Source organism: Bidens hawaiensis, unplaced genomic scaffold, assembly GCF_021521415.1.
Source record: "Bidens hawaiensis isolate Kalapana, Puna unplaced genomic scaffold, B.hawaiensis_p1.1 tig00048746_1, whole genome shotgun sequence".
NCBI lineage: Eukaryota > Viridiplantae > Streptophyta > Magnoliopsida > Asterales > Asteraceae > Bidens > Bidens hawaiensis.
Genome location: NW_027506089.1, coordinates 61107 through 111873, shown reverse-complemented (window position 1 = coordinate 111873; position 50767 = coordinate 61107). Strand labels below are relative to the sequence as shown.

Sequence of the window (50767 nt, the reverse complement as noted above, 5' to 3'; positions counted from 1 at the left end):
CACATATATGTTTGAACCGGTATGACCATCCAACCTATGATAAAGCATATACCATAAATACAAAGTATTAAATAACAATAAATATGCTAGCTTATAAGCGAAAGCCAATTGGACCAATCACAAATTTTCTTTTTTTTTTTTTATGATTAATTTTAATGTTAAGGATAAGTTATTAACAAGTGATTTTTAATGAGGAAAACAAATATGAGACTGTTATGTATCTAACTTAGATATAAAACTCATCAAAATGATGTGGTTTTGATTAAAATCAATTAAATCCCTTATTTATCTCCTTATCAATCAATTTCACCTTGAGATATCTGCAATTTGAGTTTAACCTTCCCCAATTCCATCTGCATAATCCTCTCACAATTGATTGTAAATCCTTCTCCAATCCACACAGTCTCTCTCAATTTTAAGCATTAGTTACCCTTGTAATTGATCGACCTGTTGTTTTTTGTTTTACTATTTTTTGAGTAATAATTCAATATTTTATTTTTTAATTTAATAATTGATCTTTCTTTCTTCATTTTGATCATCATCAACTAGTAGTTTACCCATCTGGTGAACAGGAATATCAAAGCAGAAATGTGACGACCATATTAATTCAATAAACAATAAAACAGTTTGGTTACGGTCCAATATGTTTTGGTTTGGTATGGGTTTACTTTGGAATACCAAATAAAACTGTATTACTTCATATCATATTTATAAATTTATGTGTTGCAAAAAAAAAGGGTTGCACGTTTTATGATAATCTTGTTTCACAAAAAGAGCAGATTAAAAACCATTGTAACCTAGGCTATCTGCCTAACCAAAATTCATAATTCCAGAAAAAGTCAACCCGTCTCAAAAAATAAATTAATGATCCTTTAGACTTTCCCTAAACAAACCTCATGTTTTCCATTATGCTTTTATACCCCTAATATGTTGGACTCGGTCTGCCCAAGACACATATTATTATTGATGTGGCTAGTACGTTATGATCCAAGTCGGGTCATACCCAATAACAAGCTAGACAAACACCAATAATATTTGTTTATATATGATATGATCATAACAAACAAATATTAACACTTGAGTTATTTGGAAAGGGGTTTCTAAATATTTGTTTATATATGATATGATCATAGTGTTATTTAAGATGGTTAAATAACAATATGTGAATAATGGTTACCAAGCATGTTACCTATATTGTGTTATATTTATTTTGTGAAATAACACAATGTGAGTTTTATGATATAAAACTTATTTAAAGAAAAAAATATATAAAATTTGAAATAGGTGAGAGGGTGCCCGCCCCCCCCCCCCCCCCCTTACTCTCTTACACCTTTTATTTTATATTATTATGTTTTCTTTAGTGGAGACATGTATTGGATGTGAGTGGGTGCCATGGGTGGTGCTTCCATTAACTCCCTAACTCTCTTTCATTCATTCTTATAACATTTTTGCAAGTAGCAAAACATTCATCTCTTCCTTTTCTCTCCCATTTTCGGCCATAAGGAAGAACATCAAGGAGGAGTTGGTTTTTCAAGTGAATCCTAGCTAAACAAAGGTGTATTGTCGGAGACTTGGGGTATGCTAGCTTGAGGAGCTTCCATATTCAAGTTCTTGCCTTTCAATCACTCTTTCTTCACCCGGTTTTGGTTTACTTGAAAGGTAGTTTAACATGCATAAACTTATAGTGACATGCATGTGTTTGATAGTATGTATTTCGTATATGGATCCGGGTTTGGGTTTTGCATGTATAAAATTGGTTTTATGCACTATAAACTAACAAGATTTAAAACATTTATCCGCTGCGTTTTTGGTAAAAGTAAGGTTTTATGACTTTGATAATCTTGTTAAAACCCAACAATGGCATCAAGAGCCGCTTATACGGATGCATGCTTCATTAAACCCGAAAATTTTCGGGTTTATGGTGGGGTTTTACCATATAGCCGAAAATTTTAGGGGTTTTGGTTACCCCATGGTTTTTCAAGGTTATGCTTTACATGCATGTGGTAATCTTGAAAAGCTAAGTCATTTGGATGATTGATTGTGTTGTTTGGACAAAAACCCGAAACTTTCGGTTTGGTTGTTTTTTGGGCCGAAAGTTTGAGGGAAAAAGGGGAAACATATTGGTCTTGTATTATTGCACATTTGGATGTGTATTGGATGTTCATAACCTAGCCATAGCCTTATGTTTGGTTGAATGATTGTGTTGATGTGTTTGTTCATTCAAGTGGTTGTTTGTTCATTCTATGGTTGTAATATTTATTTGGGTTTGTAATCTATTTATTCATTCATTTGGTTTGTAATAATAAGTAGATTAGATGCATTTCTTTTACTAGAAAAATGTATCAGGACATATTTTGTAAAAGAAGATGCAAGGATAGAAGCCCAAATAAAGTGGAGACCACAACACGGGGGTGAACACTTGGAGCATTTGGATGGGGGATCAAGTGGGAGTTCACCGACACAAGATTATGTCCTTTCGGGTCCCTTAGGAAAGACCTTTTTGACACACTTGTCTTCGGTCAACAAGTGTAGTCAACATTAGGAGGCTATGGTTATGAACTTGTGGTTGTATGTTTTATGCTTGCATGGTTGATTTTCTTTTGTTTGTGTTATTGCAATATGGTTTGCTAACTACTTAAAATTAACAACTAGCATAAAATTGGTTCCTTAGAAATCGTTAGGTAATAAAAATTGGTTTTATTAAAGTATAATGATTTCATAATAAAATGGGTTTTATTAATAGGAATTTTGAAAATGGGTTTTTCAACTTAATACCATACATTTGAATGCATGCAAATGAAAGGTACATAAAAGTTTTTCCAATCTAGAATTTAGAAAACTAAAATCTCTTTTATAAAATAAGTCGAACACCATCCTTTTATACAACATTCGAATCACTTGGGAACTCGATATGGGATAAAGGTCACCTAACCATGTTAAAGGAAACTTGGGAGTTTGAGGTGGGTTTACCATATAAGTGGGATAAAGGTCACCTAACCACTTGTATATGTAAACTCACACGTGTGTATAAGTAGGACGACTTAAATTGGAAACCATCTGAATAGGGTCACCGAAGCATGGTATACAATGGTGTTGATGGGATTAAACATGCCAACTAAACATAAGATGTTTAACCGATCCCATAAAACTAGAAGTTGCAAAGGGTTGCAACTGTCAAACGTTGACTACCTTGTTAATTTAAATAGTAGGATAAAGGTCACCTAACTACTATTTGAATGTAACGTTAGGTTCTAGATTTTAATCATTAATTGTCTAGGAGACATAAAGGGTATTAACGATTAAAATTAATTATTGATATCGAAAATACTAAAATTGAGCTTTGTTATATTTGTAGATGGCCGCAATCAACAATCCACCTAACGTTATTATTCCACCCGTTAACAACCTATCACTAAGATCTATTCTCGATAAGGATCGTCTAAACTATACCAACTTTATGGATTGGTATCGAAACTTGAGAATCGTTCTCAAGCATGAAAAGAAATATTACGTGATAGACGAGCCTATTCCCGAAGAACCTAGCATTGACGATGCAGATAACTATTACAATTGGGTAAAGCACAATGAGGATTCCGTGCAAGTTTCTTGCCTCATGTTGGGAACTATGATTCCCAAAATTCAAAAGGATTTTGAACTTCATGGGGCATACGACATGATCACCCAACTTAAGGAAATGTTCCTTACACAAGCTAGGGTGGAACGCTTCGAAACGGTTCGAGCTCTTCATGCATGTCGTATGGAAGAAACCCAATCCGTTTCCTCCTATGTGCTTAAGATGAAAAGCCACATTGATCGTCTCGAGCGCCTTAATTGTCGCGTCTCAAACGAGTTAGCCACGGATTTGATCCTAAATGGGCTAACCAAGAAATTTGAGACTTTTGTTATGAATTATAACATGAATGGGTTGGACAAGAGCATTGGTGAGCTTCACGCAATGCTCAAGACGGCCGAGAAGGGAATGGGTAAAAAGGTTTTACCCGTTCTCACGATCAATGAAGGAAGCAATAGGAAGAGGCATCACCCGGAACCTAAGGCAAAGGTTGCCAAAGGTAAAGGACAAGTCATGGCTAAGTTCAAGGGAAAGGCGAAAGCGGGACCACCCAAACCAAAAGAAAAGAAGCCAAAGGTTTGCGCGGAGGATCCGTGTTTTGGATGTGGGGAGATAGGGCATTGGATGAGAAATTGTCCAACCTATCTAAAAGAGTTGAAAGCTAAGAGGGATGCGGGGCAAACCTCGGGTACAACTTTCATGATTCATGTTGATCTTAATATTATTTCCTCTAACACATGGGTATTGGATACCGGATGTGGAACTCATATTTGCAATTTGTTGTAGGGGTTCAAAGGAAATGAAGGATTCAAGAAGGGAGATATTAGTCTCTTCATGGGCAACGGAGCAAAGGTTGTTGTCGAAGCCCGAGGGGACTACATTTTGAAGCTTCCAAATGGTTCGGAAGTTATTTTAAATAATGTTTTGTATGCTCCTAGTTTGACTAGGAATATTATCTCCGTTTCCTTGTTAAGACAATATGGTTATGATTTTAAGTTTATGGATGATTGTATTTATGTTTTCATGAATAATGTATTTTATTTTAAAGCAATGCCATCTAATGGCATTTATGAATTAGTTCATGATAACACATCTTATGATAACATGTTGTACCAATCAAGCACCAAAAGACTCAAAATGGATTTGAGTAAAACTTATCTTTGGCATTGCCGTCTTGGTCACATAAACAAAGATCGCATACATACACTTCAAAAGAATGGTCTTTTGGAATCAAGTGATGATTCATTCGATAAATGCGAGTCTTGTATGTTAGGAAAGATGACCGAGGACCCCTTTAGTGGAACAAACCAAAGGGCAAAAGACTTATTAGGTATCATACATTCGGATGTATGTGGTCCTTTTAAGGCAATGACAAGGAATGGTGAAAGATACTTCATTACCTTTATTGACGACTATAGTCGTTATGGGTATGTGTACTTGTTAAGACACAAAGATGAAGCTTTTGTGTAACATCCTAAAATTTATAATGTTGAATAAAGAAAGTTATGTTTAGTAATTTCACGTTTTAGTTATTTAATGTCGAGTAAGGAACGGGTCTTGGGCTTAGTTATTTTATGAACTCGGCCTGTCTCGACCCGTAGGAAGCCAACCCGAGCCTAACCAAACCCGTAGTATATAAACGAAAGTTCTTGACACTTCCACCATTTTCACCATCTTCCTTCACTTACACCCACCCAAACACTCTCATTTCTAGAGAGAGAAGCTAGAGAGAGAAAGTTCTCAAATCACAAATCCGAGTCCACAATCTTGTTCCTAATCGTTTTTGGTAAGTCCCTCTCGAAAATCATCCGTTTTCATAACCATTTCGGCCTCAAAGCGAGCAAAAACGTAACTTGAGTTTTCGGGTCAGAAACCGCCTTGTTTTGGTGTCAAAATGCAAGCTTTTGTGTTTAAAAGTACTAGGAATCGATAGCCCTTTCAATCCCGAGCATTTCCATGTCAAAAACTTCGATTTTGGGTCAAAAATCTGGAAAATCTGGAAAACCCGTGGGTTTCTCCGTCGCCCAGCTTGAAGGAGTCGAATCAGACTCATTCGATCGAACCAGTCGATCGAATCAGTCCATTCGATCGAATGCGTAGATCGAACAAGTCCAGTCGACCGAATAGGGAAGCAACCGAATGGTCTCCAACTCATTCGATCGAATGAGTTTTGTATTCGATCGAATGAGTGTTGTATTCGATCGAACGTGTTCCTATTCGATCGAACGTGTTCCTGTTTGATCGAACGTGTTCCTATTCGATCGAACGTGTTCCTATTCGATCGAACGTGTTCCTATTCGATCGAATCAAGCCAGAACCAAGCTGTTTCCAAGTTCGCCTAAGGTTTAACTTCGCCTGAAGCGAAGTTCGTCTATAAAATAAATTAAAAACCTAATGGAAAATGTGTTAAGGCGGTTATCGAAAATGAGTAGTAGTAATAGTAGTAGCAGTAATTGATACGTGTAAATATTATACAGTTAGCCGTGCGCAGCTCAAGAGGAGAATAACTATTAACGGAGAGCGTAACAGTATTCAGGTGAGTTTCTATCCCCATTCCTTGTTATGTTTTCGGGGCTGTGTGCATACTCGATGTGTTGTTAATACATTTATCCTAAGTGATAAGTGTATGCCATATGTGATATATGTGATGGATATGAATGATTGCCTGTCGGTACGCGAACGATCTTCGGATATTGCGCGTACTGTCAGGTCAAAAATAAAGGTACGGATATTATATATCGAAGATTTATGAACATTACAAATGAATACTTGTCGGGGCGTGAACGATCTTCGGATATTGCACGTATCGACAAGAGGTATGGTTGTTAAATGAATGATGTAAAGAACGCCTAGGGTGTTCTTATGCTATGATGTAATTATTGTATATGTGAAGTAGGTGTATGCAGGTACACGAATGGTATGTGAGTTCTATGATCGACATAGTAAGTTAGGATGGCAAATCCCTCTAGCTTTTGTCGAACATAGACTCGGCTGGTGATGGCGTAGTTGAGGACTGCGGGCCTTATACGTAAGGTAGATGATAGATGTAAACGTAGTTAAGGACTGCGGGCCTTATACGTAAAGTAGATGATAGATGTAAACGTAGTTAAGGACTGCGGGCCTTATACGTAAAGTAGATGATAGACGTAAACGTAGATAGGGACGGTGGGCCTTATACGCGTTACAGATAATAGACGACAACGTAGTTAAGGACTGCGGACCTTATACGTATTATAGATAGGCATCAGCATAGGAAAGGACTGTGGACCTTATACGTGCTGTAGTTGTATTGTGGTAGCATAGGGGAGGACTGCGGACCTCGTACGTGCCATGGTTTAGGTTGCAACATAGGGGAGGACTGTGGACCTCGTACGTGTTGTGGATGTAGGATGGTATAGGGAAGGACTGCGGACCTTGCACGTACCATAAAGGGTGAACATAGGTAAGGACCGCGGACCTTTTACGTGTTCACGACCTTGAGTACGGGTATAGACGGCGGACTATGAACGTACTCTCGGTAGACTGAGGTTAGTGGTTATAAATATGTGTGTATGTATGGTAGTAAGTGTGTGTGTAGAACAGAAGGGTAACTAGTGAAGTATGGATATGTATCTACGGATATGTATGTATGTGTATGTATTGTATGGCGTTCGATTAACTAGAACTCACTCAGCGTAGCTGACTTTTAGTATGCACGCAGGTGAGCTGATTACAGAGTTAGCATGAGGACGACACACGGCATGGATTGAACGGCTGGCATCTGAAGAAAGAAGTAAAGATGTTTTAAATATAAAGTTTTGTGTTATGGTATCAAAGAAAAAGTTTAACGTTTTGTAACAAATGATTGATGTTTTATATTCCGCGAAAAGTTTTAATAAACTCTGATTGAAGAACTGTGTTTATGAGTAAATCCGACGCTAAAGTAGGGCTACCGGGTTCGGGGCCTTACATTTTGAAATGTTCAAAATCTTCCAAAATGAAGTACAAAATCAACTCGATAAAACCATCAAAGTACTTCATTCAGATAGAGGAGGTGAATACCTAAGTGATGCATTCCAAGATCATCTTAGAAGTTGTGGGGTCATCTCACAACTTACTCCACCCGGAACACCACAACACAATGGTGTTTCCGAGTGGAGAAATCGAACTCTATTAGATATGGTTCGATCTATGATGGCTAGAAGCACATTGCCTCTATCATTTTGTGGTTTCGCTTTGCTCTCCGCGGCCCGTATTCTAAATATGGCCCCAACCAAGAAAGTGGACAAGACACCTTTTGAAATATGGAATGGAAGGGCTCCATCATTAACATATTTAAAGGTATGGGGTTGTGAGGCTTATGTTAAGAACAACACCCAAAACAAACTTGAAAGTCGGTCCACTAAGTGTACCTTTGTAGGATATCCCAAGGACTCCATGGGATATTATTTCTACAACCCAACCGAGCAAAAAGTGTCCGTTGCTCGAAAGGCCGAGTTCTTGGAAACTAAGTTCCTTATGGAAGGTACTAGTAGAACAGTGGAACTCGAGGAGGATCGAGAACCACAAGCCGATACACGTTTAGTTGACACTAGCAATCAACAAGAGGTTGTTGAGAATGATGAAATGGTTGATCAAAACACACTAAACGTTCGCAAATCCAGTAGAATTAGACATCCACCCGAAAGATATGGATTTTTCATGGATGGATGCTATGTGGTAGATTCGGATGAACCCACCACATACCGTGATGCAATGTCACAATCCGATTGTGACAAATGGCTTGAAGCCATGAACGTAGAGATGCAATCCATGCATGACAACCAAGTATGGGATTTGGTTGTACCACCTCTTAATTCCAAACCGGTTGGAAGTAAGTGGGTTTTCAAGAAGAAAACCGATATGCATGGAAACTTGGATACTTATAAAGCAAGACTTGTAGCAAAAGGTTTCACTCAAACTCAAGGGGTTGACTATGATGAAACTTTTTATCCCGTAGCAATGCTAAAGTCTATTAGGATATTGTTTGCCATAGCCGCACATTATGACTATGAGATATGGCGAATGGATGTTAAAACCGCTTTTCTAAATGGGCATCTTGAGGAAGATGTCTATATGGTTCAACCCGAAGGTTTTGTCGATCCACAACATCCTAACAAAGTATGCAAGTTAAAGAAATCAATCTATGGATTGAAACAAGCATCTAGAAGTTGGAATCACCGTTTTGATGAAGAAGTTAAGAAATTTGGATTCATCAAAAATGGTGATGAAGCTTGTGTGTATAAGAAAGCTAGTGGGAGCATCATTACCTTCTTAGTATTGTATGTTGATGACATACTACTATTTGGGAATGGCATTCCAACCATGGAAGGTGTAAAAGCATGGCTTGGAAGTTGTTTTTCCATCAAAGATCTTGGTGAAGCCGCCTATATTTTGGGAATAAAGATCTATAGGGATAGATCAAGGCGGTTGATAGGTTTTAACCAAAGTGCATACATTGACAAAATCCTGAAAATGTTCAAGATGGAGAACTCTTAGAGAGGTTTGGTACCTATTCAAAGAGGAATGATATTGAGTGCGTCTCAATGTCCAAGCTCAAAGGAAGAGCAAGATAAAATGAATGGGATCCCATACGCATCGGCTATTGGATCCATGATGTATGCAATGGTATGCACTAGACCGGATGTGTCATGCGCTTTAAGCATGACAAGTAGATTCCAACATAATCCGGGAAGTAGCCATTGGATGGCGGTCAAGAGTATATTGAAATACCTTAGAAGGACTAAGGATATGTTTCTAATATACGGTTCGGGTGAGGAGGAACTCGTCGTAAAGGGTTACATGGATGCGAGTTTCCAAACCGATCGAGATGATTCTCGATAGCAATCGGGATATGTTTTCGTTATGAATGGTGGAGCAGTCTCTTGGAAGAGCTCGAAACAAGATGTGGTAGCTTTGTCCACCACAGAATCGGAATACATCGCCGCCTCATTGGCAGCTCAAGAAGCTGCGTGGATTAGGAAATTCATTGCCGACCTAGGGGTGGTCCATACCATTCAGGACCCTCTAGAAATCTTTTGTGACAATGAGGGTGCGATTGCTCAAATCAATGAACCTCGTGCTCATCAAAAGACGAGGCACATTGAGCGGAGGTTCAACTACATAAGGGATGAAGTTGAAAGGAAAAATATGTATTCGCAAAGTTCACACCCATCAAAACATTGCGGATCCATTCACGAAGCTCCTTGAAAGGCCAAAGCATGAAGGTCACACTTGTGCCTTATGACTTCGATATTCTAGTGATTGGATATGATCTAATTTTTTATTTGGATATCAGAACAATTGTTATTTTCACTTATTCATATGATTATGGTTTATCATTATGACATTTTGAGTTACGTTCCATTTTAGCATGTTTAAATCCATGAATAAGTTAATTATTCTAAATGTCCATAGTCGCTCATAATTGTGGGAACAAGTATGAAGGTAAGACTATTATGAACTTGGATTGGTAGATATTCATAAGGTATGAATATAGAGCAAAAGGTTGCTGCCAAGGTTTATAGATATTTATGGGATATAAATATTGGACTGACCCGCTCTCAAATGTTACTACATGGAATCTTTCTGATTGATCATAAGTAAATTTGAGTAAAAGGCGAATATCATAGTATCCTCCGACCTGAGATACATATAGGGTCTTGATATTCACCAAGTTTTATACTTTGACTTAGTTCTTCGCTGCTCTGAAACATGACAGTACATAAGTCTAAGATCAGGTACAGTACTAAGTGATTGTGAAAGACATATGTAGTCAAAAGGGGATTTGTCCCTCTTATTCGTTGAGAGTAAAATGTCTAAGGCCTGTAAAGTTAAATCAACAGAGAATGATCACTCTGTGTCTCTGGATTTGACATGACATCTGTGGTAAAAGGATAAATGATAGTTTCACCTAAATCATTTCAGGTAAGGGACTTGAAGGGGATGATGTTATTGAATGGCACTTCGTCATGCGTATTAGGGGTAGTAAACCGTAGTTAGGCGGTATTTGCTACTTGCATCAATCTTCTATGTATCTTGTGCAAGTGGGAGATAGTTGGACTCGGTCTGCCCAAGACACATATTATTATTGATGTGGCTAGTACGTTATGATCCAAGTCGGGTCATATCCAATAACAAGCTAGACAAACACCAATAATATTTGTTTATATATGATATGATCATAACAAACAAATATTAACACTTGAGTTATTTGGAAAGGGGTTTCTAAATACATTGTACTTGTGAAATAAATAAATCATATGGATCATTTATACTTTAAGAGAGAGCATTCCATAGTGTTATTTAAGATGGTTAAATAACAATATGTGAATAATGGTTACCAAGCATGTTACCTATATTGTGTTATATTTGTTTTGTGAAATAACACAATGTGAGTTTTATGATATAAAACTTATTTAAAGAAAAAAATATATAAAATTTGAAATAGGTGAGAGGGTGCCCGCCCCCCCCCCCCCCCCCTTTACTCTCTTACACCTTTTATTTTATATTATTATGTTTTCTTTAGTGGAGACATGCATTGGATGTGAGTGGGTGCCATGGGTGGTGCTTCCATTAACTCCCTAACTCTCTTTCATTCATTCTTACAATATTTTTGCAAGTAACAAAACATTTCTCTCTTCCTTTTCTCTCCCATTTTCGGCCATAAGGAAGAACATCAAGGAGGAGTTGGTTTTTCAAGTGAATCCTAGCTAAACAAAGGTGTATTGTCGGAGGCTTGGGGTATGCTAGCTTGAGGAGCTTCCATATTCAAGTTCTTGCCTTTCAATCACTCTTTCTTCACCCGGTTTTGGTTTACTTGAAAGGTAGTTTAACATGCATAAACTTATAGTGACATGCATGTGTTTGATAGTATGTATTTCGTATATGGATCCGGGTTTGGGTTTTGCATGTATAAAATTGGTTTTATACACTATAAACTAACAAGATTTAAAACATTTATCCGCTGCGTTTTTGGTAAAAGTAAGGTTTTATGACCTTGATAATCTTGTTAAAACCCAACATAATACCCTTTCTAGACAAACCTATTTTGGTCATAACCCAAGATAACTCTTTCACCCATTTCATGGAGGATTTCATAACTATTATAAAGCAGCTTGACAGACTAAGAAATCAAGTAAGAAATAACCAGTTACAAAAAATAAAAATACGAGCGTTTGATAAAAGAAAACAAAATGTTGCAATTGTCACTATGATAAAATTATCATATTGTTTTAAGGATACAAACATGCATGTATTAGAGAACAAAACAATTGCTTCAAGGATAAGCATATTGTTATCCTATCAGTTTCACTGTTAACGTAGAAAAAAATAGAACAAGAAGATCAATATAATATGTAAAGGCTAGATATCACTTCCATAAAAAGCCTTAGTGAAGAAACACTAGTTCAACCTAGATAGATTAAGCTAATATCTCGACCGAGGGGTTATCACGAGTAAACTCCAATTCAGTCTGCAAAACAAAATACTGTGAGCTCGTTGCGAGAAGGGGAATAGAGGTTTTTCTCATAACCACCCTTCGGTGTGTCAATCAGTATGATTATTGAGAAAATAATAGTAAGAGTGAGAGAGTGAGAATCCTTACACTGTTGGTCCAAGTATGATATTTATAGAAAGTGGAGGTAGAGAAGGTATGCAAGCTGTCACTCAGTACAACCTTCTATTATCGAGGGAAAGCACGTACGAGTGACGACCGTGTCGTACCGATCATGCAAAACAAGTATAAAGAAACAATTATGAATTTTTGTCAGCGTCATACCTAATTTTACCTATAGACATGTATCGAATCCAGCGGAGCATGTGATCAATGCCCTTTGATCAACAATTATGAATTTTTGTTAGGGTAATTCAGGTATCGAATCCAGCGGAGCATGTGATCAATGCCATACGTTTGTTCGTTCGTTTATTTAATTATTTACAAAACAAGTATAAAGAAACAATTATGATCACAATAGCAAGTTTTGATTGAAATAAGTACCCTTAAAACAATTTTAGCAATTAATGAGAATAGAATCACACCCATGGTTCAAGCAAGTAATCATTAACCCATTTACGTTATTGAACGATAATAATTATTAATTGAAAAATGTGGTTTAATAGTAAATCCTAATCGTAGGTATCAACAATCGCTAGCGCATGACACTAGTTATTAATTGTTCCTGCCTGCGTGACTCAACTAATGGCAATTGTATGCTTCATTGAATTAAGAATAATCAACAAACCCTATGCAAACAAGTATTATTATAGTTGTCAAACTAAACTTCCTAATTGAAACTAGACTAGATGATTGAGCTAATAATACTAAACATCAAGTTGCATAGATTATCAATTAAACAACCAACTATTATTCAATACAAAATATGAACAAAAACTGAAGTCATGCAAGCCCACTACTACACAAACTGGTATTAGCTACGAATTTGTTGATACGAAAAAAATTGGTTGCAAATTTTGCTACGAAATAGCTACGAATTAGCTAGGGACACATTTTGCTATGATTTAGCTACGTATATTTCGTAGCAAAAAAAAAATCCATAGCAAAATCTGTATCAAACTTGAGAAAAATAATTTTAATTAAAATGATTTCATAAATCGGTAGCAAAACCTGTAGCGAACTTGAGAAAATAAGAATAAAAACGTTACTTCATAAAAGTGGTAGCGAAATCCATAGCAAAACCCGTAACGAACTTGAGCAAATAAGAATAAAAGCAGGACTTCTTAAAAGCGGTAGCAAAATCCATAGCAAAATCATGAAAATAAATATTTAAAATTCATAAAAAAGAAAAGTTTACTAAAATTCTTAGCAAAATCCATAGCTAACTTAAGAAAATAAACATAGTGAGAAGGTTTTTAAATAACATTCGTTACAAAACGGTAACCAAATCAACAAATAAAACTATAAAACTACTTTAGTGAAATATATAGCAAATCTGTAGCTAAGTCGAGAAACAAAAAAATGAAAAAAATAGTTAAATATATCTTGTACCAAAATTAGCAAAATAACAAACAATTATGTAAAATCTATTTTAATAACTTGATAGCAAAATCCATAACAATATCTAAAAGTCAAATATTTAAAAAATAACTAAAATAAGTTATTATAAGACTTAACAAAATCTACAAGAACTGAACCAAACATGCGATTATTATAACGTTTGTTTCTGAACTCGATCAAAAATTGAACTAGACGTTTTAGCGGTTCACTGATAGGACAACTATATGTATGTAATATATGTGTGTGTATGAGAGAGAGAGAGAGGGTATGTATACATTCATGAATTCATGTATGTATGTATGTGTGTATGTATGTATGTTATTGCTCGTGACACAAGTGAGATTCAAACTTGAGTCTTCACTAGAGGACCCAAGCCTCCAACCACTGATTGTTTATTCGCTAACACTTAATTAATTTTGGTCTACATATTCTTGTATAGGTTTTTATTTTACACCTTTTTCTTCAAAACATAAAAAAGATGAAGTGCATGTAGCTTATTGGTTTTTTAAAAAGTCATTTTGAAAAGAAAGGATTGAGGGCTTTTAGAAAACTGTTTTTTAACTCTTTCAAAAAGTTAAATTAAAAAAAATTTTCGTGATTACCAAACACGTTTTAACTTGTTGACTTTTTAAAAACACCAATAAGCATTTTTCAAACTCATTCTCAAAACCTTCATTTCACTTTCCCCCTCTAATTTAACCCACTCACCTTGAAAATTATTGATTTCCCTCTCGTTTGCTTCAATTTCCCTCTTAGGTTTTTTCATTTTCACATTCCATCCACTACTCCTAAATTGACTACATCCCCAAACTTAAACCAATTCCAATCGACTGGTTATTGTTTCGCCGTTACATAAGCCCAAATCAACCTCCCTCTATCACTGTCTTGCGTTTGGTTTCCAATCCTATTTATCTCTAGCCTTCACCGATGGATTTATTTGACTATGCCCCGCTGACATTATATTACCCGCCACCGCCGCCGCAGCATCCAAACCGTCAACCACACTTGAGCAAATCTAGACAACGATGCTGCGATCGAATCTCAATAATGATAGACGCTACTAGCTGAGAAGTTTTTATCTATATACATATGTCAATATTGTTCGTATCTTTAGGTCTTGTTCTCATCAATTTCCTTTTTTTTAGCCTTAAGGTGATTGATCTACAAATAGAGTTGCAGCAGCGTCTTCTTAAAGCAGCTATTTGATAAAAAAATTATCTATAGTGATATAGTGTAGAAAAAAAGTGAATATTGCCAATTTGTCATATTGTTGTTCATTTTTCATTTTAATTTGATACAATTGCATATACACCTAAACCAATTTTTAGGCAAGTGGCGAACTTTTGATCTGAACATCTCGTGTATTACAATGCTCCAGTTGTTTGTAACATCGAAAAAATAATTTACAAAGTCGCAATAGGTATTGTTTGACATACAATAAAAATAAAGTTTTAGTTTCTATTCACAACTTAAGACTTTACATTTCAAATGGTTATCATTCCAACAAAAACACAAAACATGTACTCACTGGTTTGTGTTATATATTAATTTTTAAATGCAAAGGCAATATAAAGTTTAATCTAGACAAATATTTTTCAAAGAATTAGCTATCTAAGATATTTGTTCCAGCTATTGGTATGTTTCTTTGAATATCAATGATTCAATGATGAAGGTTCTTTCATTTACTACTATTATTTGTAAGATTGAACTTTATTGATAGGAAATTTGATTCGACTTTGGTGACTATGGCAATCTTAGTTGTTATCGTTTGCCATCTCAAGTGAACACAATGGCGATTCGTAGATAGTGGTGGCGGTGTGATGGTGTGATTGAAGATTCAAAATTCAATTATGTGTTTGCAGGCTCAGAAGGAAAGAGAGATGCTAAAACAATGGTCTCTTTGGAGTCTTTGATGGTCATGGTGGTACACATCAAACTATTGGCAATCTTTGTTTTATTTAAAACATTTTTTCTTGTTTAAAATTTATTTTATTAACATGTAGGGTGCAACAAATTCTTCTTATGCAAACTAGCAACATTCTTCTTATTTTGAGAACTGATTTAGCAGACCTTTTCATCTTCACGGGTTCTCGGTTTCAACCTTGTTCATCTGGACGTCCTGACCTGATTCGTTTTCCGTTTTGTGTTGAAATTCAGAACCGGTTTCCGAACCTATATCAAATGTGGGTCTGTTCCACGTGTTTGGTGGGTCGGGTACATGGTTTTGGCGGGTTTAACCCGTGAAATGCTCACTTCTGGCTTTTACTGCTTAATTATATAATGTTAGTGTACTAATTTTTAATGCTTCCATCTTAGGAATCATACAAGGAAATGGTTATATAGTATGGAGGCGACGCTAGCTCACACTCAAAATTTGATATGGAATTATACTCAAGCGTTGTAGGGGGAAGAAAAAAGGTTGTTGTACAGGACTGGCCACATCGTCGACCCATATGTCGTGCATCAAAAAGCCGAGTACTGATAGTTTTTTTTTCAGTTGAGGAGAAGTGATAAGGTTTGTATTCTCTTTTAGAAAAAAGAAAAAAGAAACAGAGTTTGGTTTCTTTTGGCCCTAATGTTTGAACATGTGAACTTGGTCTCTTCATTTTCTGTAGAACATTTAACATTGATGTGTTATTAAGGATGATGTATGCATTTACTATAATTACAGGTGCTCAGTTGGAAGAAAAAATAGTTGCATTGGAATCGGAAAAATTAATAGAGTTAGGACGAAGAATAGAAGAGAAACATGCTATGTTGGAGAAAATCGAAGAAAATGCGAGACTGCACGCTTAAATGAATGAGAAACTTAAGTTGTTATCAAACCAGTTTCATAATTTTCCATTAAGTTAAGATAATATGGCTTTATGTTAGTACACTAAATTATGGTTTTTATTGTATTAGTTTTTTTGGATGATTTAAGATCTTTTTTGTTTACATTTGGATATTTTATGTTATTTGATTTAAATATTTATCTTTGATATAATATTTGAATATAATGTTAACAGTGAAAAAGTAGTAAAAAAAATATATATTTCTTTAAAATTTGTGAAAAAGATTTAAAGCAAAATTCATATAAAATCGGTAGCAAAATTGGTGGCAAAAATTATGTCAAATTTTCGTAGCCAAATCGTAGCAAAAGCATTAGATGAAATCTGTAGCAAAGGTTGTAGCTGAAACTCAGTAGCGAGTTCCGTTGCTATAAAATTTGTAGCAAAATTACCCAGCTATAAAATCGTAGCCAAAACTCTGTAGCTAAAATAATGTAGCAAAATTTTGTAGCTAACAATTCGTAGTTAAAAAATCCGTAGCAAACATTTTTGTAGCTAAATCCGTAGCTAACGTAGCTAAAATAACGACTCTTTTTGTTGCTACATTCGTTGCAAAATTCTGATTTCGTAGCAAAAATCTTAAGCAAATAAGTTAGCTACGAGACTTGTACCTATGGACCACAACGGTAGCAAATTCGTAGCAAACAGGTTTTTTGCTACAAAATTGCTATGGATTTGACAGTAGCAAATACCTTTTTTTGTAGTAGTGACCCTACATCTGGGAATGATTCAAAGGGGAATTAGTCGCTCATTGAGATGTTGATTCTTGATTATGATTATTCGTGGGACGCGTCTCAAACAACTGCAGCCAAACAGCCTAGCAGCCAAGGGCTGCGTTATCCTATGCTCTCTGTTCTTTTAATTCCCGTCACACTTTTTCATTCTCATGGGCCACTTCTGATTAACTTGAATAACCCAGATAAAAATAAGCCACTTTAGCCAATTGATGCATTCCATGTTGTGCAGCCCATCATTGTGTCTTTCCTAAAGCATTGCTAATTTGTGATTGGTTTCACCGTAAGCAAAAGTCACAAGAAACTGAATTAGTGGCTGTTAATTAAACATTACTTCATATAATAGTCAACTCCAATTATGCATCTAAACTTCATTTTTCGGATTAAACTTCTGTTGCTTTTAATTATTATTATTATTATTATTATTATTATTATTATTATTATTATTATTATTAGCAACAGCAGCAGTAGTAACTAGTAAACCCCAAATCGCGTGCGCATTTGATATTCTCGAGACTTCAAAGCATGCTCGTAAATGCTTTCAATTAGTATGTTTCACGTCCAATGACTTGAAATACAGAACCGTGCTTGAAGTATCAAAGTTCACACTAAAAACTAAATAAAAACTATAAAATAATGCATATAAATACATGATTTATACTCTACCATCACATCTCCACACCATTTGATTGCCCTCAAACAAACTCTAATACATAAACCTCCACCATATGTATGGTCAATTACCATCATTAATGCTAGTAAGGTCTAGGTTATACCCGATTTCCAAGACTGACACTTTATATATAGACAACACAACAAATACATTTTGTGATTCATTAAAACAACAAAGTCATCTAAACGAGTGTACTTTATTTTCGGTTAAGGCATGCATGTTCATACCCCACACTCTGTAAACACTCCTCTCGGTTTAATATCTAGACTAACCAAAGATGTGCTAGTATAAATCTATGCCATCAAAGACCAAATATGATTCACAATTTAATATGATTGCAGGTCAGTCATATCTTCACCCATTAACCACCGGTTGTATAAAGACTCGGACTAACTGGTTTGGTTGAGGCTTATGTTCGGGTGCGGAATAGACATATTTAGTGACTAAGGTGTATGAAACCTAGTTAACTCAAACAAACTACCAAAGAGTCTTAAATACGAAAGACTGTTATTTACAATCAACTAACATAAACTGATAACTATTTTTGACTTTTTTTAACATCACAATACTGAATACAATAAATACAACTAACTGACTGAGACATATGTACATTGTGTACTATGCTCTACAACTGACTATATATATAACTTTGTTGAACTGGATTTCACCACACCGGATTAAAATAAAAGGCTAAGGCTAATATGGCATGTAATTTAAGGTTTAGCAAATGAAAATGAATAAGATTCTAACAGGCTTCTAAGGGATAATGCAGGGTAAGGAGTTTTATTCAATAAGGGTATATATGTACACCACTTTTTTGTCTTCGTATTTATAAATTATTTTTATTTAAAGAAAAAAGCAATAGTTGTGTAATGGGGCATTTTACCACTACGTCACTTTTTGCGAAAGTAGTCATTGTCGTCTGTGACACCTCATGTCGCATAACCCTCTATGTGCTTAGTTATTACTGCACGTGGTCTTATACTCTATGCAATAAAACTTGTCTAAATTAGTAGTCTTAAATTTCGAGGTAAAATATAACTTTACCCCAGGAGGATGCTTAATAAGGTAATAATATAGATATATAGATTAATTGGTTATTGCTTTATATAAAGTTACTCTGGTTTACATATTAATTGATATATTCTTTAGGATCTGAGAGAAAAATGGATGGATGGCAGAGAAGAATAATTAGGATTATATTTTGGCATTAGGTTTAGGTCTGTCAAGAAGAAGAAGTTGCCACTTTCTTTTTCTATTAATTTGATCTACCTTCACCAATCAACCGTTTTTTTAAACAAAAGGTATGGTTTCTATTTTCATTTTCATAACATTATTGTTATTATTTTATTTTTGTTTGGAATTGGATTAGGTTTAAATTTCTACAAACACATGCAACCCACAACCTTCAATTCCTCTCGGTTCTATCTTTTTAGGTTTTCAAGTTACTTCTATTTAGATTTAGATTTTCTAGGTGTTTAATTTGCATGTGTAACTTGGTGTTTGTGATCATTACGTTAATATGGATTTAAATTTGTGACGTAAATTCGTGCGTCAAAGTATTCTTCATTTTATTGCAAAGAGGAAACAAATGTGGATCACATCAATTTGCATGCAAAGTTTCCAAAACCATAAGTCAAAAACCCCCCTTTTTAGTGGTGGAGAGGAAGAAACGTAGGAAAACGAGTGGTTTACAATTATAGTATATAACAAATAAGAAGTTTGGTGTCGTAAGTATCTTTGTTGGGTCACATGGTGGCACCGAACTGATCGTAAATATTATTTTTGTTTTTTAGTTCAGTCACCGTAATGAATGTAACGGAAACCGACCGAACGCCAATTTTCTTTTTAGTTCCGGGATCATAACAAACATGATGGAAACCGACTTAATTCCCGTAGACTCACCGCTCGGGATTGACAAATGTCGGGTTTTACTAACGTTCGAGTTTTACCAGCCAACGCCACCACATTGGTCCACCACTCCACCTCAATTTTTATAAGTTATTGTTTTATTTTGGTTTTAATTCTGATACAATAACGCACGTCACTGAAACCGACCGAATTCGCGTCGGCTTACCGGCTTCCGCAACTGCTTGTTAGGTCACTTGGCGGCACCGAACTGGTCCGTAAATTTTGTTTTTGCTTTTTAGTTCGATCACCGTAACGAATGTAACCGAAACTGACCGAACGCCAATTTTCTCTTTAGTTCCGGGATCATAACAAACATGATGGAAACCAACTAAATTCCCATAGACTCACCGCTCGGGATTGACAAATGTCGGGTTTTACAACGTTCGAGTTTTACCAGCCAACGCCACCACATTGGTCCACCAATCCACCTCAATTTTTAAAAGTTTTTTGTTTTATTTTGGTTTTAATTCCGGTACAATAACGCACGTCACTGAAACCCACCACAAGAATTTTGTCCTATCCAGACAACAATTTCTTAACTTTTCCCGACAACATGTAGTTGGGACAAATCTAAAATACTTACCCCGACTACATGTTGTCGGGAATAGTGTTGTTGGTATAGCTTCGTCCCGAAAAGTAACATAATATCTTTCCCCACTACATGTTGTCGAGATAAATATTACAAAAACTTTTTTAAGAAAATGTTTTATTCTTTAATAAAAAACATAATAACATTTTATAATTAAAAAATATAATATTCATTTATCTATGCCAACGACATGTTGTCGGGATAAAATTTAAATATTATTTTATTTCTTCATCTATACCAACGACGTCTAGTTGGTATAGATAAATGAAGAAAATAATATTTAAACTCTATCCCGACAACATGTAGTCGGGAAAAAAATTACATAAAATATCTGAAAAAATCATTTATTAGTTTATAAAACGAAAAGAACTAATAATAAAAAAAATGAAAAACCTGTACCGACGACATGTCGTCGGTATAGGTAAATAGCATCATTAAAGTTTGCTGCTAATGCCTCGCCGGAGATTTTGCCGGAGAACTTTCCGAGGACGAGTTTCGAGACAAAAAACATAACAAACGTGAGATACAACGCAATGTCAAACATAATATCCTAACAAAGTTATAAATAACAACAAAACAATTTATTTCTCATTAAATCGATGTTAATCGGTATTACAAATTACATACAAACACGAGATACGAACAACTTCAAAAATGAAATATAAAAACTAAGGAGATCTTGATGGTGTGTTAGTTTGAAGGAGCTCTTAATGGTGGCAAGATGGAGGCGGAGATATTGACGGTGGCATTTGATGGAGGTGGTGGCGTTTGATGGTGGTCGTTGAAGGTGACGGTGGTGGTTGAAGGCAGTTTAGATTTAATTGTTGCAAGTTGAAGGTGGTGGTTGATGGAGGGTTTGGTGTTAATGAAGTAAGTGGATGGATGATGTAGATTTATATTGAAATGGAGAAGATGGTGAAAGAATGAGTGTTGTTAGCCATTGGATCAAAATTAATCAAGGGCCATAAAGCATTTTCAATATATCACACAGATCGCGACTTTTACCGACGACATGTCGTCGGGATAGCACTCCACAAAAAATAATAGCGGGTAAATTTCACTTAGGCGCATAAGTTAAATTATTTTCAAAATATTTCAGGAAACTTTTCCTGACGGCATGTCGTCGGGATAGCACTCCACAAAAAATAATAGCGGGTAAATTTCACTTAGGCGCATAAGTTAAACTATTTTCAAAATATTTCAGGAAACTTTTCCCGACAACATGTCATCGGGATTAGTTAGCATATTTTTAATTTTTATTTGTTTTTTATTTATATGTATAATGCTTTTAAAAAAAATAAAAAATAAATTTTAATTTTCTATCCCGACGACATGTTGTTAGGATTAGTTTGTATTTATTTAATTTTTATATGTTTTATTATTTATCGTGTATTATGTCTTAAAAATAAGTAAAAATAAAATTTTGTTTTTCTATCCCGGCGACATGTCGTCGAGATAGGATGACATTTTTAATTTTTTTTCATTTTTAATTTATATCTCAAATAATTATTTTTATATTTCTCAACTAATTATTTTTGTGTTTGTAATACATACAATGATGGCTATAAGCATACATACATACATACATACATACATATATTGATGATTAATCACATGTCGTCGGCATATAGGTTTTGCCACAAAACGTTTACATACATACATACACATACATTCATACATAACTACTTACATACATGCATATGCACATACATACATACATACATACATATATACATACACACATACATACATTCATACATAACTACTTACATGCATACATACATACATACACAGACATACTTACATACATATAAAAATACACATACATACATACACACTTGCATACAAACACATACACATACACATACATGTATACATTATTACATACATATGCATACACATATGTACATACATACACACACAGAGATACATACATGTACAGACATACATACATATACAAATACACATACGTACATACGCATACACATACGTACATACATACACACGTACACACATACGTATATACAAACTTTACATGCATATACTTTACGTGCATTATACATACGTACATTGATGGTTAAATATATGGTTACATGTACACATACATTCATACGTACATGGTTACATGCATACATACATACACACATATATAAGCCATACAAATACACATACACACGGTTACTGCATACATATACATAAACATATATATATATGTATGTATATGTATATGTGTATGTATGGTAAGCGTGCTATACATATGGTAAGCGTGTTAATTTTTTATTATTATTTATAATTTAAGATGATTTTAATGAAAAGGAAAAATAAAATATAAAAACTCTATCCCAACAACATGTCGTCGGGATTGGGTAGTTAATTTTTTATTATTTATTTCTAATTTACGATGATTTTAAAGAAAAGGAAAAATAAAATATAAAAACTCTATCCCGACAACAAGTCGTCGGGATTGGATAGTTAATTTTTTATTATTTATTTCTAACTTACAATGATTTTAAAGAAAAGAAAAATAAAATATAAAAACCCTATCCCGACAACATGTCGTCGGGATTGGGTAGTTAACTTTTTAATATTTATTTCTAATTTACGATGACTTTAAAGAAAAGGAAAAATAAAATATAAAAAACTCTATCTCGACAATATGTCGTCGGGATTGGATAGTTAATTTTTTATTATTTATTTCTAACTTACAATGATTTTAAAGAAAAGGAAAAATAAAATATAAAAACTCTATCCCGACAACATGTTGTCGGGAGAAGTGTCAAGTCAAAGTTTTGGTTTAGTCAAACATTCTCTCGTGTATTAACAATTGACACGTGTGTTGCCCTGTCAAAAAATTTGGGATTTCTTATCCCGACAACATGATGTTGTCGGGATAGGGTTGGATATACCGACAACATCCTGTTGTCGGGATAGGTGTCGTCGGGATAGGCTAATTTTCTTGTAGTGACCGACCGAATTCGCATCGGCCTACCGGCTTAACGCTTGGGTTTTACCACCGTCTGAGTTTTACCGACTTGCCTGGCGTTACGCAACGGGTAAAAAAAACAAAATGCTAACAAGATCTTCTGGTGCTAAGATTTAACAAACAAAAACATTAAAGTTTTTGTTGATGCACGTGTTTGACACGCTTTTGCTTAAAAAAAATCACTTGTTTTTCCCATAGTTGAATAGCAAGAAGCAGTTTATCATGCCGGGATATAACCACAAGTTACATAACAATTGACTATATCAAAATTGCTAGAAACCCCCGGTGAGATATTTCAGAATACGCGTTTCGTGTCAAGGCTGTCTCATGGGTAAGCTAAACCAGGCCATGGTTTTAAGTCTCCAGTTTTATAGGGCCTCTTATCTAAAATACGGTTATGTATTATGGGTTTTTAAACATAATTTTTTTATAATATGTAATTCACTGATAGTAATTGACTGATGCGCCACAAACTAAGGTCGAATGTTTCATATCCATTATCACTCCATTCATCCATATTCCGTAATTCTTGCATACTCTTTAGTACAAAATGCCTCAACATTTTAGTTAGTTTTAAGCCTCCGAGTACGTTGAGCCAGCCCTGTTTCGTGTATTCTTTCACACGTCTAGCCAAACTCATTTAACTACACTAAGCGATCGGGTTTAATGACTAGGTTTTATGAACGATAAACTCACCTGCTCCAAATCTACTCCTATTAATCACCCATGCCTGCGCGTCGTCATGGAGCATGCATGGCAATTTGCTTGCATTGGTTAAGGTGGACGTGGCACTCCTTTCAAGTACCCTCTACTAACATCAATTTGCACTAGTTGGTCATAGTTACTGTTTGAATAGCATTTAAAATAATAAAAATAAGAAATAAAAAAAAACGTGGTTGCTTAAAATGGTTGATATTCCAACAATTTGGCCTTATATAAGAACATGAGTTAAGCATATGTATCAGTTCCTTAGATATAACAAGTGTGTGTGTTTGTGTGTGACAATAACAGAGTTATAATGAAGGATCAAAAGCAGGAAGACTACTGTGTGGCAATACCGCTATTGTTCAAAGGCGGCGATGTGGGAACAAAGGCGGATGAGGTACAATATGCCAACATTGCAGGCAATGCCTCGTTCATGAATACTTGTTTCAATGGCCTCAATGCTCTCTCAGGTTAGTTAGTTTATTCATTTTTTACTAAATCTTGAGCTTTCTGTTCTTTTATAAATTATCTAAATATATGAACAACTATTAGGATTTATATATGAACAACAATGTTTAGAAAACTGGCATTAAAACCTATAGGATAAAACAGAAAATCACAAAACGTTGATCCGCAATGGCGGGGCAGACACGCCGGAAACGGTGTTGATATCTTGCGTAGCGTATATGCTGATATCTAGCGTAGTAGCATATATGTATCTAGCGTAGCGTATATATTCATAGTATCGTATATGTATCTAGCATAGTGTATATGTTTGTAGTAGCGCATATGTTTAGTTGCCTATAAATATGAGTTTGTAATCACATTTACAACTTGAATGAGATCATGATTTGAATTTTACTAACGGACGTAATGACGGTGCACTTCGGCATTAGTGAGGAGTTTTTTATTCATTGGGAGTAGGGGGATGAAACATTGGCTTCTTTAAAACTCTTTGGTCCCCGCTAAAGCAAGAAATCTTTTGGAAGCAATCAAAGAGATAACGAAATATTTAATATTTTTTTATATTTTCTAGGCGAATTAATGGCGCCATGGCGGATTTGTGGGCAAGCACTATACCGCTAGATTAATAGATTATGGTTTGCTATCGTGTTATTTAAAGGGCAAATACCACCAAAAAACCAACATATTTTCTATTTTGCTCACAAAAGTTCTGCAACTCGACTTTTGCATATAAAAATCCTTCCACTTGTTAAATTTGAATATAAAAGTTACTCAACTCAACTTTTGCATATAAAACTCACTCAACTCAACTTTTGTATATAAAAGTCTATTAACTCAACTGTTATATAAAGTAGTAACAAGATCCTTATCTTCAAGGTCCAATAATGATAACGAGTCTAACAATTTCTAATCTTCGTGACTTGCTTCATAAGTAGTGTCCTATAATCATCCTCTTCATTATTTGGGTAGTACTCCATTTTATGAAAACACGTGGATAACCCGTAAATAAATAACATCTACAAAAATAAAATAATGTATGAAGAAACCATATTACTACAGTTAAGAATAATTTAATATTAACTCGATACTAAGATAGACATAATACACTAGATAATTAGCAAACATACATATGGTCAAATACTCAAATGACATGAAACTTAATAACTATAAAACTTAATATGTGGATAGTCTCAAACAGGAATGTAAAAAAAATAAAAAATAAGAAAAACTTGTAAGAATGAAAAATCAAGAAACACAAATCGGTGATATCAAACAAGAATAATAAACAGCGATATATGTATGTTCATTCTTGTGATTCGATTTCAAGTTTATTTATTAATTTATATTCCAATTGCATACCTCGTGTCGATTTCAGGTTGCAAAAATTTGCCGATCGTTCGTTTCATGTTCGTAACCGTGAGTTGTTGTTTCAGTTTACTAGGGTTTATATATAAAAGTTGAGTTTTGTGACTTTTTTATGCAAAGGTTGAGTTGAAGTACCTTTATGTTCAAATTCAACAAGTGGAAGGAATTTTATATGCAAAAGTCGAGTTGAGAGACTTTTGTGAACAAAACCAGGGGGACTTTTGTGAACAAAACCAGAAAATATATTAGTTTTTACAATATTTGCCCTTATTTAAATTTAGACTTTGCCTTGGGGAAATTAATAAAAGTTATACTATTTATTAATTTAATCATAACGTGAAACTCGTTTAGGCTGTTATACTATTTTGATAAAAGAAAATTTGTTTTGAGAAGTGTGAGAAATTTAAGAATATAAAATATTAATTCTGTCAATTTATAGATTTTATAATCAAAGGCGCACCAAAATACAATTGCAAAGTTAAAGTCAAAAGTTAAATTTGCCATTATTCTTTCGTGACTTTGGTTGAGTTTAATACAAGTTATACTATTTATTAATTTAATTATAACGTGAAACTCGTTTAGGCAGTTGTACTATTTTGGTAAAAGAAATTTTGTTTTGTTTTGAAAAGTGCAAGAAATTTAAGAATATAAAATACTAATTCTGTCAATTTATAGATTTTATAATCAAAGGCTCACCAAAATGCAATTGCAAAGTTAAAGTTCGTGTCAAAAGTTAAACTTGTCATAATTCTTTGGTGGCTTTGGTTGTGTTTAGACTGTAAACTTTATAAATATGTATCTTGAATTTCATGTCAATTTGCACTTGTCCCTTTTATGTTTTAGGAGCTGTTTAGTAGCCTCTTAATGGTCATTATTGACACAAACACCGTAGATGTTGGCTCGTTGCTACTACCGTCAACCGGTTGTCACTAACCACGAGTAAAAAAATAAGAAAAAAAATAAATATACCAAGGGAACTTTAGCCTGATCGCATTAACCTGCTTTTTATGTTCATTTTGACCTGAACCCATATGTTTCAGAGTTGGTTGTTTCGATCCAAATCGCATTCTACCCAAACCAGTTTCAGCATGGTACACAAACCAACTGAACAGTTGGTTTTGCCACTCATAGTTAATTAATTTCTGTATTACTTAAACAACAGCAATAAAATGATCCAATTACAATAGAGAGGCAGGTAAGCGAGACTAAAAGGGATAACACCCCAACTACACTCCAATACACAAACTTCGGACCAAAACCATCCACCTCAAGAGCTCGAACTCCAAACAGAACAAGTAAGCGTAGGTTGTTTTCCAGGCACGTAATGCCTCAATGCTTATAGCATACCACCGACATCAATAGTTAGAAGTAGTGATGGTTCGAAACCGTATTATTAGCCGCACAATTTGGACTTGAACCTAAGGGCTTCATACACCATATATGAGAGTATAAGACCATGCAGCATGTATATAGATTGCATGGTTCAAAAGTATGAATTTGACCATGGTTGACTCGCATTTATATAAGATAATTGCACTATAAGAAACCTGACTTGTTCATTTTGATTGATTTCTTAGGAGTTGGAATACTCTCAATTCCATACGCGTTGGCATCAGGAGGCTGGTTGAGTTTAATACTACTTTTCCTAATCGCCAGCTCAACCTTCTACACTGGATTATTAATCAAAAGATGCATGGATCTTGATCCAACAATAAGAAGTTACCCTGATATCGGGGACCGTGCATTCGGGAAAACAGGAGGAACAATAGTATCAATCACTGTAAACATAGAACTTTACATGGTTGCAACCGGTTTCTTGATCCTCGAAGGCGATAATATGAGTAGCTTATTCCCAGACATGGACTTTTACATTTATGGCACTCATATTGCTGCAAAAACCGGATTTGTAATCCTTGTTGCCATCATTATACTTCCCACAAGTTGGTTAAATAGCCTAAGCATCCTTTCTTATATATCAGCCAGTGGTGTTCTAGCCACTGTGATCATCCTAAGCTCAATCTTCTGGGCCGGTGCATTTGATGGCGTCGGTTTTGAAGAAAAGGGTAAATTTGTAAACTGGAATGGAATCCCGTCCGCTATTAGCTTATACGCATTCTGCTATTGTGCTCATCCCGTTTTCCCTACCTTATATACTTCTATGAAAAACCAGCATCAATTCTCAAAGGTGCATAGGACTATATAAGGATTTGTATGATTGAATTACTTGAAAACATGTTACTAAATAACTGTTTTTGTATTACATTGCAGGTTCTGTTCCTTTGTTTTGCCTTCTGTACAATTACTTACTCACTAATGGCGGTTCTTGGTTACCTAATGTTCGGTTCAAATGCGGAGTCACAGATAACCTTAAACCTTCCAACGCATCATATAAGTTCACGATTGGCCATATGCACCACTCTCGTCACGCCAATAGCTAAATATGCACTAATGCTAACACCGTGTGTTAATGCTATTGAAGCACGGTTTCAGTCTTCTTACAACAAAAGGAGGTGTAGCTTCTTAATTAGAACAATATTGATGATTAGCACTGTAATTGTAGCCCTAGCCCTTCCCTTTTTCGGGTACCTGATGTCACTCGTGGGGGCCCTCTTAAGTGCCACGACTTCTATAACAATACCGTGTTTGTGCTACTTGAGGATCTCGGGTATTTACAGGAGATTTGGAGTTGAGGTGGTGATTGTCGGATTTGTTGTGTTGAGTGGTTTAATTGTTGCAGTTGTGGGTACTTATGTATCATTAGTAGATATAATAAACCATTTATGAGCTGTTAGATTCAAGAGATATGTTAAATTTTTGATGGGAACCAACTGTTGTAAGTTAAGTTCCTGAGGATAAGCTTATGTAACTTCTTTACGTTTCTATGATTAACGTTTAACGTTTTAAGTACTTCCATTTTTATACATTATGGATTGTTAATCTTCATGTTTAAACTTAAGCCATCTAGTAACAAGTAAATATTAAGACAAGTAGCATAAGAATCATAACCGGATAATAATCTAAATGTGTACCCGTTAACCTCAATGCAGCTCTCTCCGGATATCTTTTTCAGCCGTTTAAACCGCATACTCTTTCTAAGCCGGGCTGCATCTTCCCACTTGCACACTTCTGCATACTTATTCGCAGCCATAACCAAATTAGCACTCCATCTTGGCTCCAATTCAAGCAATTTCTTTTGTACTTTCTCCCCAATTTCATCAAAATCACTAGCACTGTGAACACTGCAAGCACCGAGCAGCGCTCTCCAGACGGTCGGATCAGGTTCAATTGGCATGTTCAAAATGAAGTTGTACGCTTCGGTGAGATGACCAGCTCGACCCAAAACATCCACCATCGCACCATAGTGAGTTAACCGTGGCGTAATCCCAAAAACACGTTCCATCTCTTTAAAGAATCGGTACCCGTCCTCCACATATCCAGCGTGACTACACGCACAAATAACACCAAGAAACGTCACGTGGTTTGGTCGGATTATTGAAGCACTTTTCATTTCGTCGAAAAGTGCAATGGCGTGTGTACCTAGCCCGTGTTGCGCTAACCCTTGAATCATCGCACTCCAAGTCCACACGTTCCGTTCACGCATATTGTCGAAAACCAACCTCGCATAATTCAAAGCCCCACATTTCGCATACATGTTAACAAGCGCTGTTCCCAACCGACAATCGAGTTTAAACCCTTTCATAACTATTCGGGTATGAACGCATTTCCCGAATGTTAAGTTCCCAAGCTCGGCACACACCGTCAGCATCACCACCAACGTCGTCCCGTTCGGTTCGATTTTAACATCTCGCATCTTCATAAACCACTCTACTGATTCGTTGAACCACGAAACGCGAAAGAAAGCGGAAATAATAGTGTTCCAAGAAACAACATTTGGGTTTGGCATTTCATCGAACACCTTGCGTGCATGGTTGATTTTTTTACAAGAGCCGTAGAAATGAATCATGGTGTTACGGACGTATACGTCAGCATCCAGCCCATGCTTAAGGCAGTCAACGTGGATCTGCCGGCCTTCTTCAAGGGCTGATAACGAGGCACAAGCTTTGAATAGAGAAGCGTAAGTAAGCTCGACGGACTTGGTACCTGAACAACGTGTCCGTTTAAAAAACAAAATTGTTTGTCTGTCATTATTATTATTATTATTATTTGCTTTTGTGGTGGAGTAAGTCCGGCGGATGGCATTGTTCCATGACGATGTGCTAGAGTGTTTCCGCAGCATTTCTGTCCTATCATACTGGTCATATAAGGTTTATATATTTACTTATATTGCTTGAACTAGGTAAATGGCTCGTGTATTATACGAATGAAAATTAATAAATTCATAAGGTAAAGGTAACATATATGATTGTTTATTTGAATGAATATGAAATTATGAATTTATGTGTAAGATGATTTGACGTAAATATTATGTTTTTTTTTTGTAATTGGAATAAACCGTGTGAATAGAAAGTTATGAGAATTGCAAGTTCACTATGTAACAATTTAACGTGTTTGCTGGTAAATTTGTTTTTAGGTGTGTAAGATTAGAATATCGCATTGTCACTAGACGTAAAATTTGTATGAGCAAGTAAAATATAATATTGAAAAATATTAAGTTACAACATGTGGTGAAATCATATATATAATGAAAGTTATTGATTAGGTAATATATAAAATTGCATTTTACAAAAATATATGAAAGCGATTACGTTTGATAATATTTTGTGAAGAAAGCTTAAAAATAAAGGAATAGCTTATCAATGTCAATTCTCTTATATGATGAAATGACTTGATTTTCTATTTTGACTATCTAGCAACATAATTTAGTAAATTATAAGTAATTAAAAATAGATGCTGCATAAATATTACTAGCTGGCTAATTATAGATGAGATGACAAACAAAGAAACATATTAAAACATATTTAATTTTAATTCTAATTTAATCCCATGGTAAATAAGCAAATCAATCTAACAAGATAATCAAATAACGTCTTTGACAAAGCCTTTAATCCCATGGTAAATAAGCAACTAATCAAACAAAAAATGGGGAACCAAAAGTCACTGACGTTGTATGAATAGACTTGAAACTAGAGAATAAATATCCAAAATGTTATGTTCCGCCAAAACCAAAATCTGTGTAAAACCAGCCTCAATCAGACTTTTGCTTGCTACCAGCTACTAACTTCGCCTTTTTGATAGTCGGCATTTTACCAGGAAAAGCCCACCTCAAGAACCTTTCCCACGTATAGCATGCCGAGAACATCAACGCTGCCCATATCAAAAGCTTGTCACGCAACTCCGTCGGCAAAGGCACCAGTTTCAACCAATCGTTTAAATCCCGAAACATATCAGAAGTAATCACGGTAAAGAACGCGACCGCACCAAAAAGTGCAATCTTAAACGGCTTGTTCTCCGATATACTCTGGTTAAAAGGATGACCCATGTAGTTAACTGCAAAGGTAGCCACTTGGATCATCATACTGACCATGTAGGAGACCGTGTTCACCAGATTACTCTCGAATTCAGAATCAGGTTCGATGCATTCATCTGGCATGTGTTTCTCTGCTTCTTTCACTGATGAAATCAAGAAAAGGATGTGGACAGCAAACTGGCCGAGTAGAGATAAAAAGACGTAAAAGCAGAAGACGTTCGGGTGGGGCCGCTCGGCGGAGAGTGTCGGCAGTGGCCGGGCGTGTGAGATGAATAAGAAAAAGGCAGCGGTGAATACGCCACTAATGGTGGCCTGAACGTCTCCTAGTTTAACACCGTCTAAGTACATGACACTCAACACGTACGCAGTTGCAAGGCAGTTAAGTCCAAGAATCTTGAACATTTGCAGGGTGGTGACCAGAGTGCTCCTACCCTGGCGGATAATGTCGATGGTTGGGGAGACGGACGCGTGCTTGGCAGTGAAAGGTGACGCCATTGATGCATCACCGAGTTTGACTATAGGAGCTGACCGACCATCATCGCCTTCGTTTAACTCATCCATCATTTTCTTTAGCTTCTGCCTTTGAACCTCTGCTGGTGTGAGGTGGCGGTTATTGGCAGCAGGGGTGATGCTGCTTGAACTTGGTTCAGTAACATACTTGGGTTTCTTCGACTTAGAGGGCTTTGTTTCTGACAAAGACTTTTTTTCTGACGAGGGCTTGTCCCCAGGACTTGGTGGCGGTATTGCATTCAGTAAAGCTACCCCTACATGCGCCTGAAAATTTGTTTAACGTGTCAATTATCATATTATTGCATTAAGAGAATAAAACTTTGAACAAAAATGAATGTGTACGCGTTACCTGCTTCAAAGCTCCAACATCATTAGTTCCATCACCACACATCAATGTTATCCTTCCAGATGATTTAAGAGTGGTCATGATAAGTTCTTTTTGTTCTGGTGCCACCCTAGCAAATACCTAATAATTTAATTTTGTTAGTGTGGCACCGTTAAAAATCATATTTATAATGTTATGAAGAGTTACAACCTTAACATATGGAATCACACTGGCAACAGCAGAGGTCTGAAGCAACATTTCAAAGCAATCACCTCCAATACAAAGATCGTGGCTTTCAGCTAAAGCCTCAACCACTTCTTCACTGTAAATAACACGACCAACAAACGTCTTAGAAATACTTAAAAATATATGCATTATTTTAGAGGTGGCATAAATTACCTGTAGGTCACGATCTCCTTTTCATCAGGTGAAACCCACTCAAATTGTTTCTTGTTCTTTGTTGGGACAAGAATTAATGCCGGTTTTGATATTATATTAACTTGGCGTGCAACATGGCAAGCCGTCAATGCTTGATCACCAGTAATCATCACCTAAAACACAGAAAATTAACATCAATGTTGTAATAATAAGCATTATGCAAACTTAATAGTTCTGTAGTAGAGCTAAAATTCTGTTACGCAATAAAACTAATAAATAAAGGAAACCAAATTCGTGCCACTCACCAGATCATGTGACGACTTTTTTAACTCAAGCAAGACAGTGGCAGAATCTCCTCTGATGGGGCAATTAAATACCTAAAGTTTGTCCGATAATGGCAAATTCGTTAAAGAAAGCATATTGCTAATACATGTAGCATTATAGGAAAATGCAAAGTATGAAGCATTTTAGTGAATGAACACTAGATGTATATTTTCATACCGCAAAACCTGCAAAGGTGAGCCCAGTTTCCACTACCTCCCTGTCCAAGTTTCTAGCTTCACTTACCTATAACCATTTTACAAAATGCAAACAATTTTGTAAAACAAGCATAATGTTGATCCATATATCTATATATACTTATATGTGTGTGTATGTATGTGTATACATACCGTCATATCAGGAAGAGGTTTATAAGCTAAAGCCAGAACACGGGACCCTTGACGTGTGTATCTCTTATAGGTGCTTACAAAAAACGCAGGTACATCATTTAATCTTTCTTGGATGGTTTCTGGTGCACCCTGAAATTATAACAGTCACATGAGATATAACCAAATGAGTAAAATGGTTGCACACAATGGGAAGTACAACTTGGTCAACGTTGACCTTTGACATATACCTTTACAAATGCATAAAATTGCTCTTCTGTACGAACCACAACTGCCATTCTTTTCAAGTGGGAAGCGAAGTGATGCCTCTGAACAATTTGGACAGCACTGCCACCTCCCCTGCAAATAATAGGAAAAAATGTGTTACAAGTTTCTAGAAGTTCCTTGAAAAAAATGAGTAACAAGTTTCTACAAACTAAATGAATGACTTACTTCTTAGGCATGGCTTTCTCATCAGACTTATAAGTCCAATCTATCCCCTTTATTGCAGCCTTCTCAAGAGGATCACCGACCTACAAGCAACAATATCATTGTATAATTATATAAGTACGTTTTTATAAAGTTTCATATTAGTATATTCCAGTTTCAGTAAAACCAGAAACAAGAATATCTATAGGACAAAGAAAAAACAACAAAACGTACATACCAGCTTATTGTCTACAAAAACCAATGCGTGACATGTAGCAAGAATTTCCAAAGTGCGAGTTGGCACTTTTTTAGTGTCTGTTTCTAAATCAATATCATCACTCAACCCACCAACTCCAGAGAACTCCATGTCATCAGATGTCAGTGTTCCCGTCTTGTCAAAACAGCATATATCAACCTGCAGAATAACCATATAAGATATGATAAAATTCTAAAAGAAATCAAACATTTAAACTCAAATATAATTAAAGTAGATTTGCACACCTTTCCAGCAAACGGTATTCGAAATGGTTCTGTACAAAATATACCATGTCGTGCTAGTGCAATCAAAGATGTATTAACAGCTATAGACAACTCCATTGGCAGCTCAGGTGGAATCACTGAAGTTATAATTAAAGAACAGCTCAAAAGAAGCTTGTATCTACTCCGGTTTGGATCCTCAAGCCCCTACATCAATTAATACTTTATTATACATGATTAACTTATCAACTACAAAATCTTGAAAAAGAAATAGCATCCACAAGTTTACCTTACCTTTTTAAGTACATAACCAGCTGCTATAATGGCAAAAACAACTAAAAACAAAATAAAAAGTCCACTCTCCCAGCTGTTAGCAGTAACCTGAAAAACATATTATCTATTAAACAATAGTGAAAGAGAGACAGGAAAATGTAAAGTGTCGATAATAATTGCGGGCTTACCCTCTCGGTTGAAAACAAAATGGTTCGCATTAGTTTCCCTTGTGTTGTTTCAAACCCAGTTCGTAAAACAATTGCTAAACAGCCACCATCAGGAGTTTTCATATGAAAGGTCTGGAGCAATGAACAAAAGAAATGCATTAACTATTAACTGCATAATAAAACTTTTTAACAGAATTGAAAGTAACATTGGAGCATTATGTACAACCTTATCAGGAGTATGCTGCAATATCTTTGTTCCACCAAAAAGAATATGGTTTTTATCCCGTTTAGAAGACAGGCGCTCTTCTGGTCCTCTGCCCATGATTGACACCTGTCGTACAACCATATTTTTGTACGTTTATTTTAAAAAAGGTAAACCAAGTAACGATTACTATAGTTTAAAAAAATGGAAGTAAATTGTAGGCCTGCAAACAAACCGAGCGTCCAGTGAACAGTTCATGAACATTCAGTGGAAAGTTCATTTATTTAAAAAATGAACGAACATGAACAAAAAAACTGTGTTCATTTAGTTAAAGAACGAACATGAGCACGCGTCGTGTTTGTAACGTTCGTTCATTTGCGCTCTTTTGGGCTTGTTAGTTTGCGTTTGTTTAAGTCCATTCATTTACATTTGTTAACAGTTTTGATAACTTTTTAGGCCCAACATATGGTTCTTCACATTACTTTTAACTAGTTTTGGCTCAATTATGTCCAGTCATCCATGTTCAGTTATGTTCGTTCGTTTAAAATGTTAACAAACAAGCATAAAGGAACATGAACATGTTCAATCGTTTGTTCAGTTAAAGTTAATGGAACAAACACGAACACGCTCCATTCAGTTCGTTTACAAGCCTAGTAAACTGAGAGGAAAAAAAAAAAGTAACCACCTTCCATTGGGGAGTTGACTCGCCTGTGAGAATAGCCTCATTTACAATAGCAGTCCCTGCTAAAATAAGCATATCTGCAGGGACAGACTTTTCCTCGCCATCTTGACCAGCAGCACGGCCAATTGACACCACATCACCAGGCAGAAGATCAGTCCCTGCTACCTTTGTCCACCTGTAATAGAAAAAGTCAAAGTAAGGCAACAGCTTATAGACGTGAATCCAATGTTCAGGCCCGGGCCCAAAGGGAGGGCTAGGAGGGCAACAACCCAGGCCCACTCTCCCGAGAGGCCCATATTTGTTAAAAAAAACTATTTATACTTTAGATATAATTTTGTTTTAAAACAAAAGCATATAAAATGACTCGATGGCTGAATGGAAAGAGTGCTATACTATGGAATCAAAGGTTATGGGTCCAATTCCCACAAATGGAAATTCTTTTTTTTATAGAAAAAAAAACATTCATTTGTCTTTTATACGAGTCATTTTAGTAACTTGTTTATTATTATGTTTTGTTTTGGTCTGTTTTCGGCTTTTGAAAGGCAGCCCTATTGGTAAAATTGTCAAATTATTCATCTTATAATTGAGAACGCGATTCTAGGAGCCCTTTTTTTACTCGTCCCAGGTTCAAAATTTTAAAGGATTCTCGGAGACAGCCCTGCCAATTTTAACAACAAAAGATAGCATAATATACTTACTTTCCACAACGATACGCCATTAGCATCTGGGAATCTACTCTAACACGCCTCAACTCTGATAAAGTCTTTAACCGACTTTTTGCCATTGTTGACTCAAACATAAACAGCATAAAGAGTGTGAACAGACTGTAATACCAATATTCATCTAGACACCAAAGTCCCACACAGAAGACCTACAGATCAAAGAGAATAATAATTGCTTATTTATGAAAAAAGAAGGCGAGCACATAAAGCTATGTTCTTTAAAATCTGTTTCTTAATATTGAACCTGAAAGACAAAGAAAGGCTCCATGCAGTTCTCTTTCATCAATTTCTGGAATGTTGGCTGGGGATACTCGAATCTGCATAGATGTCAAAAAATTTGAATTAGGTAACAGTAACAAAAGTGAGTTAAAACTAGACTGCAAAATCAAATGGTAAAAGTTAACTTGCAGTAAGTATAGAAGCTTACACATTGCGACCCCACTTCTCAGAAGCAACTTGAACTTTAGCTTCAGTACCATGTCCAGTGCTTTTGAGATAGTACCGAAAAGTTTCCTTGGATGGATACGGAAGCTTACAGAAAGTTTTCTTCTCATTTGAATAAATGAAACACTGCTTTCGGAAATCAAAATATATCTCATCGGTCAAAGAGCCTGCCAGCTGGCAAATCAAATAAAAATTGCTATCAAACACATGAGGCATTTAAATTCAACCAAAAACAAAAATTTGACATAAAATGCTGTAACATCTAAGAAAATAAGATGAGCTTACGACCTTCCGGAAATGTAATGGTATAACTTCTTTAGAGCCACAAAATTTAGCTGGCGTGATTTTGCAAGCATTAGCATGCTGAATATCTTTAACCTAGCAAATGAATTACAATAACAAAATCATCAAACTAATACGATGACTATATACGTTATAGAAACAATCAGTTTAGAATACCACTAACCTTTGAATACTGAACGAAGCATTTAAAATCGACTGACCATACTGTAAAAAGAAACACCAATATATGGACAGCTACCAGACCACCAAGAATAATAAAAGCATCCAGAAAATCAAAACTCGGTAAAACAGCAATCATCCATGTAAAATAAAGTATCGCAAACGGCCACATATCAAGTCGCCACGCCCAGTGTCTCTTCTTCAGCAAATCAACAGTATCAACTACTTTCCCATTAACATTAAACCTAGTCATCTCTCTCCCCTTCTAACTCAAAACTCAATTTCAAGTATGCTAGCAATCAATTGCCCCCTGAACAAGTAAGCAAGTAAATAAGTCGATTAAAAAGCCTAACAGAGCCGTAAGTTATCCTTATAACATATATATAAACAGTTTTGAGTTCAATTTCTAATCTGCTAACAATCAATTGCCCCCTGAACAAGTAAGCATGTAAATAAGTCGATTAAAAACCCTAACAGAGCCATAAGTTATCGTTATTATAGATATAAACAGTTTTGAGTTCAATTTCTAATCTGCTAGCAATCAATTGCCCCCTGAACAAGTAAGCAAGTAAATAAGTCAATCAAAAGCCCTAACAGAGCCATAAGTTATCTTCATCATTATATGACACACACACACACATATATATATATATATAAACAGTTTGAATTCAATTTACTATTGGCAGAATAAGTTCTAAAAACCTAAAAATGAGAACACTGTAATTGAAGATGTTATAAACAGAATTAGCATCGTTTCTCGGTATAATCAGCTATAATAAACTAAATTAAAAGTAAAAGTAAAAATTGAGAATGAAGAATTGAAACTGAAAGCTGATCGGAACTGGCTTGGCTTACTTGTGACTAAGTGAAACGCTTCGCCGGAGATGAAGGAGGAATTGATGGAGATACGTTCTTCTTCTAGATGTTAGGGTTTATAAATCGGTGACGGTCCGATTGGTGGAATAACAGGCGGAGATCTGGTGGAAGACGCAAATAACAAAGAAAAGTGATGAGTGAAAGAAAGTGTTTAGCTTTGTTGGATGTTACGAGAACAGTCCCTCAAGTATTTCGGGGGTGTTTAGGATCGCTTATTTTCACCCAATTAGAATTTTTTATTTTAAAAAGTAACAGTAATAAGTTGTTTGGAATTACTTATATTATGAGAGGAAAATTTTCATAAGTTACAATGTTGTAACTTATTAACTTAATAAAAAGTTATAATGAGGTAAAATAAGAAATCTCAAGCACCTCCTTCGTCACTTCCTTAATTGGTAGACATGTGCTTTGAGAGTTCAACTACTTCTACTTTGAATTTTAATTATTACTACAAAAGTCACGACTCACGAGGATTCGTCAGAAACTCACGAGACCCTCTTTTTTTGTCGAGATTTCTGCCCGTTTTAACACATCACAAAGAGCATCCCTTACCAATCATGTCTATATTTAAACCACGTGAGTTCTTTGCAATGAAACGCATGCTCACCAAAATTACCTAAACAAACTTTATGGTAGACTGGGCATGACTCGTCAACTGGAAACAAGGGAGTCATTAAACGATATTTAAGAATGGCACGATACTCCACTGCTGGCATGTGTTGGCCTAACCCTTCGATGGGGTGACGATCAAGAAGTCTTGAGCATGAGGAGCCTGAAGACATTTTAACACCACTTTCTAGCGAGTAAATATGCCAAACTTCTCTCCTAAACTTGGGACAATTGCCAAAGCATTTTGGGCTTTACGGGGGGTGAGGGTGCCCTTATTAGCGAACCCGCCAAGATAAAGATCAGGAATGGAGTTGTGCAAACAATCCAACGCACACCCAAAATCAAAATCTAACCCATCAACACCACAATCTCGTAAAATGTTAATTGGGCACCTATCTAAACGTGTTGAACCAATTTTAGTTGTTGATAAATTATTGTATTATTAGTCCTCTGAGGTTTTTTTTTTAAATAGCGTCCTTTATTGTGTCATATTGAACTCAATTTTGTGAAATTGTAAAATGGTTACTTTTTTAGTTTCTTATGTCTTTTAAACTTGCTAACGCATTTTGTGTGTTTATAAAATTTCATTTTATAAATTCGGCTCTTATAGTGTTTAACATGTTAGAAAACGATACGTTTAACACAAGTATCAAACATGTATGCGGCTCGTTTAACTAGTTTATATTTCATGACTATAAGACATTTTTATTCAGTTTCATATACCAATAACGAAAAATGATAGAGTATACCCTACTAATCTAAATTAAAAACGCAAGTGCAAAAACATACCCGAGGACGCTCCAACTATTGGAAATTTCATTCACAGTATCATATATGTATAAATGAAAGAATTTTGGTTATGAACCAATTTCGAAGAAGGCTTCTCATACAACAATAGTTCTGAGCTACACCATGAAAAATATTTTAATAAATGTGAGGGGGCTTCTCGACCTTGCCATAGTGACAACACATAAAAATAACACGTTAACCCGTTCAATTTCATGAATGTTTTGCTTCACTTGAGCATAAATTTGTATGAAATGCTTCACATACAACATTTGGATCACCATTAAAGGAAAAGTCAATGCTGACACAAATGTTTTAAATTTGATAGAAACTAGAAGTATTGACAGGCCTAGAGGTGGCATGTCGGAAGTGTTTGCCAATCTTTTCTTAAATTTTAATAGCCTTAAATAGTTAATTTACCAAATCCCAAATATTTTCATGATTTCCAAAAATGTCCTTGAAAATAAATTCAAAACCTAAATCACGTTTAAAATTCTAACTTTCATTTGTTTGACATTTTATAAATAGGTCAAATATATATTTATAATTGGCATTTATTATAATTAATGTTTTTATATTTTCCGCCCATGTAGTACATGGGTCATGTTGATTCTCCAAATCCACTTCAAATCCAATCCAATGTTGTGTAAATGTGCGACTAATTTGTTGCGCGGTGCAGTTCTGAAACATTGAGTGATATAAGCTATTTTGAGATTGATTATTTGAAACTTATAATCCTTAGTGTATTTAAATTGTTACGTTTACCCTTAAAGTGGAATACGGTGTTTTTTCAATGAGTATTTAAGATGACTTATTTGAAACATATTATTCTTGATGTATTAAAAATTACAACATTACACTTAGATTGGAAGAAGCGGTTTTTTCAATTGGTACATAAAGCTAATGCCCCATTTTAAAGAAAAATAATAATAATAAAATAATAAAAATAAAGGTTCAACACAAGTTTAGTGATGTTTAAACCTGTCATTATATATTCTAGATCATGTATTGAAAAATTACTGAGTTATTTTGACAATTTACAATTTTAAGTTACGGATTAACATATTCTATTATAATATCAGTTTCAGGTCACATGTCATGTTCAAATATCAAATTTTTTTGGTTGAACAAAAATTAAGGAAGTTTAAATTTTTATTAGTTTCATGCCATTTTTATTTGTTATTTGTTTTATTAGGTTCAATTGTTTCATCTAGCTGTCATCACTCCTATACATATGGCTAACTTAAATGAAGATGAATCAATTGTTGCTACTGAAGTTGTCATGAACGTATTTAAAGGAATATCAAAATATAATGCTAAAACAATACATCAAACATAATACACACATTATAAAAATGTTATTCTAGTAAATATTTAGGTATCTTATACTATTCATTTTTATATTTATCACATTACTATCAAACAGTTATGTGTGAAACATGCAATTGATTTTTATGGAAAATTGAGGCGGCTAGAGGAAAAAAAGCAACACGGATACAAGATACTCACTTTGTTGTCGTAATCGAATTGTCCATCTTCTAGCGCTGAAGTCATCTCATATGAGAACAATATGTTCGATTGTTAAGTTGTATAGCATTATTCTTAGGTCTTTCTAGGGGAGGGTTCATGTACATTTTAATCTTAACATGAGAACGTAGGAAATAATACCAATTTATAAAAAAAAAGAGAACGTAAGAAACAATACCAACTACAATACCAATTTACATAAATAATGATTTATAATAACAAAGAAAAAAACCTAAAAATTATAACAAAAGAATCAAAATCAAGAACAAACTAATAACAGCATATACCAGCAAATACTTATAAATGCAAAAGAAAAAATCTAATAATAACAACAAAATATAAATCAGCAAATACTTATAACGTTTCATAATCGAAAATTAGCAAATATGAACAAAAAATAACAGCAAACGCCTATAAAAATAAAGCTAATAATAACAACAAATTGGTTCTCGCTGTTCTCATGTTAAAAATAAAATGTATTTGTGTAACATCAAACTTTTTGTTAAATAATAAATGACAGAAAGTTTTGTTATTTACTGTGTGTCGTTAAGTTACTCGTGTGTTAAATGTTTGGATAAGGATTTGAAATGGGAATGGAGAGTGGGTGGTGGGACCCATAACCCACTATATAAACCCAACCCACCCACCATTTCATCATTTTGACACCCTCCCCACACACTAAAAATACACACACTTCTTCTCTCAAACACCCGGATCCAAATCCGAGCTAAAGAAGGGTGGAATCTCGTGTTTAACATCATCAAATAACAAGAATCACGTCCAGATCTACGTATTGTCCAGATCTAAACTCGAACCCGAAGCAAAAAGGTAGGTTTCGGTTTAAAAGGTTAAGTTTTATGGTTAGAATCGTCATGCAAACAGATATAATGATAGATAGGGTTGTAAAATGTAAGAAAAACATAAACTTGGTAAGTTATAACCTCTTGGGTGCACTTTAAGGTGAAATGGTGGCGTTGGACTATGAGAGATATGGGTTCAAGATCAGGTGCATGGGGTTAGAATGTGTCGGGAGATGGCTTTAAATTAGTAAAAAACGAAGAAAAGGAAAATTTTCGCACAGCCATGCGAAGCGAAAAAGGTTGTTTCGCATCGCACAGCCATGCGAAGCGAAAAAGGTTGTTTCGCATCGCATGACCATGCGAAGCGAAAAAGGTTGTTTCGCATCGCATGACCATGCGAAACGAAAAAGTTCCATGCGAAGCGAAACAGTTTCATGTGAAGCGAAATTCTATGCATGCGAAGCGAAATTCTTCCATGCGAAATTTTATAAAATTCATTTTCTGATGGATTTTTGTTAAAGGACTGTTAATGAAAATAAAATTTTTCCGAGTTGACCTGGCAGCTTGTAAGGCCCCGTGACCGGTAACCCTACTTTCGTGTTGGATTTACTCATAAACACAGTTCTAAATATCAGAGTTAATTAAAAACTTTACGCGGAATATAAAACTTTCATAAAACATTACATATCAATTCATAATCATGTCTTAAAACATTCCTCTTGTCTTTCAAAATCAAAACATAACTTATAAAACATATCAGATCTTCAGATGCCAGGCTTTAGTCTTCTGCCATGTGTCCTCCACTCAAGCCAGCTGTCTCATCCTACTCACCTGCGTGCATACTAAAAGTCAGCTACGCTGAGTGAGTTCTAGTTAATCATACAATACCATACAATACCTTATTACATACATACGTACTTAACCTCATAACTTTCTTTCATACACACATAAGTACTCATACCTTCATTCTTACTTACATACTTTCTTTCTTACTTACATACTTTCTTTACATTCATAATCATACGTTTTAAAGAGCCTTTCGCCCTATAACCTCACAGATATTATAAGGGTCTGGTCCCTAACATCACATATATTATAAGGGTCTGGTCCCTAACATCACAGATATTATAAGGGTCTGGTCCCTAACATCACAGATATTATGAGGGTCTGGTCCCTATCCTCACAGATATTGTAAGGGTCTGGTCCCTAACATCACAGATATTATAAGGTCTGGTCCCTAACATCACAGATATTATAAGGGTCTGGTCCCTAACATCACAGATATTATGAGGGTCTGGTCCCTATCCTCACAGATATTGTAAGGGTCTGGTCCCTAACATCACAGATATTATAAGGGTCTGGTCCCTAACATCACAGATATTATAAGGGTCTGGTCCCTTGTTTTCGAATATTAGTAGGGTTCGATTCCCTCTTCGTTACCATACAACCATACATCATACCTCGAGTATTATTAGGGCTCGGTACCCTTTTCGTAACCATACAACCGTCATTTCCTTCTTTTATTAACTTTATTACGTTCATACACATAAACATACATATCATACTTACCATATTTATAACGTTACAACCTGACAGTACGTGCAATATCCGAAGATCGTTCACGTACCATCAAGCAATCATTCTTACATATCACATATATCACATATGGCATACACTTATCACTTAGGATAAATGTATTAACAACACATCAAGTATGCACACAGCCCCGAAAACATAACAAGGAATGGGGCTAGAAACTCACCTGGATCCTGTTACGCTCGCCGTTGATCGTAATTCCTTTCTTTAACTGGGCTCGGCTAACTGTATAATATTTACACATATCAATTAACTACTACTACTCGTTTTGTATTTCTATCTATATATGACCCACAACGAACGGGGGTCCGGGGGCAGCGCCTCTGGCAGCGGGGTTCTAGGGGCGGCAGCCCCTAGCGGGGTCCAAGGGGCAGAGCCCCTGGCTGGGGTTAAGCTGCCAGGTCAGCTTGGAAAAATTTTATTTTCGATAACTGCCTTAACACATTTTCCATTAGGTTTTTAATTTATTTTATAAACGAACTTCACTTCAGGCGAAGTTAAACCTTAGGCGAACTTGGCTTCAGGCGAAGTTAAACCTTAGGCGAACTTGGCTTCAGGCGAAGTTAAACCTTAGGCGAACTTGGCTTCAGGCGAAGTTAAACCTTAGGCGAACTTGGCCGTAGGCGAAGTTATCCTTAGGCGAACTTGGCTTCAGGCGAAGTTAAACCTTAGGCGAACTTGGCTTCAGGCGAAGTTAAACCTTAGGCGAACTTGGCCGTAGGCGAAGTTATCCTTAGGCGAACTTGGCTTCAGGCGAAGTTAAACCTTAGGCGAAGTTACGCTTGAAGGCGAAGTTACGCTTGAAGGCGAAGTTACGCTTGAAGGCGAAGTTCATCAGGCGAACTTAATCTTGCAGGCGAAGTTATCGCGCTGCAGATCTGTTTGCCCATAAATCCTTCGTTTCTTAGCCAAATAACTCGATTTTGGTACCCACGGAATCGTATGATCGGCGCCTACAAATCCCAACCATCAAATCGGCCTAAAATCGACGTTTTAGGGGTCCGATTTGGGCAGTTTGGGTTTCGGGTCCGGTTAACCCATCCAATCCTAACCATTTTCAGTAAAATTAGCTTTGGTGGATTTGTTCTTACCTTACCAACTCAGATCTATCAACAAAATCTCGGGTCTCGGCTTCGAATCTTGATCGGTTAGAATGTGTGCGTTTTGAGTGTGTGAAGAAAGAAGGTGGAAATGAAAGATTGGGTTGGGATGGGATATTTATATCCCTCTAAGCCCACGGACCCGAGGCCCATTCTCATTTAACCCATCTTACGCAATCTAAGCCCAACTCCCTCCTTACTCGACATTAAATAATTAACAACGTGAAATCACTAAACATAATTTTCTTTATTTATAATTAAAATTTTGGGATGTTACAAGTCTTCCCCCTTAAAGAGGTTTCGTCCCCGAAACCTAACTATTACATAAACAAACTAGGGTAAAACTTGCGCATCTCATCCTCGACTTCCCAAGTAGCATCTGATCCCTTGCGGTGTTTCCATGTCACTTTTACCAAGGGTATAATCTTGTTACGAAGCTGCTTCTCCTTGCGACCAACGATCTTTATCGGTTGCTCGATGTAGTTCAATTGTTCATCAACCTCAATGTCCATTAATGGCACGTGAGACGTGTCATCAGCTAGACACTTCCTCAGATGAGAAACATGGAAGGTTGAATGAATTCCTTCTAACTCATCGGGTAAATCCAGCTTATAAGCTACTTCCCCCACACGATACAAAATTTTAAATGGTCCAATGTACCTCGGACTTAGCTTCCCTCTCTTTCTAAAACGGATAATTCCTTTCCGAGGCGAGACCTTAAGCATCACATAGTCGCCAACGTTAAACTCAATTGGTCGTCGCCGCTTATCTGCATAAGACTTTTGTCTGTCTTGAGCGGCTTTCATTCTTGCTTTGATCTGATCAAACTTTGAAGACGTTTCTTGAACCACTTCTAGGCTTCCCATTTCCTTTTGACCAATCTCACCCCAACACACCGGGGTTCTACATCGTCGACCGTAAAGCATCTCAAACGGTGGCATACCAATGCTCGAATGGTAACTGTTGTTATAGGAGAACTCTGCCAGATGCAGATGATCATCCCAGCTTCCACCAAAATCTAAAACACAAGCACCTAGCATATCCTCAAGGGTTTGGATCGTCCTTTCGGACTGTCCATCGGTTTGAGGATGGTACGCCGTACTGATGTTCAACCTCGTCCCCATAGCTTCATGGAATTTCTTCCAGAATCTTGAAGTAAACCGTGTATCTCTATCAGACACGATCGATAACGGTACTCCATGCTTGGTTACAATTTCTTTAATGAACAAGCTTGCTAACGTTTCTGACGAGATGGCCTCTCGTATGGGTAAAAAGTGAGCACTCTTGGTCAAACGGTCCACAATCACCCAGATGGTATCATGATGCTTAGCTGTACGAGGTAGCTTAGTTATGAAATCCATAGTGATGTGTTCCCATTTCCACTCAGGTATCTCTAGCGGTTGCATCTTCCCATAAGGCTTCTGATGTTCGGCTTTGACTTGTAAGCAAGTTAAGCACTTACCGACATAATCTACTACATCATTCTTCATTCCAGGCCACCAGTAATCCCTTTTCAAGTCTTGGTACATCTTTGTAGCTCCAGGATGGATTGAGTACCTTGACTTATGAGCTTCATCTAAGATTCGACTTCTAAGATCACCATGGCGTGGGATCCACATGCGGTCAAATCTAGTGTTAACTCCATGAGTGTTTTCCACTAACTCATTCTGCTGGCCGAACACCCTTTCTTTCTTTACTAACCCTTCATCTACTAACACCTCTGACTGCACCTTGAAGATTTCTTCAAAAAGACTTGAGTTCACAATCAGCTGGTATGACTTCACGGTTGCTAGGACTTCCTCATTTTTACGACTTAGCGCATCAGCGACCACGTTAGCTTTACCGGGGTAATACTTAATCTCACAGTCGTAATCCTTTATCAATTCTAACCATCTTCTCTGCCTCATGTTCAATTCTTTCTGCTCGAAAAAGTACTTTAAACTCTTATGATCTGTATAGATTGTAACACCCCGACCAAAGGCGGATTATACAACGGGGCGCCACATATTGTTTCATTACTCGTGACACTATTGGGTGTCAATATTTAATAAATATATTCATTCACGCACGCGCAACGTAAACACAAGATAACAAATCAACATAAATCAATATATTATAAGGCAAAATATTCGAACAACAATAACTTGTCTTGATACATTTTATTCTAGGTCCAAAAGTAAAAACGTCCTACGTGTCCACAAGCTTCAAAACAGCTACTGCAAACCTGAACATGTGTTAAAATAAACGTCAAACACTTGCGTGTTGGTGAGAAATCAAGTTTAATTACATTACATAGATAACAATAAATCTGCGCGCAACATGTGTATGTCTGGTTTTCAACAAGGGTGTAATCTGATCGGGACCAACTCTAAGATTCATAGACTGCCAGTGCTCACAATTGAGCTCACAAACAAGAAAGACTGTGCAAGTGTAAACAAAAGAGAAAATCATAAACGATAGTTCTCCCGTGTTCATCTAATGGTACCATGAGAACTGCGGAATAGACCGACAAGACGGTTAATGATCCACACATACAAATAAACAGCCAAGTCTACGTCCTCAACACATGGGATACTGCGCGACTAAAGTTCATAAACAAGTTTAAGACTCTAAGTTTGTATGAACACATGAACATCCCAAAACATTAAAAATAAAAAGGGATTAGGTACGAGATTACTCACTTGATAAATGATGCGGTGTAAGATAAAGCAAGAACCAACTTTAAACAAGCACAAGTTAACCTATAATTAAAGATTATTGTTTTAACGATTGGTTTTAAGTCTTGATTTTAAGTTAGCATAATTAATAAGTAAATTAAACAAATTATTATATATAATATATATATTACCGGAAAAGCAGGGCAGAACAGGATAGAAGACGAAGGCAAAGAGAGAGGAGACGGCAGAGGAAGAACAACGGCAGAGAGCAAAGGAAGAGAAAGATAATAAGTATTTGTGTGTGCAGTGTTAAGAAAATAGCATTATTATTTATAGGGAAACCCTAGGGAACACAATCCCTAGAAAAGGGGAAAAGATCTCCAAAAAGTAAAAGATTCTAAAAGCAAAAGATATCAAAAGATATGGCAGCTGCAGGGGGCAAAGGAAAAGCTGACAGGTAACAGTAAACAGGCATGGGAGGGTCAGATAAAGGTACTGGTCAAGCATGGGAAAAGCAGATCTCAAAAGATAATGTCAGTCACTTTTTCTGCCAACCAATGGGGTTGGTGCGCATGCTGCGCCAAAAGTGGCTTTTCAGACACAAGATAGGTCAGGTCACAACACAGGAGATAAGACATCACAAAAGTAAACGGCTGGATTAAACAGAAGAAAAGACTCAAGACATAGCGCGAGAAAGCATCGAGCGCACGCGCGAGGGCGAAGGCAGACAGAGAACAGTCCACAGCGCGCCGCGGGAAGAACTACCATTCTTAGCGCGCTGCGAGAGGAACTACAATTCTTAGCGCGCTGCGAGAAGAACTACAATTCTTAGCGCGTCGCGGGAAGAACTTCCGTTCTTAGCGCGCTGCGAGAAGAACTACAATTCTTAGCGCGTCGCGGGAAGAACTACCGTTCTTAGCGCGCTGCGAGAAGAACTACAATTCTTAGCGCGCTGCGAGAACAGTTCGCCTCGCGTATCGCAGGAACAACTGGTCTTCGCGCAGGCTTCCTTGTAAGGAGTCTGGCGCGTGGAGCTGCGCAGACAACCTTAGGCGGGAAGAAACAAAGGACAGTTAGGGGTTCAAGGCTAAAGGGCGGAACAACGACAAGAGAGAGAAAGAGGCGGGACGGCAACAAGAGGGAAAAGAAGGCGGAGAGAAGAAGAGGGACGGGACGGCGGAAAGGAAGAGAGAGGAAGAGGCGGGAAGGAAAATATATTATTATTATTCAAAGTAAAGTATAAGTATAAATAAATATTAAATCATAAAAGAAAGAGATCGGATCGGAGAAACGGGTACCTGGGTCCGGTCGGATCGGGCAGATGTCACAGTCTCCCCTACTTTAAGAAATTTCGTCCCGAAATTTATCTCGAAGTAGGTTGCGCAGAGAACAGGTGCGGGTACTTGATCTTCGTTTGATCTTCCCTTTCCCATGTAAACTCGGCTCCGCGCTTGGACTCCCAGCGAACTTTCACGATAGGGATGCGACTGCGCTTGGTTTGCTTAACCTCGCGATCCATAATCTCAACAGGCTTCTCAACGAAATGCATAGATTCATCAACTTGAACTTCATCAAGTGGAATGTGAAGGTTCTCGTCAGGTAAACACTTCTTGAGATTGGATACATGGAACGTTGGATGCACATTACTGAGCGCGGGCGGCAGGTCAAGTCTGTAGGCAACTTTTCCTATACGCGCGAGAATCTTAAATGGTCCAACATATCGAGGAGCAAGCTTACCTTTCTTCCCAAAGCGGACAACACCCTTCCAGGGCGACACTTTGAGGAGAACAAGATCACCAACTTGAAATTCGAGAGGCTTTCGCCTACGATCTGCGTAACTCTTCTGTCGGCTTCTGGCAGTCAGCAGATGATCACGGATCTTGGCGATTTTATCGGTTGTCTCTTGAACAAGTTCGGGTCCTGTGATTTGAGCTTCACCCACTTCGCTCCAACAAATCGGGGAGCGGCACTTACGACCGTAAAGTGCTTCAAATGGGGCCATACCAATACTGGAATGATAGCTGTTATTATAAGAGAACTCGATCAAAGGCAAGTGCGAATCCCAATTACCTCCAAAATCAAGAACACAAGATCAGAGCATATCCTCAAGAGTTTGAATAGTTCGCTCAGACTGACCGTCAGTCTGAGGATGATATGCCGTACTCATGTCCAAGCGAGTTCCTAGCGCAGATTGGAGAGATTTCCAAAAGCGAGATATAAAACGGCCATCGCGATCGGATATGATGCTCAAAGGAGTACCATGACGGCAGACAATCTCCTTGACATAAAGCTGCGCAAGTTGCTCAACACGGTAGTTTTCACGAATGGGCAGAAAGTGAGCAGACTTAGTCAATCGATCCACTATTACCCAAATGCTATCATGTTTGCTTGCTGTCAAAGGTAACTTGGTAATAAAGTCCATCGCTACACATTCCCATTTCCACGTAGGAATTTCTGGTTGTTCGAGCAAACCAGATGGGCGTTGATGTTCAGCCTTTACCTTGGAACAAGTTAGGCATTTAGCTACGAACACAGCAATATCCTTTTTCATACCGGGCCACCAATAAGTAATGCGCAAATCCTTGTACATTTTATCAGCGCCGGGATGAATAGAATACCGAGATTTATGCGCTTCACTCAGGATATCAGCGCGAAGATTCTCATCAAAGGGAATCCAGATGCGATTGAGATAGCAGAGAATTCCACTCAGATTAGGAACAAAATGAGCTTCCGCGCCACACGCTAACTCGGCGCGAAGGTTACCATTACTGATGGATGCGCGCTGCGCGTCGCGAATGCGTGATTCAAGATTGCTCTGAATCGGCGCAAAGTGAGGCTGCGTGCGCGGCAAAATACAGTTAAGCTGGCTGGGTTTACGGCTGAGCGCATCAGCTACCACATTAGCCTTACCAGGATGATACCGGATCTCACAATCGTAATCGCTGATGAGTTCGTTCCATCGGCGTTGTCTCATGTTGAGTTCCTTTTGATCAAAGATATGCTGAAGGCTTTTATGGTCAGTGTAGAGGATACACTTAGTACCATAAAGGTAGTGTCTCCAGATCTTCAAGGCAAATACCACTGCGCCTAGTTCGAGGTCGTGAGTTGTATAATTCTTCTCGTGAACCTTGAGTTGCCTTGATGCGTAAGCGATAACCTTGCCTCGTTGCATAAGAACACAACCGAGACCTTGGTTGGATGCATCGCAATACACGACAAAATCATCATTACCCTCAGGTAGCGCAAGAACAGGAGCTTCTCACAACAAACGCTTGAGCGTCAGAAAGGCTTCTTCTTGCTTCGAGCCCCAAATATACGGTTTACCTTTGTGCGTTAGAGCTGTTAAAGGCAAAGCGATCTTCGAGAAGTTCGAAATGAAGCGCCGGTAATAACCAGCTAAGCCCAAGAAGGAACGGATTTCGGTAGGAGTGGATGGCGTAATCCAGTTCTTGATTGCTTCAATCTTGGATGGGTCGACATGAATACCCATCTTGTTTACAACATGACCAAGAAACTGTACTTCATCCGACCAGAATTCACACTTGGAGAGCTTGGCAAAGAGCTGCTCGGCTCTAAGCTTTTGCAATACCAACCGAAGATGTTGCTCATGCTCGGCCTTGGTCTTAGAATACACCAGAACATCATCGATAAACACAATCACGAATTTATCCAAGAAAGGCCTACACACCCGATTCATTAGATCCATGAAAACGGCGGGTGCGTTGGTTAAACCGAAGGACATGACCAAGAATTCAAAGTGGCCATAACGAGTTCGAAAAGCAGTCTTCGGAACATCCTCATCGCGGATGC

General features: G+C 36.6%; 2 protein-coding genes and 1 pseudogene across 2 annotated transcripts; 1 reads left to right on the top strand and 2 right to left on the bottom strand.

Annotated features, from left to right (window-relative positions):
• The first annotated feature begins 24343 nt into the window (after positions 1-24343).
• On the top strand, positions 24344-28644 carry LOC143616666 (amino acid transporter AVT1I-like). Its single transcript, XM_077089430.1, has 3 exons — positions 24344-24500; positions 27438-28045; positions 28129-28644. The coding sequence occupies exons 1-3, from the start codon at positions 24344-24346 to the stop codon at positions 28642-28644; spliced, it is 1281 nt and encodes a 426-aa protein (XP_076945545.1).
• Positions 28645-28783: 139 nt separating this feature from the next.
• LOC143616664 (pentatricopeptide repeat-containing protein At2g36730 pseudogene) lies at positions 28784-30097 on the bottom strand (annotated as a pseudogene).
• Positions 30098-30956: 859 nt separating this feature from the next.
• On the bottom strand, positions 30957-37945 carry LOC143616668 (putative manganese-transporting ATPase PDR2). Its single transcript, XM_077089432.1, has 21 exons — positions 37862-37945; positions 37011-37316; positions 36833-36922; positions 36528-36718; positions 36345-36417; positions 36077-36249; positions 35382-35553; positions 34721-34825; positions 34516-34626; positions 34349-34435; positions 34079-34261; positions 33816-33992; positions 33602-33681; positions 33400-33508; positions 33173-33301; positions 33003-33068; positions 32807-32878; positions 32523-32674; positions 32334-32445; positions 32148-32264; positions 30957-32062 (listed from the first exon to the last, which is right to left on the bottom strand). The coding sequence occupies exons 2-21, from the start codon at positions 37257-37259 to the stop codon at positions 31007-31009; spliced, it is 3504 nt and encodes a 1167-aa protein (XP_076945547.1). The 5' UTR covers positions 37260-37316; positions 37862-37945; the 3' UTR covers positions 30957-31006.
• Between the last annotated feature and the right edge of the window lie 12822 nt (positions 37946-50767).

Coding starts and splice junctions, on each gene's coding strand:
- LOC143616668 (XM_077089432.1), bottom strand. CDS start 37,259: ATGACTAGGTTTAATGTTAATGGGAAAGTAGTTGATACTGTTGATTTG. Junction 33,302..33,399: donor AATTTTATGCATTTGTAAAG/GTATATGTCAAA, acceptor TTATAATTTCAG/GGTGCACCAGAAACCATCCA. Junction 32,063..32,147: donor ATGTTGGAGCTTTGAAGCAG/GTAACGCGTACA, acceptor ACAAATTTTCAG/GCGCATGTAGGGGTAGCTTT.
- LOC143616666 (XM_077089430.1), top strand. CDS start 24,344: ATGAAGGATCAAAAGCAGGAAGACTACTGTGTGGCAATACCGCTATTG. Junction 24,501..27,437: donor TGGCCTCAATGCTCTCTCAG/GTTAGTTAGTTT, acceptor TTGATTTCTTAG/GAGTTGGAATACTCTCAATT. Junction 28,046..28,128: donor ACCAGCATCAATTCTCAAAG/GTGCATAGGACT, acceptor ATTACATTGCAG/GTTCTGTTCCTTTGTTTTGC.